This window comes from Emydura macquarii, unplaced genomic scaffold (assembly GCF_026122565.2).
Source record: "Emydura macquarii macquarii isolate MOO-44397 ecotype Brisbane River unplaced genomic scaffold, CSIRO-AGI_Emac_v2 contig_2676, whole genome shotgun sequence".
In the NCBI taxonomy this organism is placed as follows: domain Eukaryota; kingdom Metazoa; phylum Chordata; order Testudines; family Chelidae; genus Emydura; species Emydura macquarii.
In genome coordinates, this window is record NW_027132813.1 from 1,015,297 (window position 1) to 1,084,403 (window position 69,107).

The 69,107-nt window shown below is 55.2% G+C and overlaps 2 protein-coding genes across 9 annotated transcripts in view; both read left to right on the forward strand.

Annotated features, from left to right (window-relative positions):
* Positions 1 to 588: 588 nt before the first annotated feature.
* Positions 589 to 57,066, forward strand: SLC29A1 (solute carrier family 29 member 1 (Augustine blood group)). Of its 8 annotated transcripts, none has more exons than XM_067564737.1 (13): positions 589 to 611; positions 43,645 to 43,745; positions 47,320 to 47,401; positions 47,584 to 47,774; positions 48,065 to 48,204; positions 48,563 to 48,697; positions 49,133 to 49,230; positions 49,488 to 49,584; positions 49,890 to 49,981; positions 50,103 to 50,211; positions 50,658 to 50,743; positions 54,189 to 54,388; positions 55,705 to 57,066. In XM_067564737.1, exons 2-13 carry the CDS (start codon positions 43,717 to 43,719, stop codon positions 55,814 to 55,816), a joined length of 1,371 nt encoding a protein of 456 aa, XP_067420838.1. In that variant the 5' UTR covers positions 589 to 611; positions 43,645 to 43,716; the 3' UTR covers positions 55,817 to 57,066. The 8 variants fall into 8 exon arrangements, with proteins under 8 accessions (XP_067420838.1, XP_067420841.1, XP_067420839.1 ...); XM_067564740.1 differs by lacking the exon at positions 589 to 611 and adding an exon at positions 7,400 to 7,669; XM_067564738.1 differs by lacking the exon at positions 589 to 611 and adding an exon at positions 13,182 to 13,411 and having other exon boundaries at positions 43,642 to 43,745.
* Positions 57,067 to 66,567: 9,501 nt separating this feature from the next.
* Positions 66,568 to 69,107, forward strand: part of HSP90AB1 (heat shock protein 90 alpha family class B member 1) — a 10,152-nt gene continuing 7,612 nt past the window's right edge. Inside the window, exons 1-4 of the mRNA XM_067564742.1 lie at positions 66,568 to 66,674; positions 67,102 to 67,260; positions 67,906 to 68,112; positions 68,471 to 68,630. Coding sequence (XP_067420843.1) covers positions 67,102 to 67,260; positions 67,906 to 68,112; positions 68,471 to 68,630 — 526 coding nt within the window. The 5' untranslated portion in view covers positions 66,568 to 66,674. The remainder of the gene's footprint in view (positions 66,675 to 67,101; positions 67,261 to 67,905; positions 68,113 to 68,470; positions 68,631 to 69,107) is intronic.

Here is a 69,107-nt window from a genome sequence, read left to right on the forward strand (position 1 = left end):
AGAGACCGAAGGAAAAGCCAGGGTGCTGCGGAGAGAGGTGTGGGTGGCTCCAATGCCCCAGCGTGGTGGAAGGGCTGCCGTGCTGCAGGCAGTGGTGTAGGTGTCCCAGTAGGGCGTGCTCTCCTGGCTCTGCACTGACCCCCAGACTGCTGCCTGGTACTGGCCTGCTTGAGGTTCCTTGTTGGGAAGAACCCAAAAGGCCCTGCCTATTTGCACCCCATGATACTCCCCAGCCCCCTTCCTCACGGGTTCCAGTGCTGAGCCTGGGCTCCGGGGCATGTCACATTCCACTGACAACCCCTCCCTGCAGTTTCTGTGGGCGTGAAGCTACTTCCTCCTGCAAACTGCTGCTGCGGGCGCATCCACCCAGCTGAGCCAGTGGGGGGCTGTGCAGAGCCAGTCCCAGCCGGTGGCATGGCTCGTAAACCGGCACCTGCTGCGCAGCACATGGAAGAGCTCAGCGCGGTGGCAGGGGGCCTTGCCACCTGGCTGCTTTTGGGGTTAAAAGCTCTTCGGTCTGTGGGTGCTAGACATGCGCTGGGCGGCTTGACCAAGAGCAGCAGAGAAGAGGAGATGGCAGCGTAAATCCCCGAGACAGCTGGGTCCCTGAGGTAACGGGCTGGAGAGCGGGTGGGACTGAGATGCACGAGGCTGGGGGGTGAGGAATGAGGGTGACAGGGAGCCTGGCCCTGCAGGGCTGTGAGCTCTGGAGGGTGGGGGGACGATGGATCTTGGGAGGCCCTGGGCAGAAGGGTCACCCAACTCGGGGAACACGGGCTGTGCTCTCAGAAGGGCAACTTGGCTAGTCTGGTGTGGGGCAACCCAGGAAACAGACACAGCAGCTCAGGGACCCTGCTGTAAGCTCCACATGGCTGGCCTGTCACCTCTGGGTCTGCACTTTCCTCTTCTTAGCCAAGGCGCTGAGCAAAGCACCGAAGCCTCCCGTCCCATTGTCTGCAGCTAGGCTAATGTGCTGGGCAGGCTTCCACCACATGGGGAAGTGAAAGGACCCCTGGGGAAGAGGCAAAAGCAGAACCGGCTCTGGGAATTGCTGTTCTGATCATCCTTCCAGTCCCAGGGTGTCCCCTGCCTCTCCGGGCAAACTGCTGCACCCTGCTCACCACTGCTGCCCGCTCTGAGCTAGGCAACCTCAGTCTGTCACTCACGGGGCTTGGCCTGCCCTGCCCCTTACCTGCACCTCAGTAGGTTCCTCCCAGGAGGGGGGATCCTGTAGGGGTGAGGGCCACAGCATTGCCTAGAGGAGGAGCTGAGCTTGAGTTCAGACCGGGGCCTTGGGAACCAAGGAAATGGTGGCAAGTGTGGCAGGGATCTGAGGGGTGTCCCCTCACAGCCAGGGAGTGTTGGGGTGTGGGACGCCTTGGTCCTCTTCTCTGGGATGAGAGGCTGCAGAGGCTGGTGCAGAGGGCGAGAACCAGAAGAAGACACTCTTGCTGAAGAGTCAGTGCTGGGTGCAGTCGGGTAGATGTTCAGGGTGGGGAAAGGGCCAGGCAAAGGGGGAGACAGCTCTCAGGCCTTTCCTCCTCCAGCCCACCCAGGTTCTGCTTCGGGGATCAAACCGCTTTGTTCTGCTGCCGGTGAGGGGCACGGGCAGAGCGGTGTGTGGGGAGCCCAGGGCTGGGGTCACAGGGGGGCTGCAGGTCAGGAATGAGGGGCACTGGCAGAGCGGTGTGTGGGGAGCCCAGGGCTGGGGTAACCGGGGGCCGCAGGGTAGGATCCAGTTGCAGTGCCCGCGCACTCCCAGCCGTGCCGAGCCAGTGGGCACTAGGACCGGGGTATCGCTCCAGTCCCGGCGCCGCTCGCAGAGCCGGGACCCGGGGTAGCAGCGAGCGAGAGGCGGCGGGAGCAGGAGCCAGGCGGCGGCCAGCGCTGCGCCCACGGGCGGGGACCCATGTAAGTGTCCCGGCGCTCGGCTCCTCGCCGGCCTGAGCCCCAGGCAGCGCGGGGCGCTGCAGGTTGCAGACAAAGAGGGGCCAGCGCCGGACCCTAGCTGGGCTCCGCCCCGGCCATTGACCCCGTGGGGGGGCAGAGCGGGCAGGCCTGACCCGGGACGGGAGCTCAGGGCCCCGGAGCTGACCCCCCGCACGCCGCAGCCGGCCCGAGCACGGGGGTGTGGAGCTGCCCGGCGGATGGCGCGGGCTGTGCACAGGTGTCAGAAGTTGCCCTGCAGCCGCCCCGCGCGGTAACCGGCCATGCAGACAAGTGCCAGGGCCCCCGGCCCAGCCCGGCGTCCCCCCCGGCCCGCCGGGCTTGGCGACTCTCACAGGAGGTTCCCTGCCCTGGGCTCCGGCCCCATCGGTCACTGGCACTGCGGGGCCCCCTGCTCTGCCTCCCCAGCCCCCTGCCCTGGGCTCCGGCCTCCAAGGTCACCGCGGGCCCCGTGCTCTGCCCCATGCCCTGAGCTCCGGCCCCATGGGTCACTGGCACTGAGCCCCCCCTCCCCATTCTGCCCCCCCAGCTCCCTGCCCTGGGCTCCAGCCCCATTGGTCTTTGCAGTGTCCCCCCCCTTGACTCCTGTGCAGTTCACTCTGGTCCAGTCACTATCACCACCCTGACCACCCACCCCGCTCCTGCAGCTTGTCTGCACCCAATGTTTATATTCTTATAATTATGTTGGTTTGGAAGCATATCGTTAGAGTTGTGCAAACCACCTAATCTAGACACAGTTCCCCCCATAAAGGGCCTTATGTCTGACATTGAGAGGAGGGGCTCTGTACGGCTGTAAGCACCTTTATATTGTTATAACTGCATCTGTACTAGGGCATGGCAGTGATTTAACTACGCCACTACAGCAGTACAAAATGTGTTTGTCCACCAGCCTTCAGAACAGCATCACTCTGGCTGCTCCCCTGCCACTTGCCCCCAAAACCTTAACAGCTCTGCCCTTCCCTGCCTCTGGAGTTGCATTTCTTTTGTCCTTGCCCTCCCCCTCCGACAACCTTCGTGCATGATCCCAGCTATGCATGGACTGACTTTCCCTTCAGATCCTACCTAATGGCTTGCTTTTCCTTTGATGTCCCCCATGTGCTCAGACCCAGCATATACATCAACACCCTCTTTACTGCTCAGGGTGCCCCAGCCCCACTGGATTTTGTTGCTCTGAGCTCCAGGGCGGGAGCTGAATTATTCAGCAAATCCTGAGCCTGTTCGCTAGGCTGTGTTCTGAACTGCTGAGTCTGGCCCTCTGCAGGGAGGGAACCCGACAGAGTGTGTGTCAGAGACAGGAAGAAGGTGCAGGTGCACCTGAGGTCATGGCTTTGGCCTGCGGGCCTGCTAAAGGGCCAGCACACAGCTTGCTGGTGGCTCATGCAGCAAGGGTCACCTCAGTAGAGGTGTCTGGTTCCATTACAGTTCCCTCTCCCCCCCTTCCTACTGCCAGGTGTGAGACGGTCTGCGAAGCAGGAGCAGGGGTTTAGCTGGGAGGGAGAGAAGGTGAGCTGGACACATGTCCAGCAGTGAAGAGATTGCCTTCCAGATAACAGAAATGTGTTTTTTGTCAGTATGGTTAGAGCAGGGGACTGGGAACCAGGCCTCCTAGGTTCTAGCCCAGTCTTGCTGTGCGACCCTGGGTAAGTCACGACCGCTCTCTGTGCCTTGGTTTCCCCCACTGCAAAATGAGATTCCTGGGGCCCTCCAGCAGGGCGGATCACACAGCTGAATTCATTGTTTGCAAAGCTTGCTGAGACCCTCATCCAGAAGGTAGTGTAGGATGCAGTGTAAGATTATTGCCATATCCACGTTGCACTGTGAGCTCCACTGTACTGCGCAGATATTCAGGGAGACCTCATCCCTACCAGGAAAAGCTTACGGTGTATTTAGAGACAAGTGAGCATAACAAATAGGAGGGAGGAGGAGGGCAGGGAGTGATAAAAACAAGCAGGTCTGTAGCCTAGCACTGCACGTAGGTGGATGGCTCCAAACCTCACCCATGTGACTGTCAGGAACAAAATGCAGGTCCAGGACTTATTGTAGGGCTAATATTAATGGCAGGGCACCAGCCCTCTGCACTGCAGAGCAGTTCATCTTCCAGGGCAGCAGTCAGTCTGGGTTGTTGGAGGGACCCTGTCCTGCTTCCCAGTCAGGATGGATCATGAGGGTGGGACTCAGTGTGGAATAAACCAGTATCCTAGGAGCATCATTAGGTAGCAAAGAGCAAGAAACCCCTTCTGTTGGCTCAATTCCGATGTAAACCCATCCAACACCTGCTGCTGGAGGGCACAGTCCAATCCAAACCCAGCCAAAGGGCCATTCCAGGACCAGAACAGCGAGCTAGCTGCCCCTGTGAGGATGTCAACTCCTGTTCTAGGCATGGGAGTATGCCTTGAGCCCCGTCTGTGGTCGCCTCTCCCAGGAACCAGATGGGTCTGATACTCAAAACTCAGCCACATGCACCCTTGTGTGATGCTTTAGACTCCTAGTTTCCCAGGCACACATTCCATTGCTCAACCAGCTACTGTGTCAGCTGATCAAGTGATGCTGCCCTGGGGACAGCCTCTGAGTTATAATCAGCTCAGAAAGGAAGGAGTGAGTCAGCCCCATGCAGTGAGTTCCCAGGATGGCCACTGGAGCCCCCTTTCTTTCCGTGTGGCTCTCTATCCCAAATGGTACCACACTGAGGCTGGTTCTGGGAGCGCAGTGGAGAGAGGCAATGGGCTGAGAACAGAACAGAACAGAACTACACATTAGGTGGCTCACCCAAAGTGACACAGGCTGGGAATAGAACCCAGGAGTTCTGCCTCACTCCCAGTCATGTGCTCTAACCACTACAACTTAAGACAACGCTTCCTTCCAGACCTGGCAACAGAACGAACCTCACAGTCCTACTCCCAGTCCTGTGCTTTCACTATGGGCCCAGCTTTCCTGCTTGGGAGCAACTGTTAAGAAAACTCCCTGCCGCCTCCGTTGTGCAATGCAGGCACCACGCAACCGGACCTCAAAACTTACACTGGGATAAATGGTGCTCTGCGTCTTTAAACTGTCTCCTACCAAGGGAGATAGAGAGGGCTCGGTCTGTTGCTTTTAAACCTCACTAGCTATGTCCACACAACTCCCCAGTTCCCCACTTGCTCCAGTCCCAGTACGGCCCCCTTTCCCTGCTATTCAGCTGCATGAGTGAGTGAAACAGCAAAGCAAACTGGACAAGACCTCTGAAGCACTTCACTTGCTGTGTCTAGTTTTGTGTTGCAGAGATCTTATCCGGTTCATTTTGCTGTTCCACTCTCCCATGGCATGAAGCAAAGGCCAAAAGGGGCAGCTTCCTTCCCTGACACTGACCATCTCCATCTCAGGGAGGTTGATATCAGCACACACTTCACCCACAATGCTCACTCACCCTCATGTTTTAACTTTCTTGTCCTCTTACAGTACCTACATACATCAAGCCACAGAGGAATTTAAGTCTATAAACCACTTAATCCATTTCCCGTGGGCCTCATGTGCTACGCTGATCCCTGTCAGGGAACAGTGCAGGACAACTCCTGCTCTCTACATGGCATGGGGTCCCAAGATTTCCCCCCCTATCTTTCTCAAAGTGGAAATCCATTGCCTGTTGCTGTGGCTGAAGGTGAGCTGTATACGGGAGCCCTGCATCGCTTGATTTCCCACATCCCGAGGGAGGCTTTGGCTGAGCCGTCTGGGTGTATTGTTGGGTTAGCAGGGAGGCTGCTCCGTCCCGCTGTCTGTGTGGATCAGATTTGGAATTGTCTTAAACATGCAGGGAAAACGCTGATATTGGAGCACCTCCATAGCCATTTGGGATTTCATGGTTGTCTCTGATCTGCTCACTATTGCCTTTCTGAACCTCACTGCAGCAATGGGAATAGAATTCAGATCCTCATGCTCCACCAACACAGGCTCAGCCACAAGAGTTGGTAGCAGTACAGGACATATGGCATGCAGCTCAGTAGTTCAGATTCCAACCAGCAGAGGGCAGCGGTTTGCTAGTTAACTCATTACTAGGTTCTAAAAGCTCTCGCCTACCTGCCACTCTTGTTGCAGTGTATCTGCCTGTCTGTGCTTTGCCTCAGTTCTCAGGCAGACAAGACCAGGTAGTTTGTCACACCTGTATAAATTGCCTGTCCTCCCTGGCTTTGCCATAGAGACAAGGTGTAGTGATCCATGGCTGCATGGCCTGAAATAGGGAATTGAAAACAATACCTGGAGCTCCAAAAGTATCAGAGCTAAGGGAGTAACTCCATTAGCTGCCACTAAGGGGCAGGTTGTTATAATCCCTCAAGCCAGTCTCTAGGGGGCAGCAACACGATCACACACGCCGAACCACCATCTTCCACAGACATCTGAAATCGTAACTCCTGCTAAAGTCCTACAGCAGGGGCCGTGTTGTCAGAGGGCCACGTGGCAGTTCATGAGAGGTATCTATCCTCCCACCAGGAGGAGCTGGGCTGTGCCTGGTCCTGCTGCTGTCAACTGGCTTGTTTACTGCCATGGTGAATTTGATGGCAGTGAAATATGCAGGATTTCCTGGCCTCTGTGGATGGGGATACACCCCCCCCCCTTACTCCTCCTGGCATTGTGCCGCAACCTGACTCTGGAGGATCCCCTCCACTACAGGCTCCCAGGCAGGGGATGGGCCGAGTGAAAGGGACTGTGCAGCCGCAAGTCACTAGCTGGGGTGTTTCTCAGTGACCGGGCTGATCTGTCACCATTTGCTAGGTGGCTGAAGTGGGGGAGGCTGTTGTGAGATTGGGCTTCCCTGAGTCACGAGCACGTCTCATGATCTGCAGAGTTTCATGAGGTGAAATGAGCAGGCAGCAGGGTTAAAACAAACAGAAGGAAGTACTGTACTTCTACACACAACGCCCAGTCCACCTGTGGGACTCGTTGCCAGGGGATGTTGTGAAGGCCAGAACTATGACACGGCTCACAAATAACTACAGAAGTTCCCAGAGGATAGGTCCATCAATGGCTATTAGCCAAGAGGGTCAGGGATGCAACCCCATGTTCTGGGTGTCCCTAGCCTCTGATTGCTGGGACTGGATGACAGGGAATGGATCACTTGAAATTGCCCTGTTCTGTTCATTCCCTTTGAAGCACCTGGCACCGACTACTGTCACAGACAGGATACTGGGCTAGATGGACCCGTAGTCTGACCCAGAATGGCCGTTTTTATGTTCTTAAAGTCAGCGAGCCAGGGGCTGGCAACCAGGGAGCGAATGAGTGAAATGCTGCTAGGGAGAGAGAATCCTGCCCCCTCCTTACGCCGCAGAGTCCAGAAAGCTGCCTGTGATAAATAAAAGCCGGGCTGCTCTGTAGCCTTTTTTGGCACAGAAGATTCCTTATCTGAGGGATTGAGATAAGGCTGTTCCCAGCCTGGGACGGAAGGAGCTTCTGCAGCCTTTGCTGTGAACTGTGCCCAGCACACAGCACTCCAGGACTTTACTCTCTTCGCCAGCAAGCCCTACGGAACCACCTCACCGGGGCCTGAGCCCCGTGCTCCCAGCGCTGATGGGAGCTATCTCCCTTTGTCCATTGTGCATGGCCACGCACTCTCCTGGAGCGTGGAGTGGAAGGATTGTTCCTCGGACGGACCCTTCTGTCCAGAGCGTGGCAGGCTTTCATATCACCTGCAGAGCCAGGCTGCAGTGTCTTCAAAGCATGGATGACGCCCAGCTTCATGGCCAGGTCTAACTTTGTGAGTAGACCCCTTAAAGTCAATGTGCTGAAAGCAAGGTGTGGCCTTAAGCCCCTCTCTGAATTTCGGCCGGTGTTCTGTTGTTTTGATTTTAAGGACCAAGAGAGTTAAAGGTGTTGATAAGCTTTTTTCACGATTTGTTTTTTATTTGTGCTTTAATATTGAAAGTTCCTTACACAAGCACAAGAATAAAGCTTTCAGTCTGATCTGCTTCTTATGTCTTGGGGGTGGGAAAAATAAAGTAAAACAAAACAAACTAAAATAGGTTAGGAAGACAAGATGTTTGGGTGCTTTTAAGTCTCTTTCTAAAAACCTTAAAGAGTTAAAAAAGCAGATGGCATCATTTATTCCCTCATTTTGTCCACCAATTAGGTTTCATATTCACCATACTAATTTTAGTCTATTGATTTCAGGACTCATGTCTTTTTGTTGTTTAGTTAGTATAATTGTAACAGTCCTTAAATCATATTAGTAGGCTTTTTTTCTGTTTAGACTAATTTAGTTTCTCTGTCTGGTTTTCTTGCATTTGTTCATAACATTTAGTATTAAAAACAACTTGACCTATTTTCCGTAGCTAATTCTCAAGCAAGCAAAAAGAGTTGTACATTATTGTAACATCTTATAAACGTTTACATACCTTTTACACGTCATCGTACAATTCAAGTAATTTTTTAAGCCCAATAATTACAACAGGTCCTATCTCTTGCCACTCAGCTGGTGCAGGCAAGTCCCTTTCCCAGTGCCTGGCTGGACTGCAGCATGGCTGAGAGCCAGCGAGCTGAGCCTAGTGCAGAGATTGTTGGTGGTTTGGTGATAGCAACCAAAAGATACAGTGAGGGTTATATCTGAATGAGGATGTTTGCCTGTCATGTGTTACTAGTGTTCCCAACCCAGGAGTTGGGTTAGATTGCAGATACTGTTTAATCAGCTTTTAGGGTTAGGCTGGGAGATCTTTTTTCATTTGCATGTGGCTAGGAGGACACAGTCTTTTCTTGCCCATGGGTACTTTGATTCATGCCTTTGCCACCTCAGGATTGGATTGCTGCAACAGGCTGTGTGTGGCTGCACCTTAAATCCAGGCAGGAGCTGGTGCTGCCCACTCAGTGGTGTATCTGGCCGGGAGCACACGCCGACGGTGCTCCAGGATGCACGCTGCGGGTGTCTGGATGGAGTTTAGGACCAGTAAAGCCCCTGATGGTGCAGGACCTGCCTATTTGAGAGACTGCCTCTTTCCCATGCCATACTGCTGCAGTTGAGGTAGTGGCACTGCTCGGTATGAAACAGAAGGGGCAGATGGCAGGGCATTCTCTGACTTTGGAGCTCTCTTTCTCCCAACAAGCATAGCCCAGGTCTGCTGACCTGAGGGTATGCCGTGAGGGTCTTCTTTGGAGGAGGACTTTTGGAGGAGGAGGAAGTAGCTTAGGGGTACTGTCTGGGGAGGGCTGGGTGCTTTCGCTCTTTTCTCCTTTGCTGTAAGATAAGATCAGTTACTATTGGACGTTGCAGATTCATTCCTCCCTGTTTGTGATGTGTCGTCATTGCACTGTGCACGTTGGCCTCAGTGCCATGTTATTGCTTCAGCGCATGCTAGCGCGGCTGTGAGATGGCGGTAGAAATGCCAGGCACTGCTAAGACTGGGGAGCGCTCCCACCATTTGGGAAATGTTTAATAACAGCTCAGCAGCGGCTTAGATCTAAAGAGAAAACATTTTCCGGAGCAACATGCTTAAGATCTGCCATCCCGAAACAGGGATTAAGCATCAGCTTCCTCTGCTTAGCCAGAACAAATACTTCCTGGCGAAAGATCCTGGGGAGATCAGTTAACCTTTTGGAGCCATTGTCTCAGGCTGTGTGCAGATTCAGGCAGGCATCGGTGCCGAAGCTACACCTGGGCCACGGTGGACTGTTCTGCGCATAACTGTGGTAGCTAGAGATTTTCTCTCTTTAAAAGGAAGAATAAGGTGCTGGAGCCAGAGCCTGTGGGGAGGGAGGGGTTCCCCAGCAGTCTCCATGGCTGCAGCATCTACAGGTAGTGGGTACAGCTTCCTCTGTTGCCAGGGCAGGTAGAAGCGTGGTAGGAGAAGGTGTGGGAACACGGCTTACTACTGCAGGCCCTTTTGAATCCGTTGGGTGTGTGATGCAGGAGAGGAGCAGGTATCCCTGGCTGGGAAGCAAGTTAGTCAGATCCAGCATCTGCAAGGCTGACAGCTGGATGTGGGAGCCGGTAGCTCCACGCCCCCACCAATCCCCGAATACAGGTGGCTCAGTGACATGATTGGAGGTGAAGCCCAGAAGAACTCAGTGATATTGTACGTCCTGGCATTCCTGGTGGCAAAGCTGGGGCCGGGGTGAGCTTAAGGTGATTTTCTGTGATTTTCTGGCTGTCAGGGCTGGCCTTCAGCTGCTGGGACAAGCAGGGGGCGAAAACCCAGTGGTATAGTGCATCCTGCCGAGGGCAGCCAGGGTTCCTCTGGCAGCCCCTGGGGAGCAGGGAGTAGCTACACAGGAGCGTGGAGATGGGTTTTATGGGAGCAGCGCTCAGCAGGAAGGGCTCATTCCGATGTTTAAATCGCTGCACGCGTGCCCAGCAGCCGAGGTGATGGGCACGTTCCTAGAAATCAGTAAGAGCCCCCATTTCTGGGGAGCTCGGAGGCAGGGAGGAAGTGCTGCCCTGCCAGCTGCAGCGGTAGCGCCTGTTACATGGGTGCCAGAGGGCGCAGACTGCACTGCAGGAGCCATAAAATGGGGTTCTCCGTGCCGCCCTGTGGGTGAATGGGAGAGCTGCCTTGGAGGGCAGGAATGCAGGTGAGGGGAGCTGCCCTGCAGTCTCAGAGTGAGGAGGCCTCTGTGATGGCTCCCTCCCCCTGCAGACGCCTTGGTCCCTCCCAGCCATCCATCGATCTCTCGCTCATTGTGGTTCATGAGCCTGGCTGGGCTCCAGCAGCCACTCTCCCCGAAGAGCTCTGCTCCTTCTCAGCGCTCTGGCTCCAGCAGCCAAGGAGCTGGCGCTCACGTGCGCGGGCTTTATGGGCTGGGTGATACATCCAGCTCTCTCCAGCCAGGACCACATTGCCACTTGCTGAGCCGGTCTGTGTCAGGTCCCTGCTCTGCCAGTGCTCGGGGGCATGTTCCGTGGAATTCACTTGGGGCCTGAAGGGGAAGGTGAGAAGGGGGCAGGACCTGGGTAACGGGGTGAGGGTGATAGAGGGGAGGTGATAGAGGGGAGGGAAGCTTGGCTCTGGGTGTCGCTGTGCCCATGCTGTTGTGACTTTGAGCCTGGTGACTCCTTCCCTCCAAAGCTACCCCAGAGCAGCAGGAGACAGGGGAAACCCCTCATGGTCTCCCATGGGTCCCCTGGTGAAGGCAGATCACTCCTGGACCCCCTCTACTGACCCGAACCCATGTTAGATGTAAGGCGTTTGCTGGGGTCTCGGCTCGCTCCCTCTCAGGTGACGTGCACAGGGTCTCCTTCCCCCCTTCCACCCTGCAGCCATTGTGTAAGGCCTGAGGAGTCAGCCATGTGGACACTGGGCATGCCAGCCTCAGCACCACAGCGGTAGGGCTATCCCGCAGCAACCAGCCTATTGCAGTAGGAGGGAGTGAAGGTGCGGCCTGCATTGGTGAGGGGCCAGGTCTGGGAAGGAGGATAGGATGTTAGAGGTGGGTGGGTGGCAAAGGGAGCATGGAGGGTGTTGGGGGGGACTAAAGAAGGAGGTGTTAGGGGGAGGAGGAAGGTAGGGAAGGGGGACTGAGAGGGAGGTACAGGGGAGGCTGTTAGTGTGGGGGAGGGAAGACAGGGAAGGATCACTTCCAAAGATGGCCTGGCCAGGAGAGGGTACGTAGGCATCACTCCAGGCAGGTGTGCAGTGGCTCCCCCATGGGCCTGCAAACTGGATGGAGTGGAAAGCCCTCTTCGGACTGTGAGTTGGGGGAAGCCTCCAGCCATCAGTCCCTGCCCTGCTGCCTGAGAGCGAGTGGCCATCCCCTCACATCCATTCAGGGGTGTCCTTCAGTCTAAGGAGACGGAGGAGGAGGTGTCTGGCCAGGAGCAATGACTGTGACACCGGTAATGTCAGCATTTAGGGGCCCCACCCTTCAAAGCCTTTAACTCTCCCTTCCTGCCCACTGTGCCCGACTGTCCCGGCGATTATACAATGACCAGGGGCTCACTCCAGCTGCAGTTAGGATTTAGCCAATCCCACAGACACAGCGTTTTCCCCCAGTCCATTGGGCACTAGACGCCCCAGAGCTGGGCCCTGCCGGGTGGCTGTGAAGAGGCAGCTGAGCTCCCCGAGGGGGCCCCTTGCAAGACTGCAGCCTGACTCACGGACAATGTGGGTTTGTTTCTGCCCGCTGAGCCGGAAAGGCAGAGCCCGCATCCCCGCTACCCCTCCCAGGACAGCAGGGCCTGCGGCAGACTGTCACTGGGATGGCTAGAATCCCACAGGCCCTCAGCCAGACGGGAGCACCAGTGCCAGAGGGGGGATGCCAGGAGTTCAGGTCAGTGCAAGAAGTACCGGGACGGTATCTGTTAGACTGTCTGAGCACCCGTCACTGGCTTACTGCCTGGGCTGGCCTTCTGGGAACAACAGGCACAGTGACCCATTGCGTCTCCATCTGCATCATCGGGGGCTGCCTTGTCTATGCTCTTGGGGGGCACAGCAAGTGCTCTTAGCCCTCAGAGGGTCTCTGGCACACAGTGAGCAGCCCAGTCTGCGTTGGGGGTGGGTGGGGTAAAGAACACAACCGTTGCTCTGCTTTAGGAAGGGAATACTCATTTCTGACTCAGACATACACGTGCTTTCTTTTATTCCCCAGCAGAGGGCAGTCATCACATGCATTGGCATTGCCACTGAGCCCCGTGAAAACAGGGTGTTAGTTCTGACCCCTTCTCCTGTTGGAGCCAGGGATGGGTCTTCTGGGCCCCCAAGATACAGCATGAACCTGGCTCTTAGCTAGGAGCTATGCAGTGATGGGGGCAGGGAGCCAGGGACAAAAGCACGAAAGGGAACATGCAGACTGTGTCTGGAGGACCTTCCTGGCTCTTAGCTGTGAATTGTCTCTCCAGGGCAGGAGTGGGAGGCTCTTGGAGGATGTGCTATAGGTCCTGATCCTGATCCTGCCTTGCCCTCCTTGGGAGGGATTAGATGGAAGTTATTGAGACATCTCCATCTCTGATTTCTTTGCTGCTTTGAAGTCTCACCTTAATCTACAGCCTGCTCTAGGCAGGTGTTTTGAGCAAAAGCTTATTGCAGAGACAAGCAGGGGTGGTACTGGGCCGGCTTGTGGCAGCTGGGCAACCCAGAATGGTCTCCTGCATACTGGGCAACTTCTCAGCATTCAGCTAAAAAAACCCTACATCTGTAGCCTTTGTGATTGTGAAGGAAAAACTTCAAATGATGACACAAATATCAGCGATGCAGCTATGTCTGCCTGGGCCTGTAGAGAGCCTGACACAACAGCTCTGGGAAATGTGAACTGCCCCCACCCCTCTCAGTGAGGTGTTAATTATGAAGCAAGATGAGGACAGTGTAAAATGTCAGCCTTGTTAACTATTTCACTGCAGGTTGAATCATGCAAGAAAGAGAGGGAAGATCCCACTATGAAGATGTGCAGAGCCCACTGTAAGCAGTGAATGCTAGAGGGGGGGAACTCAAGTTGTGGGCAGAGCTTGGGAGAGGACCGTGACATACTCTTCCCAGTCTGAACCCTGGAAACAAACCAACCTGCATAAGGAAACCAGGTTAGTTTCCACCTCTCCCCCACTGGCACTTGCTGTGCAAACCCGCGAGGGCCAAGCTCTGCGTTGTGCTGGTATCCTTTGTCATGTGAATATTCACCAGCCATCCTGTGAGCAATGCCAGGAAAAACCAGGGGGGAACCAGGCAGTCAGCTCCCGCTGGCTCTTTCACATGGAGCCCCTACACTTTCAGGTATGAGACGTGGTGGCAGAGCTGCCATTGAGGCACCCACGGATCTCTGACCCAGCCTGGTATAAAATGAGGTGTTAAAAATAAAATGATGACTCATCCTTGCTCTGTGCCCCATCCCTGGAACCTAAGAACACACCGGGCGGCTGCTGTTGTTTCTTGGGTTGGTGTTTTTAACAGAAACATTCATCTTGTTTATTTTTGTCTGCACATGAATCAGCAGCAGATGTTAAAGCCTCATTTGTAACCCACTTCCTCAGCCTCTGCCTATGGGTTTATTTCCCATGGCCAATAACCAGCCGCCACTGAAATAGTGCCACTTGTGTATTCCTTGGGATAGCTGATTAAAATGCACATACCCCATTCCCTCTTTGTTAAAACCAGCAGTGAAAAGGCAGTGATCTCCTGCGTCGTTAGGGACGTGCAGAGTGTGATTCTGCTCCAAATCCACTCTTTTGTCACGGCTGTGCCCTCAGCCCCATTCCTGCACCCCACCGCCCTGCTCTGTTTAACACACTCGCTGTCGGTTTCTCAGCAGCCCCTGATTCTCAGCACTACTCGCAGCTGGTAATTTAAGGGGCTGCGTCCAGCTTTGAGATGGGAAACCTCTTTTACACCACTCCTCTACCCATTTCCCAGCAGGGCAAGGCTAGCATGTTCTAATTTCAGGATCAAGGCAGAGGCTGTGCTGCAAACTAGCGTGTGATCCACTAGGGGGCTCCAAAGCTATGCAGGGCTTCAAGGAGGCAGCTGCCCTACAGGGAATGTGGTATATGAGGGCTCTTCCCCATCCAGCATCTGCATCCCTGCGAGCCTCTTCCCCACTGCAGTGTGGCCTACTCTGCAGTGCTCAACCAGGAGAGTTAAGACCAGGTGTGCTTGGGAGACTAGATTCTGGGTCTCCTGACTGGCAGTGAGAGATGAGTTTAGCAAGCTGGCCCCCAGGTGTGCTGAGAGAGCCTGTCCAGCGAGGGTTTCCCCAGTCCCAAGGATGCAGACCATGGCAGAGTGTCTTGCATGACTGGTTTTATGGCTTTGTTTTCGTATTAAAGGGACACTAATGACGCAAGGTCTGTGCTTCTGCCTTTGCTCTCTCAGAGGCCTTTACAGTAGCAGAATGACCTCTTGGCATCCTGCCCATAGCTGCCAAGGCAGCTTAGACGAGCAAACCCACTTGGAGCCGACATGTGCCACATTGAGCCCAGAAAACAGAAGGCTTCCATGTACAAAGCAGGGACTTGCCCAGGCTGCAGTAGTGTTCCTCCATCCTGCCCTGCAGGGACCCTCTCTAGAGGGGAGCTCCATCTCTGTGGTTCGTTGGCTCCTTGGCCTCTGCTGAGACTGCCAGCAAGTGGGCCAATAAGTGCCAACCGTGATGGTGATTTTTGTGCCATGGACACATGTCCACCGGGAACTGGGCTGAGAACCCACTAACTCACTTCACATGTGGGCCCTCCAACAGCTGTGAGACTGGAACAACTCAGTCACTGCTCACCTGAGCTATTACTGGAACCAGCAATAGCCAAGAGGATTCTTGCCCCAGCCTCCTATGCGCTCCAGTCCCTCCTAAACCTGAGCTCTGTCTTGGAACAGAATGATGCGGGGTGGTGACCCAGGGACTTCTTGGTGCCAACTGGCAAAAGGCATGGGAATGCCTTAGAATTACAGGCTTGTGATTCCCCTTTTGTAGGTGTCTGGATCCCTGTCTCTGCTGCTATATACAGGGAAAGGGGGAGGGGTGCTAAGCAGCCCCAGACTGTGTTGCAATAGCAATACTAGATTTTACCTGTGTGTTGGGGAGAAAGCAGGACTTCACTAGCAAACAAAGTCTAGTAGCTAAATCAGTTTGGAAGTCTGGATGCTTGGATTCTTTTCCAGGCTCAAGTCAGGGAATATTGTCATGTGCTTAGAGTGGGAGACTGATACTTTAGAACTCCTGGGTTCTGTTTCCAGTTCTGCCCTGACTCGTTGTGTGACGTTGGGCAAGATGTTTTGTTGCTCTGTGCCTCAGTTTCTCCATCTGTAACACCAGGATAGTGCTCATACTCTACATGTTGTGGAGGCGTTGTGAGGATTGTTAATGTATGGTTGTAAAGTGCTTCAGATCGCCAGACAAAAGGTTCTTTGTGGGTGCAAAGTGTAAAGGACTCTAGACACACTGAGATCATACAAATATTGACCAACTCCCAGGGCCTGCAAATCAAATATTGGCCAAGGGAAAAAATAGTTCCTGAGATGATATGGTGTATTGCCCAATACCTAGGGCAAATCTCATTATCTGGTGTTGCCCTCAAAAACAATTGTTTGTTTTTTTCCCTTTGTTTGTTACTTAAGAAGAAAACACTGAAAGGCTGAAGACAAATTAAGCTTTCATTAAACATTTTGCAGGAAATGGGATGTGTACAAAAAGATCATGTAGCATATTTATTATGGCTTTTAAATAAATAACTGAAGGGGAAGGATATAAATTGCCCATTTGTGAAGTGTTTTCTGTCTAAGGCTCCACACTTCGGAAGGTTTCAAATGCTCCAATGGGCTGGATGTCAGTTTTATTACAAGCTCTGTATAGGGGGTTGGCATGCAACTGTGCATGCCACCCTAGAAGCAGTGCAGAGGAAGGTATTAAGAGAGGAACAACATCCTCCTTGTTTCCCCCTTGCTCCAGAAAGGGCAGTAATGTGTTGCAGGCCTGTAGCAGAAGCAAATTGTGATGACATTGTGCTGACTGAGTCAGTTGTGTTAATAAGAACATTGCGGCTGGTGGAGCCAAAGCACCGCCCACCCCACCCACCAGGTCAGGAAGGAGTAGTGGGCGCACAGCCCCCAGTTATTGGTCTTCCCTGGGGGCTCTTACTTTCCCTTAGATGCCAAGGCAGCGATGTAACCCAGGGCACAGTCTAACTCCGTGTGCGGTAGCTATAATTTGTAAAGTTCGCAGTGCTGATTCCTGCACAAAGCACTAGTTTTCTCCAGGTTTGAGCAAGGGCACCTTAGGTTTCTGTGGGCATTTGTTCCTTCTGAGCAGACGCAGCGCTGTGACGGTGCGTGAATGTTTTTATTTTTTTGGGGGCCAGTGACTGAGATATTCTTGGAAAGGTATTTGGCAAGGTCATAGCTGCTCAAGCGGGAGCTCCTATTTGTGTCTGGATTAGGTAGAGTCACAAGATATGGGGTGATTCATCTGCCTTGTAATGAAATCCCTTACACATGCGCTGCGTGGCAGTAATTATGCTTCAGATCCAGGGCTGCTGAACAGAAATCAGCGTCACCTTCTTCAAACGTGCTCCTGTCTCCTGCGGTGACGTGACTTACCTGACAAAGAAATGACTTTCATCAGATTCACCTAATTGAGTGAAGCCTGCTTCAGTTCTGCCATTGGGGATTGCCAGAAGTTGTTGTTCGCTGGGTGGAGTTAAAAAAAGTAGCTCGGCCATTTGTGTTTTCATTCTTGGGTAAGTCCTCATAATAATATTGACTTACCTAATTGCCTTGCAGTGGTGTTGTTGCTGGGTCGGTCCCAGGATACCAAAGAGACATGGTGGGTGAGGTAATGTCTTTTATTGGACCAACTTCTGTTGGAGAGAGAGACGCGCCTTTGATCCACCCAGAGCTCTTCTTCGGGTGTAAGCTCAAAAGCTTGTCTCTAGTCTCTCACCAACAGAAATTGGTCCAGTAGAAGATATTATCTCACCCACCTTGTCTTACCTACCTGCATTAGGCCCTGCTCCTGCAATTGGATCCATGGGGACCAAGGGTGTGCATGAACAGATCCAGTTGCAGGATCAGGGCCTCTGTGTGCGTACAACACTTTGAAGATGAAAACTGCTGTGTCCTTCTTTTCTTTCCTACATTCAGCTGGGCTTGTGTCTTCTAGTGGCCACTAGTGCCTGCTGTGCAATTTGGCACTAATGGATTTTAAGCCTAGAGACTCTGCTGAAGGGAAATTAATTCCTGTGCTTGGAAGCTCCTGCGTCTCTTGCAAAGGTCGGGGAATGAATTAGATGATGTTTGAAAGTGCGAAATACTATGTGGGTTGTGAACCCTTTGGGAAACACTGTAGGATATACATGTTAGGTCCTGAAATAGAAACTTCCTATAACATCCTCCCAGATGGAGGTGGTGCCTCCCTTCCCCTTGCATTCTGACTCCATGAACAGCCCTGAGAATACTGACACTTGCTTCCTGAAATTCCCCAGCACAAATAGCCGCTTTGTTGACAAACTTGAACAGAGTGTTTGAGGAATCCACAGCAGATTGTTACTATGGATTTTTGCTTGAGTTTACAGTTCTGAGCTCTGTGTGCAGAGGTGCATGTGGAGCCTGATCTTCAGCAGTGCTGAGCACCCATAGACTTCAGTGGGAGCTACTGGTGTGCCCCAGCCCATTGCGCTTTAGACAGAAGTCGTATTAAATTAGAGATCGTTAATTGTTGGGTTCACTGAAACATGGGGCAAGTCTTGCCTTATCTTGTTTGTCTCTGCTGGCTTCTGAGTCATTTTTTTAGGTTCTGTCTGCCTTTACTCCCACAGTAAGATTTTTCTCTGACAGAGTTCCCATCACTCAGGACATGTCAATCTAGATGGGAGAAAGGTTTGAAAAACAGGTGATAGGACAGGCTCCTTACACAGCTGGCAAGAGGGGCCTGAATTCTGCAGCATGACCCCTTGATTCTGCATCATTCTGATGAAATTCGTTGAGCTTCATTTATATGACAAATGAAGGTTTTTAATGACTTGCATCTGAAATACACTCAGATCAGCAGCCCCTGTGTTGTTTGTTTTGATATTCAATTTATTTTATGCTGGCCCTACCTAATTTCAACTTGCCACAGAATTTTACACTGAAATACATAACTACAGCAATGGAGTAGTCAAGGGGCGGCTGCGGAGGCGGTTTGATACAGTGGGACAAGGACGTTAGCTGGATGCGTCTGCTAAAATTATAGTAGTGAACTAGATAACAATGTCCATCTCTAATTTGTCATCACTATGTCTCAGAGTCAGTGCCGCACCGAGGTGAAAGGGGCAGTTCACCTCTTTTCGAGCTATTGTTTCAGGCTGTTGGCAGACTCATACAGGTGTCACTGCTTTGGTTACATTGGGATCATATTTTCAAACGCTTTTTTGCAACTGTAAGGTCTACAAAACTCCTTTTCTTTTCTTTTTCAATGGCCGCTCAGTGCTGGAGCATGATTCTTCAGCAAGGCTTGGGTTATTCCACAGCTGCAGAAGTCTGATTGTAGAGAGTAACCTTGCCGTAGAAGATGGAGAGGCTGGGAACTACTATAGGTTTTTCCATCTCTAATTTCTGTCATCATCTGAAGCTGACGAAGAGTCAGATGGGTTTTTTTTGTATTTCTTAATAACATCAGATGGCTGCAATAGGAGAGGTTTCGGGTAAGCATCCGCAGTTGCAGCTTCTGTTTCCTGCCATCGCTGTTGGTTCTGGCTTCTTTGTGATCTCAGTGTCTAGCTGAGTTACACACAGGAAGAGGTGCGCTGTACTGAGATCACATGACTACCTTTGTCTGGCAGTTTCCAGGGCACGAGCGGAGGTTGCGTTTATTACACCTGTGTGTTTGGAACCCATCTAATCAGTTTAATCAATGTATGTCAGCTGGGAATCTGACAGACTGTGTTTGCTTTGATCAAGGATTGGATTGGACTGGCTGTGGTGAGACAAAGTAACTGATTTCTCTGCTGGGTCCCATCACTTACTGTACCATATAAGATTTTATTTAAAAAAAAAATTCTAGCCCTCATGGTTGCAAAGGTGACCCCAGTGGCAGGCTCTCTAAGTCTGCAGACAGATAACTCTCTAGGAGTTCTGACTGCCCTATGGATATTGGTGGGGGGGTAACCTTAACGATGATTGACTAAAAGTCTCTCTCTATTGTGCACCCTCTAGGGTCAACCCCTACAATGGCAAAGAAAGAAATGGACAAACTGGAGAGAGTCCAGAAGAGAACAACAACAAAAGTGATCAAAGGTTTAGAAAACCTACCAGAAGCATAACTGGTCTGGTGAGGTAGGCAGAGACTCACCCAGGGGAGGTTGTGCATAGAGAGTTGAGCCCAGACAATTCATGCCACTTGGTTTTGAAGAACAGTGTTCTGAAGCAGAGGAAGGATGGTTTAGTGGTTAAAGCACAGGCCCAGGAGCCAGGAATCCTTGGATCTGTTCCTGACTCACCATGTGACCTTAGGCAAGTCATTGACCCTCTGTGTGCTGTGGAAAGTTAAAAAACATGTGCATGTTTAGTCTTGAGAAAAGAAGATTGAGGGGGGACATGGTAATAGTCTTCCAATATGTTAAGGGCTATTATACCAAGGACAATGTTCAATTGTTCTCCATATCCTACACTGAAGGTAGGATGAGAAGTAATGGGCTTAATCTGCAGCAAGGGAGATTTAGGTTAGACATTAGGAAACACTTTCTAACAATAAGGGTAATTAAGCTCTGGAATAGGCTTCCAAGGGAGGCTGTGGAATCCCCATCATGGAAGGTTTTTAAGAACAGGTTAGCTGACAAAAAACCTGTCAGGGATGGTCTAGGTTTCCTTGCTCCAGCCTCAGTATGGGGAGCTGGACTAGATGATCTCTCGAGGTCCCTTCCAGCCCTGCATGTCTATGATTCTATAACGCATTTAGATTAGGTGCTAAGTGGGGTTTCTAATGGATCTGGCTAACTCAATTTAAGAGTACACCTTTTTTGCTAGTCCAGACATACTCTAAGGGGCAAGCTTCAGCTGAGAGGCCTTGCCTAGACTAGGCTTTAAGGTGTGATGTTAGTATACGTTAGCTTGCGGAGGCCTGACCTACACCTGTTTGGGTGAGAGCTGAGGTTTTCTACTAATATAGTTATACTGGTGCAACCCCTACTGTGGATGCAGTTGGTGTAAAGGTGCCTTTTACCAGTATAGCTTATTCCCACAAGGAAGGGGAATAACTGTACTGGTCTAAAGCACATTTATACTAGTATAACTGTGTCACACTAGGAAGTTGTACTGCACTCACTATATCAGTACAACTAAAGCGATACAACTTAGGCCTTGTCTACGCTAGCACTTATGCCGGCAAAACTTTTGTCGCTCAAGGGTGTGAAAAAACACACCCCTGAGCGACGTAAATTTTGCTGGTATAAGCTCTTGTGTGCACAGCGCTATGTTGGCAGGAGAGCATCTTGCACCGACATAGCTTCCGCCGCTCGTTTAGCTGTAAGTTTGAAGTGTAGTCCAGATCTTAGGCTATGCCTACACTACCTCCTATGTCAGCAAAACTTTTGTCGCTCAAGGTTGTGAAAAAACACACTCCTGAGTGACGTAAATTTTGCTGGCATAAGCTCTTGTGTGCACAGCGCTATGTTGGCAGGAGAGCATCCTGCACCGACATAGCTTCCGCCGCTCGTTTAGCTGTAAGTTTGAAGTGTAGTCCAGATCTTAGGCTATGTCTACACTACCTCCTATGTCAGCAAAACTTTTTTCGGTCGGACCAGGGTGTGAATATTCCGCTCCCTGAATGACGTAAGTTTCACTGACATGAGCACCGGTGTGGACAGCTCTATGTTGGCCGGAGATGCTCTCCCACCGACTGAGCTTCTGCCGCTCGCAGGGGTGGGTTTTTTATGCCGATGGGAGAGCTCTCTCACAGCATAAACCACCCCCAATGAGCAGCAGTAGCTATGTCCACACTGGTGCTTATGTTGGTGTAACTTATGTCGCTCAGGAGGGTGGAATATTCACACCCCTGATCAACAAAAGTTTTACCAACAAAAGTGCTTGTGTAGACAAAGCCTAAGTCTCCCTGACCCCTGATGTGTGCTAACGTCACACCTTAGCTCCTAGTCTAGAGAAAGCCAGACACAGAGCAAGCGTACATGTTCCGGTGCTTTGGGAAATGTATTGCAACATCCACCCAGCCTGGGGACAGTCAGTGTGGGACGTCAGCCAGAGGTGTAACTGGTCTGGTGAGGTAGGCAGAGACTCACCCAGGGGAAGTTGTGCGTAGAGAGTTGAGCCCAGGCAATCCATGCCACTTGGTTTTGAAGAACAGTGTTCTGAAGCAGAGGAAGAATGGTTAAAGCACTGGCCTGGGAGCCAGGAATCCTTGAATCTGTTCCTGCCTCTGCCCCAACTCAGCATGTGACCTTAGGCAAGTCATTGTCCCTCTGTGTGCTGTAGTTTCCCCATCTGTAGGCGCAGGATGATGATACTAACCCATGCAGCAGGCCTGCAAAGCTGAATGTATTAATGTCGGTAAAGTGCTTTGGGATCCTCAGATGGAAGAAGCCAAAAACAGGCAGAATAGTTATGACTGAGGGACGCTAGTTTAGCCGGTCCGAGTAGCAGTGGCTGTGAGAAGCAGCCCCGTTAGAAACAATTCTGCTCCTCTCCCGGATTGATACTTACTGGGGACTGTGATGTGAAATAAGCTCTTTGCTCCTTTGGAGACTTTATGCTCTTCCGCATGGGGCACTCAGGCAGGCTGCAGCTGGCTGTGACTCCCTGAGGATGCTCAGGTGGGGAATAAAGGCCAGGAGTAGCAGGGGAGGGGTGGGGGCAAAGATCCTGTTTTCATGCCAAGGCCCCTGTGCAACATACAATGAATGGAGGGGAGGAAGCCAGCTTGACTCCCAGCAGAACTTCTACAAGGCGCTGGTGGCTCACAAGTCTCGGGAATGATAAATAAAGCCTGGCATCTCCTGGCTCCTGCCGCCTGTTTAATAGGCACCCAGGACAGCGTGGGGTTTGCTGAACAGGGGAAGGGCCCTCTGCCAAGGGCTGTGGTGCCTGGCAGACAACTCAAGAGACTTGTTAAGATTCATCCCCAGCCCCCGCCTTGGAAATATCCATGACCCACTTTCAGCCGTGGGCTGGCTCCTGAGTGGAGGAGGCTGCACCTGGTGCCCAGAGGAGAGGAAGAGCAAGGAACCCTTCAACAGGCAGCAGAGAACAAGTGTGCGTGGGGAGGGGGTGCCGGTTTGGAGGAGGATTGAACAGTGAGGGAGAGTGCCAGCCAGGAAGAGGAGAGGAGATGCCTGGAGTAGGGGTGGGGTGGCGGGGGACAGGGGAAGATGGCAGCCTGGAGCAGGGACAGGGTACCAGGGAAGGCGAGGACAGAGGGAGGAAAGCTGGGGACGGAGAGCGTGCCGGGGAAGGTGCCAGCCTGGAGCAAAGGGACGGTACCAGGCAGGGGACAGAGAAGGCACCGGCCTGGAGCAGAGGAAGCAGGGAGGCTGGCGCTGGCCGGGCTGAGTTTGGAAGAGGGCTGCAGGGGGAGGAGCGAGGGGAGGTGCAGGCATGATCGAGGCAGGCCGGGGGCGGTCCGGGCCAGCCCCGCTCTGCTACATGTGGCGGTCCGCTGCCTGCCTCGCTCCAAGTCTGCTCAGCATCAGCTTCGCGGGAGCGACCGGAGAGCCCGACGGAGCGTGGCCGCGGGGAGTCACTGCCAGCCCGGAGCAGGTGGGTGCTGCTGGCCCCCGGCCCCCTTCCTGCACCGCAGCAACCGGCGGGCGGGCTACCGAGTCCCCTCCCCAGCGGGGCCCCCGGGCTTATCCCGTGGCCGGCGAGAAAGGGGGCCCCGGGTCCCGGTGCGGGGAGGGAGGGTCCCCTGGGGTAAATGGGAGACCAGGGGTCTGATCCCCCTGCCCGGCTCGTGGCTAGGCGGGGGCGAGCTGCTCCTTGCCCGGCCCCTGGCTCTCCAGCGCTGGGGCAGCGGGGTCGGTGCCTCCTTTCCCATGACCCACTCCCCGTCTCTCTCATGCCGGCCACGTAGAGGCCCCCGCCGCTGTACACACGGCCTGCGCCGTTGCTGATGGGCACCGCAGGGGGTTGTGGAGTAGCAGAAGCAGCCGCTTTCCCGCGTGGCCCCGCTCCCCGGGGAGGGGGTGTCCCAGTTCATGCCGGGCACAGGGCTCTGGCGGCCCCCAGTGAGCTGGGCAGGGACGGGGCGGTGCCCGGGGCCGGTGCCTTGGAACTGGGCGCGCAGGGGGATGGGACACGTCTGGAGCGTGTTTGCCCACAGCCAGGCAATGGGTCATTAACCCCTGCAGGGCTGCGCCCTTTTGGAGGAGGGCCTGAATGCCCTTTACTCCTGGGCTGGTGGGGGGATGCTGTTGGCATCCTACCTGCTCGGCAGCAATTGCTTGGTGCCCTGCAGCCTGGCCCCCACGCAAGGCAGGACTTCGCCGTGTCTGTGCAGCCTTGGGATGTCTTCCGTGCCCATGATGGGGGCAACTATTTGGGGTGGCTCAGGTTACTGCTCTTACGTCTGTGGTATCAGAGACAGGTGTGCCGCTTTCCAGACGTGCGGGCAGGCAAGATCCCAGCCCCGAGGAACACACAGTCTGATGCTGGCAGACCCAGCCCCATGAGGGGGCCGGCAGTGCTGGAGGGGGGTGGAAGAAGGAAGCTCTGAAGGTGGTTTGGTGCATGGAAATAGGGAGGCTGCAGCACTCTGATGGCTGCAGGGAGCTGTGGAGCTCTCTTTGTAACCCCTAGGTCTCACACTGGTTCCAATGCGCTTGGGAGGTTCTTGGTTAAGGAGGGAGGACTGGGGTCGTTCCCTGTATCTGGCCGCGCTGCCTAATCCCTCTGCTTAGTGACTGCAGGGGATGGCTAAGGTAGGAATGGATAACTTTGTGCTGGGACGATAGGACACCACGGCAGTTTTAGCAAGCAGTTCTTTCTTTTCCTGCGAGCGACAACTATATTAATAGTGAGTCTGATATGAGCAGGACCAGAGGCAGCCACACGCCGCACCCTGCCGCCTCCACCCTTCCTTTGTAGACTACATAGAAGCCAGACTGGGGTATCCCCACCTGGTTGGGCACTAGCACCAGCTCAGCTGACTCAGAGTTCTGTTTTATCAGCCGCTGCCCACTGTCTGCCTTTGCATGCTGCACCTTCACACTGTGGAGCTGTGAGTTGGGTGAACGGGGACCAGAAATTGAGCCTAGATTCCCAATCCCACGCCTGGTAAATTCCCTTGGCTCACAACTGGGATGTGCTTCCCTCTTCATCCTGAGCAGCAAGCTGCCTCCCTATGCCTGGCCATAGATCTGCCTGCTCCAGCTGGCGCCCTCATCGTCCACCGTGTATGTCAAAGCATGAAATCCCTATTCGCTCTTGTGCCGCACCCCTTACCTCTGTGGCATTTGCCTAGGGGGCTGTGGCATTAGCCAGCTCCAGCCCTAAATAGCTTTGAGTTTCTCAGGGCTTGTCTTCATGCAGTTAATGCGAGTCCTGTGTACGTACGTACGTACACACACACAACCCCCCCCCCCCCCCAACTGGAGTGTGGTGATGCTTTTCACTCCAGTGGGCTGGCCTGTCGGGGGGTATAGGCTAAAGGTCAACTGAGCAAAACTCCTCAGTCACTGACACGACTGCGCCGTAGCGTGGATGCAGACTAGCTCCACTCAGGTGCTTCTAGTCCTCCTGTGCCTTCCCACAGTTCACTGGGAAAGAATTCACAGAGCTGTTCAGCTTCTACAGCCCAAGGAATAATGGGAAACAGCCCCAGCAGTCTTCGGGCTAGTCTACACTACAAAGTTAGGTCGACCTAGCTAAGTTGCTCAGGAGTGTGAAAAATTCACTCCCCTGAGAGACCTAGTTAAGCTGACCTAAACCCTGGTGTAGACACTGCTAGGTCAATGGCAGAATTCTTCCATCATCCTAGCCCCAGCCTCTCCGAGGGGTGGATTTACTGCAGTGCTGGAAGAACCCCTCCCGTCGCTGTAGAAGTGTGTACACTACAGCAGTACAGTTGCGGCATTGCAGCTGTGCCGTGGGAGTGTTGCTAGAGTAGGTGTACCCTTCGTGCCACACACGAGTGAGTGAGTGCATCGCCAGTGACGATACAGCAGCTGGAGTGTTATGTCATCGTGTGGCTGCTCTTACTCAAGCTGGAAGTAACTTGAGCGTAGCTCACTCAAGTTAATTCTGCAGGGAAGACAAACCCTCGGAGTTAGGAGGGCGAGGAGTTGGGTGTGAAGGAATCTGCTTCAGCCCACTCAGCAGGGCTGGGATCCCAGACCCAGGAAATGAGGCACTTTGGCCTGGCAGGGTGTCCTTGAGCCACCTCCCCTTCCCAAGCTACTTAATGAGAGGAGGAATCCTGCCATGAGGAAGTAAGGCCAGTACCTCATTATCTCCTGGGTGTGGGGATGTTAATGAATTTGCTACTGTTTGAGGATGAACATTCTTGTTCTGTCACTTGAGTGCCTGGCCTGCCTTGCCTTCTTATTGTTACGTGGCTGAAAGCCACAGCACGTGGAGCAAAGCTTCCTACATGTAGTCCAGAGTCTTCTGCCTCCTGCAGTTAGCCCCACATCAGAGGTTGCCCAAGGAGGAGGGAGCTACTGGCTGTGACAGAAAGCGAACCCTGTAGGGCCATGGACCCTGGGCTATCAAGGAGTTGGGAGCTGGGGCTTCCGGGTTCTTGGATTCCCATCAGCCAGCCAAAGAGCCAGGAATTGGGTGGGCAAGCTGGCAGGAAACCAGAACCCTGCCTGCTGTCTGTCACATCTTCAGTGAAATGGAACCATCTCCCCACCAAGGGTCAATTTTTGACAAATCAGCATTCTGTGATGGAAAGCCATTCCCAGGGAGAATTTCTGCCCTGGTGTAGTTGGGAGTGAAAGTCACAAAGTGGGGAAACTGGGATGTGCAGGGGGAAGAGAGGATGAACACAAAGGCAGGGAAGAAGATGATAAACGAGGATGGGGGAAGAAAGATAGAGGCATCAGAAATAGCCTTGTCCTTAAAGAGGAACATGTTCTCCCTCTGAGCGAGGCTGGGCAAATAACTGATCATAACACAGTTTAGTTAGTACAGAATGGCATATGCTCCCCTTGATCTTTGTGCAAGCTATCTCTGGGAGGGTGTCTCGCAGCCGGGTTGAGGACAGTGTTTTGTCCTAACCTCATACCCCAGCTCACAGACCAGAATTCAAATCGAGTTCAGCCTTCTCCACACACTTGCCATAGACCTTGCAGGCCTGTGCTGAATCTGGACTGTGCCACCTTGCTGTTGTTCCAGCCACCCTGGAAGCCAGATTACACACACTTCCGTGGAGGGATGGTATAGTCCCTACTGTTGGATAGAACAGTAACTTAACTTCCTGTTCAACAAGCCTGCCTTCCAAAACACCACATCCGGAGATCCCCACACAGGGACGGTAGAGGAGATGGAGATTCTCCAAGGGGCCTGTGGATTTGCTGCCGCATGACTCCCTCTCCCCACACCAGCCTGTGGAAAAGATTCCCTAAGGAAATACTGGATGCTCCATTCCATGAGACAACTATAACTAGATATAGGAAATCCCCCTGGAGAACAGAGTGTGGAGACGAAGCCTGACCCTCTCTTCCTGATCTGTACTGAGCTGGGAGCACAGGAGAACTGCCAGTGCTGCTTTACAACCAGCCTTCTGGCACCAGACTGGAGGCAACTCCTTTGTCCCTTCCTAGAATGTCTTGCATCAGACACCAGATGTGGGTTTGATTCCATTTCTATTGAAGCCAGCTGCTGCTGGTCTCCCATGGCCGTGCTGGGCGCATTATGTGAGAATTTTATTCTTTTTGGAGAGCCTAGTGCTGTAGGACCTCCCATCCCCTGTTTGGTGCCAGCGATAAGTCTGGGATCCCTCGCCGCTATTTACATCCCCATCAGATCTCCAAAGCTGAGGCCTGCTCGCTGTAGGCAGAGGAGATGTCAGGTCCGTGACTCTGTGTGGGGTGGGCTTTCTCTAAGGCTGGAACGCAATACCCTCGTGTATGTCAGGGGGCGCTGTGCTGCCGCAGGTACCTTTCAAGTAGGTCAGAAGGCCAAGGGGCCTGGCCATTTGTGCTTATGAAAGCTCTCAAGGCACTTCTGGCAAGAAGAGGGGCTTTAACGCTGCTGGCTTGCCCAGCCTGAAATTCAGGCAATTAGCCTCTTGGAAAATCTCCCTTCCAGTTTTGGTTGGAAATGGGCTTCTTCTTCACTTCCTGTTGTGCTGCGTTCTCTCAAACACTGGCCCGTCCCCGCTAGCGGCAGGACAGGGTGTGGTTGCTGTGTGCACCGCGGATAAAGCTGGTTGGGATGCAGCCGTTACTCCAAATAACTAGCCAGGATGGCATAATTTAGGGTCTCTCTGGAGAGTGTAAATGAAAGCAGAATCGTGGGAAAGCAGTTCAGAGGTGAGGGGCAGCAGCAGAGCTATGGGGGCAGCCCATGTCGCACTGGCCCACGCCCATCCCTTCCCTGGCACTGAGGGTCTCATGCCCCTGCCTACCTGATGCTAGCGCAGTCTCAGCCAACACTAGGCTAGCAACTTTTGAATGCGGCTCATCTCCAGGGCATGGAGCCTGGGACACAGGGCAGCTGGTTTCTGTTCCCAGCTCATCCACTGACCTGTAGAGTGGCCTGGAGCAAGTCGAGTCACATCACCTCTCTGCATCCGTTTCCCAGTTGTAAAATGGAGATCATATCCTGACAGCTTTTGGAAAATGCTAGGAGATCTACTACTGAAGAGTGCTAGGTATTATTACTAAATCTGCACCACTGCAGCAGCCTAGAGCAGGGCCAGGCACTTCCCAGGCCCATGGTTCAGCCTCTCACCCCTCTGCCAGCTCTGCCTCTCTCCTGCCTGCTGCCCATTAAGGGGAGGACACAGGCATGTCCCTTTCCCTCTGAGAGTGATGGCTGCATGGAGCTGTGTCCCTGTGTGCTGGAGAGAGAGGGCTAGTTGGTCTCTGGGGCCCAGAATAGTTGCTGTGTTTCTGCCCCACCCCTGCTAAGATCTGGCAGAGAGGGCAGAAATCCCAGCCGCATTGTCACCTGACACCCCCTTGGGAACAGCGGGCAGCTGGTGGAGCTTGAACGGCAAACTTAACTGCTATGGAGGCTGCCAGTCCCAAGGCAAAGCCCCTCCCCGTCCCCATAAATCTTTGCAGCTCGGGGAAATGGCCAAGGCTTCAGCCCTCGGAATATTTTGGTCTGTTTTGGCTTCATGTCCCCCGTCCACTGCTAAACTGGAACCAGCTGCGGGGCTGCAAGTTTCAGCTGGACTCCCCAGCCCAGCCTAGGACCACCTAAAAATAGCTAAGCAGGTGCAGATGGATGGTAGAAATAGCTGCGTGGGAGCTTCACCAAACGGGGGAGAGGAGCTGCAGAAGTGCAGCAGCCCCCAGGATCCGGGCAACCCTCAGTCCGTATTTCCCCAGGGAGTCCGGCTCTAACCTGCTGTGGGCAATTAAGGCTTGGGGGCGAATTACAGAACTCAACCAGCAACAGGCCGGAGTTAGGGAGCGGCTGCTGGCCGCCCTTGGCTTCTGAATGTTATTGTCAGAGCCACAGAAGGCAGCTGCTAGCCCGAGACCAGCTCAGGGCAGCTCTTGGCAGCTTAACCCTAGGGGATGCAATTCCCAGCCTCCAGCCAGCTCAGCACGGCTGCTCCTAGCATTGTCTTTCCACCCAGGAGATGATGGTCACGGAGAATGGGCCCAGCAAACATGGCCACTCCAGAAGAAACAGAGAGGGAACAAATACACAGACCTACAGGTCCCAGGCGAGTGAGCCCTGTGTCTAGTGTGCAAGTGCGCTAGGATGAAAGGAGCATAGAAATGCAAGTTATTTGTGGGTGGGAAGATCCCTTGTCAGAGTGTGTTTGGCTCGGAGAGCTCCCAGGCACTTCCCTTGGGGGAATATCCTCACCTTTAACTCTGAGGGAGGCCTGCTTCTGAAATCCCCAAAGCGATCACAGTCCAATCTCTTCTCCCCACCCTGAAGGGCTGCAGCCAGAGCCCCCAAGCCGCAGTACTGGCCACTTGAAGACAGAGGAGATGGGCCACCGGAGTAACGCTAGCACCAGGCTGCTTAGAACTTGTCACGCTGGAAGCAGCCACCCTCCCTGCCCTGTGAAGGCAAACAAGGCCCAGGCTTCTCCCAGCACCAGAGGAGGGGGTCCAGGCCACTGAACAGTAACTGTGCAGAACAGGCCCTGTTCCAAGGAGCAGGATCTTATCATCTTCACACACACCCTGGGTTGCTGTGAGTGAGCCTCAGTTTGAGGGAACTGGGATTGCTGCCTCTGTGCCGCCGCGCCCCCCCACCCCCCCATCAGTTCCCCTTCTGCCCCTAGCTTCTTTCCCTGGCTTGACTCCATCCTGAGCCTACGCCCTGGAGCCAAGAGTGAAGCAACAAGGGTGGAATCCAGTACCCCAGGCACTCCCCGCCTCCTACGCACACTGGCTCGTGGAGGGGAGTTAAGTTCTCGCTCTTCTTCCCCCTGCCCCGTCGTTGCCCAGGTGGTTGAACTGGGGGATAGTGAGTTTCTGCCGGACTCTTTGCATGGGGATGTGAAAATGAGAGTTTCAGTGCTAGTTTCAAACACACAGGGAGCAAAGACATAGGGCCTGGGGCAGGGATGGATAGGGAGATCAGAGGGGGTGGGAAGGCAGGGAGGAGAGCAAGTTTTGTGTGTGTGTGTGTATTTTTGGGAGGTGGAGAAGGAGGGAGAAGGTCTGTGAAGGGATGAAGATCAAGGTGCATTAGGGGAGCAGGGTGGGATCTCCCAGCTGCTGCCACTATGCTGGATGAAGGCTTTCCCATGCTGCCGCTGGACAAGGGCTTTTCCAGCTACCCCATTCAGCACTTACCACCTTTGCCTTCCCCACTGATGGCCCAGGTCAGAAGGCAGCCCTGCCTCCAGCACCCCCCTGTGGCAAGCCCTGGCATGACGTGTGCCCTGCCTTTCATGCCCCCCCTCAGGTGACCCGAGATTACCACTTCAGGCTCTCTTGCTACAATAATGCCCTTCCTTGGGGCCAGTGTGTTGTCAAAAGTCCCAGACCATAGTCAGTTTATCACCCAGTGCAAGCAGTCCTTAAAGTCACTTATCCTCTCAGCCATGGGTGTAACACATGCCGCATTCTGGCATCTTCCACCGCACCCGGACTCTGGGCCACTCCTCTGGGCCCTCTGCCGGGACAGCCAGCCCAGCCCTTCCCTGGGGGGTGTAACCCTGCTCTTCCCAGCCTCTCTGCTGGCAGTATCCTAGCCGGGGGGGGGGTGTCCTTCACTCCCCTGCCCTGGGCTTCTCACAGAGCCTCTGGCGCCAGCTCTGGAGATGGCAGCAGGTAAGCCCCTGCACTGTTCCCCTGCTTTCCAAACTCCCTTGTCTCCAGTTAGACCCAGTGGGCAGCTCCCTCTGCTGCTCTCCTGCCTTCGTCCCAGGTCCCTAACGTACAGGCTGTGGCAGCGCTCACCTGCCTCTTTTCTTGTGCCCGTAGCCAGCGCTCTCAGGCCACCCTGACTCACCCGATCTCTAATTGGAGTGAGCGGATGAGGCACAGGGGCACTGGCCCTGCTCTCTCCGAATGGGGCCGCCTCAGCTCAGCGGGAGGTTGGTTAGGACCTGGAGAATGCGGAGGAAGGCCTAGGACTGACTGCTGCCGGGCATGGTGCTGTCTTGGAAGGGAGCACAGGGCTGAATACTTAAGCTCTGGGAACACTTCGGGGTGGGCACTGGCTATTTAATAGACCACTGTTAACTCCGTGGCAGAGCCTTATTCTGTAACCCCCAGTGACCTGGCTTGCATCCCCTAGGACACTTCAGTGGCATCTCGTCTCTGAGTAGGGCCAACCCCCTTTCCTCCCCTCCTGGGTATTTTACAGTCAGCTGTTCTTGGCTTGTCCTTGCTATTGCTGTGGCAACCGCTTTTAATGTGTCAGAAGCCTGTTCTGACCTACCAGGGTCCTAGTTCTGGTGATCATAGGATTTGGGTAGGGGACAGGTAGTTATGCCACAGAGGCCTATTGGTGCCAATGGGCAAAGGGCTCACTGTTCTTTACCAGCAACTCCCGTCTCAGACCTGACAAACACGCTCCACCTAATACACCAATTCCCTGGGGTTTATCCTTGAAGGGTAGCATGCGATGTCTCTACTGAGTGCTTGTAACTTATCAATACTCATAATCCTGTGTATGGGGAATGTTTAAGGAATAATGTAACTATTTTGAAAGCTGTCTCTTGTGACCTTGGAGTATAAGTGAGTCCTCAGTGAATCATGCATCTTGATGATGGCCCATTTAAGTGGAAGGGAGTAGTCATCTCTCTCTGGCTAGCTGATTACGTAATGTATTGCTGACTTGTCTCCGGTTGCAGCAACTGAGAACAGTCAATGGAAAACCATCAAAGACAAACTATGACCATTAAAACCACTTGAAGATAGAAAGAATACGACAGAGGGGGTCACCCTGATTGCGAATGAAAACAAAATACTGATTCAGTATATCGCAGGGTGGAGAAAGATCCTCTGCCTCCATTCACCAAGAAGACATCTTGTTGAGTGAAGGTATTTGGATCTTGGTTCCTCTGAAACCAGCCAGTTCTGCAACAGACTGAACTTGGGGGCAGGGGGGACCTACTGTATTAGATAGGCAGGAAGGCTCAGCTGGTGGTATCAGGAAGCTCAGACCTAGCTACCACAGGCAAGACTCCCTCATTCTCAAGACAGTGGGTGACAAGTTCTGGGTACCTCAAGAACTGTCACAGTAGATTCTAGGGGAAAGAAAACTGGCCCAGTCAGGAAATCAGTTCAAATGTGCATAGATTTTTCCGTCTGCAGGCTTGCGGTTTGCACACCCCAGCCCTTCGACTCCCTGGGGCCTTAAACTATCAGGCTAGCTGCCCAAACCCTAACCTAATCTGCCCTGCCTTTCCTTCCCAGGGTATTTCTTATGTTCAGCCTAGGCCTCCTGCCTGGCCCTTCGTTCTCACATTTGCTCTTCCCTGACTTGTGACAGGCTGTCCTTATATTTCTTAGCAGGCCCAGTTCTCAATCACTTGCTCCCTGTCATATGACCCCTCTATACTCATTTCTTTCAGCTGGGGAGGTAGGCTAACCCAGGGCCCCCACATGGGGAGGAAAAAGGTTACACTTTACCGGAGGCCATGGGTGAGGGGGCCCAACCCAGGCTGCAATCCCATGGGTATGTGTGTGGGAGGAGACGTGTGTTACAAGTTTGTACTGGGCCGAAAAAAAATTATGCTTGGGCCCTGGGCTAACCTTGGAATAGGTGAGACTCAGACCCAGCCATTTTGAAGAGGCAGCTCACCCTGTGACCAGCTCCTCCTACCCTCAAGGGCTGTCTAGATTGAGACACCAACTCAGTGTACTAGGATCGCTCACTCCTACACGGAATGCATCTGCTTCTGGAGTGAAGCTCACAGCAATGCCACACACAAGTTTAGAACAGAAAGTGAAGAAGCCTGTATCTATTAAGGGAGGTTAAATGAAATAACCCGGGCTAGAATACTTAACTAATATCCCTTTCTCTCCTGAAAAGTGCTCTAGGATCCATAACGATCAGAAACAGTCAGGACCTTGGCTCCAGGCCTCATCAGAAAGATGCCACCCCCAGCATCTCTGTACTTCCCTGGTACTGTGCTAGGACACAGGTTGAGTTCTGACTTAAGGGGAAAAGTGAAACCAGCAGCACCAGCCACTGCAGCTGTTCTCTGCAGGGCTCCTATCCCTTGACCATGCTTACCTTAAGCACTCTAATAGCATTGCAGCACGAGGAGGACTGGCATAGAAAGCAACTGTATTTCCTCCTGATGGAGGGGATGTTGTGTCAGTGCACTTTTGCTCTCCTCGTTTGACATCCAGACCAGCCTGGGATCTGTGAAAGCGACTATATGCCAAATGCCTGATAACTAGCAAAGCAGAATTAACCCTTAGACCGCTGGCAACATGCAGCTCGCCAGTGAAAGGAGTCTGAATGCTTAAGAGGCTCTCGCATGTATCATCCATCTGGGGCTTCTCTTGCATGCAGTGGTGCTGCTGGTGTGAATTTGTGAGGAGCCACCTCAGCTGACGTTTGAGCTCCTTCTCTGTGGAACAAGGACCCGTTACTTAGCAGAGGCCTGGAGTAAGACATGGGACTGGGCTGGGGCCAGAGCCAGGGGACTGAATTCCAAGCTCTTTTTTCTCAGCACTGCGTCCCTGTGGTTTTTATATTAATGCTGCTTGTTCATTTCCTCTGAATCATACGAGTTTCTTTAACTGAACATAGGAAATGCCGCTTTCTCCTATTGTGTTGAAGGGTTGTCGACTGACTGACTGCTGAAAACTAGCAAACACCCCTGCTCCGCCTCTTTCCTCCTCCCTCCCCGGGGACTCCCCTGCCACGTGCAGAGCAGGCTGGGAGGAGCTGGCACAGAGCCTGCCTGTCCAGTCGGGGCATGGCAGGGGTCAGTCCCTAGAGCGAGAGACTGGGGCAATCGGGACAGAGGGATGGGATAGACAGGATCCCCCTCTTCTGCCCTCCCAGGTGGCAGCAGTGCTGATACCTACATCCTGGAGCCGGGTCCAGGAGCCAGCCAGACTCCAGTTCACTCCATCAGGTGTCAGCAGCTGAGCAGAGCAGAGTGGCTTTCCAGGCTCCAGCAGCAGCTGCTAGGCTTCCCAGCCCCCAGTGGTGGAGGCCGGTTCCTGTGGGTAACTGGACTTTTAGTGCCCGCTCAGCAGTGCTGACTGGACACCTGACTTTCCGGTTGAAAACTGGACGCCTGGCAACCCTAATCTGTGTGATCTGCCTCTTGGAGAGTTTGTTGGCCCAGTTCCAGCTGGAACCTCCCCGCCTTTGGGTTCTCCCAGAGTCACTCGTTTCTGGGAAGGCAGGATGTGGGCCCAGAGCATGTGCCTGTCTGACCTGTGTCACTGCTGGCTAAGTTAACTTCCTTAGGGTACCTCATGCAAATCCTGGTAGGTGGGGAAGCTTTAGCACTCCTGTATCTAGCCTCTATCCACCTGGATATTTATATGGCCCTCAACATGGGGCAGCTCCCTGCCACGATGAAACAAGGGGATAGGTTTCATAATGGTTTGCTGTGGGGTTCTTGTGCCTTCCACTGAAGTGCCTGGTGCTGGCCATTGGCAGAGACAGGCTACTGGGCTAGGTGGACTTCAGGGCTGATCCAGTGCAGCAATTCCTATGACATCCCACGTGGATCAAGGGGGAAGAAAGTGGTAATTGCCCTTCATACAGGGCAGCCTAGGGATTGCTGCAGCAGCTCAGTCATGAGATCCCTCTAGCCCCCATCTTGCCTCTGACACTGATTGAGAGATGCATACAAACCAAGAGAGGTGAGCAGGGATGGATGTGTGTGAGATACAGGATAATGGAGGCTGGCAACAAACTTCTTAGCATCCTGCTCACCCCACAGTTACTAAGGTCTGGCCTGTAATCTGATTGCCAGGCTCACATACACACCACTCGCCTCCCTTGGCTTGTATGGGTCTCCCCTGCCAGCCCCACAGCAAACCTCAGACTGATCCAAGACTTGTGTGTGATCCTTAGCAGCACCTGTCCCCAGAGGCACAGATCCTGGGAATCCCTGCAGCGGCGGCATCTATCCCTGCCCCACGCACCAACCTCTCCCAGAATTGAGCTGGATCCTGAATAGTGGGAGCTGACTGGAGGCACTGACAAGATGCCTGGAAGAGGTTCCTTTGGGTCTGAAAGCTGCTCTTGGGAGGGGTGGGGAGTGTCTGGATGAGGAGCAAGTCTTTGAACTGAGTCCTGAGCAAATTCCTCCCTTGGCAGAAAGGGCCTTTGTTTACTTGACTGTTTAAATATATAGCAATGGGGGCCTGAGACAGCCTGGGCAGGTGACCCCAGCCTGGCTTTATACTGAGAAACAGTCCACACAGCCCCTGTGTGTGTGGGAGCAAATTCCCTTCTTGCCCAAGTTGGTAAGCAGGAGAAAATATCTACCCAGGCCTGTGTCCCCTGGAGCTGGGCTTCACGGCCTGGGGCCAGTGCTCTGAAATGGCAGGAAGAAGGCAACAAGAGAAATGTGGTTGCAAGTCAAACAAAATTTTTCCCTCTCCCCTCCTGCCTACCTTCCCTCTCTCTCTCTTTTATTCTCATCTTTCTGCTGACCTTTCCGGGAGCACGCTGAGGTGACAGGCTGGCTTTGCCTTTGAGAGCATCCCAGCTTGAAGCATCACTTGACTGGCCATTAAGGACCTGCTAACCCAAATATCGGGGGAAGGGGGGTGTCGTTCAGAGGTGGGAGAAGAGTGAAGTCTCTGCCTGGAATGGCCACAGTGACAACTCCCTGAACAACAGGCTGCAGCAACCTCTGCGACAAGGCCAAGCGCCGAAGCTGGGGCCTGCTAGGATCCAGGACCAGCGGCAAAGGGTGGCTCAGACCCTCTCTAGTTACCAAGGACCTTGTTGGGAGACTCACCTTCCGCCTCAGAACCCCGCAATTCCCATGTGTCAGTCTTTCTCCGATGGCTGCAGTGCAGCTAGTGTTGGGGTGAAGCGGGGCAGCCTTTTAACAGCACACAGTGATGTGGCACAACTTTTTAAGCCAAGAAGCGATGCGGGAATTCAGTATCTGTCTGAAATGGGAGGGAAAAATGAGGGGGCCTGAATAGACTTGCTGAAATTAGGATTAGGCTAGGATGCAGGGCCTAACTGCGTCGCCAGAAATTCTTGGGAATCTCTCATGGGCATAAGTAATCTGCTTCCTTGTCTGACATGTCATTGGAAAGACGGCAGTGATGGGGGCCGGGCCCCACGTGCTTGGCACCCGCACTGAGAGTAGCTTATCTCCGTTGCTGTGACATAGTAGGTCGTCAGGGGAGAGTTCTTTGTCTTTTCTCAGAAAGAGGCCCCGGTTCAGTTCTTGTATCTGCCTTCTCCTCCCACGTCCAAACGCTGGCCTCAGCATGTGGGACTGCTCAGATACCAGCAGAGCCTTTTGGACCCCTCTCCAGGCTGCTGCTCCATGGAGTCTGCCGAGTGCAGCCTGAAGGGTCTGAAGTGACCAGAACTGACTGACTGAGACCCACCTGCCCTCTTGGTAAATCTTTGTTGTTATATTTAAGTGACGCACAGCTGGGGCAATGGGGTCCTGACCCCCGAACTGGCCAGTGGTTCCCAGCTGCAGGATCTAAGGTCTGCAGCTGCGTTCAAGACAACAGGTCAGTTTCCATTGTCACATGCTGTGGTAGCACTGGGGTCGGTAGATTGCTCCAGCTGAAGGGAGCCAGGAGCATGGGAGCCGAGTCCCCATGTTGTGAGAACACAGTAATGCTTGTCCTGTTATTTAAGCTGCTGGAACTGTGTCTGTGGGAGTCTCTCCCTGATGCTGTATTTTATATGTTAGTCTCTTAGGGACTATTCCAAAACGTGCATAATCCTGGTGGAGCTGGGCGTATGCTCAGTGCCCAGGGGCACCTGGCTGGCAGGATGGGGGCACTTGATAGGGGTTTGTAGGCAGGGATCCTAGAAGTTGTCTGTGGGGAAGATTCATCCCAAACTCAAGGGGCGAGCTGTCTCTCTCTTTCATGGAAAACTTCAGTCTGGTGTAAACACACAGAGTCTGATTGTGCTGTCAGTTACAGCAGGGTCAATCTGAAGGCACTCCAGGCAGCAATATTGGATTTACACTGTACGACTGAGATCAGGCTTTGAGCCGGGGAGCCACTTCTAGCAGCGATGGCACTGGGGAACAGTGTGGAGTGGTCAGGAAGCCGGTGGGAAGGAGTGCTCTGGTGAAGCTGTGTGACTGGCACTGATCTGGCGTCGAGGGTGGGTGCGAAAGGAATTTATCTTGTACACGAAGCAGGGAGTGTGTGGTGGGAAAAGTAACTAACAGGAGGGGGTGAGATGAAGCAGCCCTTCAGTTTACTCTGTGCCCACCCATTCGTTGCTGCACCTGCTGCAACCTCCGAGCCGCTCAGCGAGTGTGTTACACTCCTCCTCCACCCTGTCAGTAACACGACTTTCCTCCAAGCACCCACTGACAGCTGCTTGTGAGCATTTACACCCCATGGCAGTGGTCCCCACATTTTTTGGGTCCGTGTCCCCCCTTCTCCCCCAGGAACCAAGCCGGGAGCAGGGCTGGAGACAGGAATGCGGCGGGGAGTGGGGCTGGGAGCTGGGGACCCAGGCCGGGGGCCGAGCTGGGGGAAGAGCGGGGCTGAGTGGTACTACCTCCCTGTCCCACTTGGGGGCTGGTTCGGGCCCTGTTGTGCCCCCCCAAAAAGTTCTTCTGCACCCCATGGGGGGCGTGCCCCACAGTTTGGGGACCTCTGCCCTATGGGTAACTAACCACAGTTACTGCAGCCCTGGATTCTCCTGGGAGGTCTGTTTCTCCTTTCACACTGGTGTAAATCAGAGGGTTCCAGTGAGGTTCAGGTTGGGTGAGCCAAACTGGGCTCCGAGATGCCTGGGGAGCTTACTGCATTTGGCTCCCCATGTAGCAGGGAGTGGGCTGGCTGGGTATTTTGGTTCGGGTATCGCAGTGTCAGGAGCTGTGCTCATTTAGCCACATCAGGTCAGGGGCTTTGGAACTGGCAGGTGCAGTGGGCTGTAGCGCGGAACTCAAGGTAAATCCCAGCCCTGAAACACGCCCACCCCACTCCACCACCACCCCAGCACAGGCCTCCTAGCCGCTGAAATGAGAAGGATCCGGGTGCTAGGAAAGATAAAGCATCTCGCTTTATATATATATATCCTTCCCCAGGGAGTTTGCGCTGTGGCTGCAGAGTTCCCAGGTGAGGATCTGCAGATGGGGTGGCTGAGAGGTGCTGGGCGTGGGTCACCCTTTCACTGCCAGAGTGCTGGGATTGAGACTCACCTTCAGGGCTGGCTGATTTCACACTCCCTGTCGTGAGGAGGGAGTGGGACAGGACAGGGTCATGGCTGTGGACAGTGCTAGGAGCTGCTGCTGTCCTTGGCCTGCAGGAAGGGGGGGGGGGTGTCTGGAAGGAGGGTCTTTGCAGGGGTGACAGAGCAGGCGTTGCTGCCCCCATTAGTGACATCCTAGCAGGGTGGGGGAGCCTGGTATCCAGCTGCAGAGCTCTGAAGAGCTTCCTCTCTTTCTTACTGGCCCCACCATACGGAGCCCGTGATGCCACAGGGGGTAGGTAACCCTTTGTGTAGAAACAGTGGAGCAAAGACTCTAGGTACTAGCCCTTCAAAGACTGCCCTGATCCTGCTGCTGCTTCTCAGGAAGGGTGGGAGCCCCTGCTTGGAGCCCTGTGGGAAGGGGCTGTGTGTGGGGTTCCCGGGGTTCTGGGCTCCGGCGAGCCGTGTACTGCAGCACCAAGGAGAGGCTGGCTGAAAACAGGGCTCAGGAAGGAAGAGAGGTGACAGGAAACTGGCTATTTCCATGCGGCATCATCGGCTCTTTGATGGTGACTGTTTAAACAAAGTGTTTTGTCTTCATTCAAGGAACAGTCTGAGATGCACAACTCACCGGCTGCACGCATGCAAATGTATGCCTGCGTGCACCCGAGCACACGCACCAATACAGCTGTCTGTGCACACAGCCTCTGCCCGAGGGGTAGAAATACAAGTGACTATGGGCTGGTCTACGCTAGAGAGTTTTGTCTACAAAAGTTAGCCTTTGTGGGGCTCCCGGTGAGGAAGCTGAAAGGCTGGGCTCTTCGCTCCCCACACTGCCCCTCTTCAGTCGGTGGACGCGCTCCTGGTGAGGTCGCAGACAACCGACCCAAGGAGAGTTGTGTGGACATCAGCCACCGCAGTAATTAATGCGGTGCCACTGTGTCGACCTATGTTAGGTCGTCTTATTTTTCTAGTGTAGACAAGGCCTAACTGCCAAAGCCTATGTGTAACAGGCACTGACCCTCAGCAGCTCCAAAGTGTGCCCACAACTTCATTGCTTGTGTGCAGCAGTTGACACCAGATCAAGTCACACAAAATACCCTGTACACACAAGTCACAGAGTTGAAGACCAGACTGGGACCACCAGATGGTCTAGTCTGATCTCCCGTATCTCGCAGGCCACCAACACTACCCAGCATTCACATACTAAACCCACCAAGTGAAATGAGACCACAGTATTAGAGCCAACAGGGACTACACTGTTATGTACCATGGGCAGAGAATTGGAGGGACTGAGATGCACCAATGCCTGAGGCCCCCACAATGGCAGGGAAATGATTACGTGAGAGATACTCCTGCGAGTAACCCGCACCCACACACTGCAGAGAGAGGCAATAAAACCCCGAGGGTTTCCTCCAATCTGACCTGAGAGGAAAATTCCTTCCCGACCCCACACAGGGCAATCGGTTAGACCCTGCGCATGTGAGCAAAAACCAGCCAAGCCAAGCACCCAAGAGAGTGAATGCTCAGGCCACCTTGGATCTCTGACCCTCCGCACACAATGAACTTTCTCCAGCTACGGCCCTCCCATATGTTTCAGAGGAAGGAGATTTAAAAAAAAAACAAACAAAAACCCTCCCAGAATATATTGGCAGGGAAGGGGGAAACCCTTCCTGACCGCTGCAGGTGGCTGGCTGAAACCCTGAAACATGAACTTTTAGGAACATAAGACATAAATCGGAAGTGAGCCCAGGACTGCGGAGCCCTGCCCGCCACATCACAAGCAACCCCATCACACAGTTGCACCCATAACCATTTAGTTGTTTGCCCCCACAACTCCTATTGGGAGGCTGTTCCAGTACCTCACCTGTCTGGTGCTTAGAACCTTCTTTGGATTTCCCCAGCCTAAATTTGTTCATGGTCCGTTTATATCCATCTGTTCTTGTGCTAAATTGCCCTTTAGCTTAAATAGTGGCCAGGTTAGGGTCCATATGGGAACCAGGTGGGAATGAAATCTCAGTAATGCAGCGTCAGTGAGTTTGTGTGTCCAATGTCCAGCTGCCATATCCACACTGCATCCATGTCAAACACATACATGGTCGCTCCCCGGAGGGCAGCATGAACTCAGATGGAGTCCCCTGCAAGTCAACCCTTGCACCAAGACACCAACCTGCCAATCAGTACATCTGGGAAGACTTTAGACTCTCTGAAGAATATCTATAGATAAGGGCAGGAAAGGCATCCGGACCTGCCCTGTCCTGAGTTGATCGTTTATGGGAACAATGTCCTTGGCAGCCATTATCAGCAGGCGCTGGGGTCAAAGTACTGACCGTGGAAAGCTAGTGCCAGTGCCTGCAGCCCTGAAAGGGGCATGCAGTTTGTCAGAGGCAGCCCTGCAATGGGTTGACAAGAAGAAGAAGTGGAGTGGTTTATTGCTCGGGCTCCCATATCCCTCCCCTTGGTTTCTAAGCTCTGCAGCCGGGACTTGCAGTGCCATCCCAAAGCTGTTGCGCCATGACCTTGAAATAGGTATTTCCTCCCCCCTGGAGTACTGGGAGTTCCTGATCAATGAAGGCGCACTTATCCTGTGAGAGGGAGAGTGCGGGCCCAGCCGCTGTCTCTTGCAGGCTTTCTTAGCTAAGCCGAGCTGTGTGTTATTGCTGGGGAAGGCTGGGCTACATACGCTGGTTGGTTGTTGTAGGGCACTGCATGCTGGTTGGTGGTTGTTGGGCTGCCCCAGGTGGCCGCAGTCTGGTTCGCTCACATTGGTTTGTTATTGTAGGGTTGCCTGTAAGTGCTGGCGGCCTAACGGGTATCTGGTAATAACGGGAGCTGACCTGTGTGTGTTGGCAATAAGCCAGCTCTCTGTGGAAAGAAATAGGGGCACTTAGCAAAATGAGAGAGCAAAGTCCTTCGTTAACGTGGAGAACAGAAAGTTACAGCGAAGCCCATTGGGGTCAGTCCAGAGCCCTCTGACCCCTCTGTAGTCCCAGTCCAGAAGCTTCTCCCCTGCCTGCCTCCACAGCCCACGTTTAACAATCCCACCTGGCCCCTCCTCAGTCCTCTGCCCTCCAGCGGGTCACACCCAGCTGGCTTCATAAGGCAGCTGGGCCTTCCACCGTCATTTGTTGCTAGGTGCCAAATGTCCGGGCAGTTGGAGTGGTCGTTGTCTTCTGAGACTCTCCATGGGCATTGGCCCCAGGCACTAGACATCGCTCCTGCCTGTATCTCTGGGTTGCTGCAAAGAGTAAACCATCTCTCCCCTCTACCCCACCTAGTTAACGATGCACCACATAGAGGAAACTGAGGCGTGCACACTATTCATACAAAGCACTGTAAAAGATTGCCACGTTGTCACACCTTGGCTCTGCGAGAAAGCTGCCATGTGACATGACCGGAGTCACCCACCGGATATGGCACCTGACACAAGCTGACACCGACTCATCTGCTCCAAAGCAGCACCTGTGACCAGGAGGGGCTTGACACCCACCCATGTGGGAGGGGAAATACAGTCCCACAGCCTTCAATACACCTCCCCGGGCAACGGGCTGCCAGAACCTCAGTTGGCTCCACAGGCCCCAGGTACATGCCTGGGCTCAGCCCCTCCATCAGCCGCTCTCTGGCGCAGGAGGGGTGGGGGAACAGAGAGCATAGCTTATCTCACAGTCAGGGAGTTTATTGGGGGTTGTATTGGGATCCAGTTTCTGATCAGCCCCACTTTAAACCTCACAGGAGGGATCCGGTTGCCCTGAGCCCATGTGCAGTCCAGGGTGTGGACTCCCCTAGCCATGCAGAGGCAGGTTGGATTTGGCTGTGGAGTGGGATGGGCCCTAGGAACACTCGCAGCTCTCTGCATGGTGACCTAAGAGTAACAAGGTCATCTGCAGTGCCAGCTGGCTGGCGAAAGGGTTGCACGCTGGCCAGGTGCATGATGGGGATTTTTTTTAACTTTTTCTGAAGCATCAAGTACTGAGCCCTGCCAGAGGCAAGATATGGGACCAGAGGGAGCAGCAGGGCTGAGGTAGTGCTGCAGGGGGAGAAGTGAGGGGGATGTCAGGTTAGATGGGCCCCTTTGTCTGATCCAGCATAGTAAGGAGAGAGGATACTGGGCACTTGGGCCCACTGGTTGGTTCTGGGACAGCAGCTTGCACATTCGCAGTGGTCTTCCCAAATTCCACCCTGCACTAGCTTGTCCGCTGAGCTGAACTCCTCTCCTGGATTAGGGTTTCCCCACCGTACACAGTAGCTTTCCCATTTGCTCTCCCATTATTCCTGGGCTCCCTTAGACTGATGCTGGAGGAGCAGTCACAGCTGTGGCTGGGCACTGGCTCTCGGGGGGATGCCCCTGGAGGGTAGCCATGGCTGGGGGAAGTGGGTGAGGTGTACTAGGTAACTCCACCGTGCACTATGACTGAAGAAAGGGATCACACTGCCCCCGTCTGCCCTGTCCAAAGGGGGGGGGTGTGATCTGCAGCAGGGAGTGAGCTAGACTGGGGTGCCCAGACTGTGCTCACTGCATGGGAAGATGCAGACAGCTGAGGAGTGAATGAGTGCTCCATGCAGTAAAAGGCCAAAGTGGCAATGGACGGCTGTTACTGCTGATGGGGCAGCAATCCCTGCAGTCCCTGTGGGAGGAGGAGACTGGCCTCGGCTCAGACCCTAGCTCACCCTTGCTCTCCCAGCCACATGGATCTGTCATCAGAGCTGAAGAACCATTGGTGGAAGGGGATAAAGTGGGACTGGGTCTCTGCGGGAACCAGACGTGGCTGGAGCTGGTGCCTACAGGTTCCTTGTCACTTGGTACAATGAAGGGTTGGGATGGGAGGGGCCTCGGCCCTGTGGGGGTCTTGCTCCGGCGTACATGGCAGAGAAAAGGGGATGGCGGATACACAATAGCCTGAAAGAACTAGAGGATGCCAGAGACGGGGACTCCCCTTGTCTGGAGATGGGGTATTGGCCCCTCCTGCAGTCATTGCTGGGCTGGCGACTCCACACAGCCTGGAATGGAGGAGCCAGGCCTCCTGGGTGGGACCGGCTGGGTATATAACAGAAGGGGCACAAATATGCCTTGCTGGGGGTGGGGAAAAGGCCTGCTCAGCTCACCCAGGGGATAAGGAGCCAGTGTCAGGGCAGGGCTTCCCTGCAGGAGGAAAAGGCTTTGGGCCTCTGACCTTCCTGCCCGTGCTCAGTGCCCTGTTCCTGCCCTTAGCAAGTCACCCTCCGGTTTTTAAGGGCTCTGAGGGCGGCTCTGCAGAGGGGAGGCAGATCCATGCCGGCACCATTGCCTTCCAGGGGGTTTTCAGTGCTGATCCCAGCCCTTTGGGAGCTCACCCAGGGGCCCGCCCGGTGGTGTCCCCGGCACCCTTGATTCCAGCTCCCTTCTAAGCTCTCTCTGTTTGGTTTGGGTTAGCAGGAGGCCAGCAGCACAGTGAAGGAGTGAGAATTGCTGGGAGCCGCCAAACCTCGCTGACTGCCACCGGGCGCCATGACGACGAGCGGCGGTCCCTCGGACAGGTACGGCCAGGACTCGGTGCGCATGCACGCACGTCCCCTGGAAACGTCGCCTTCCACACCGGTCCTCTGAGCCGCCCCTCCTGACAGAACCACAGCTGCCGTGGTGTTTCTAGGACCCCAGCCTTGTAGCCTGGCAGGCTCACCAAGTGACAGGGCCATCAGAAGAGCCCGAGGTCCCGTGTGTTGAGCCCACAGGTGCCATGATCTCGGCAAACCCCGTGTCCCTGGAAGTTGGAGGCGGGATGGTAGGAGCTGTTGCTGTCCCCAAACACAGAAGCCCGGCTGCCCTGCCTGTTGCCCTGTCCCTGCAGCTGAGGGCTGGGGGAGCAGTGGCCAGTGCCGTGCTATATGTAACGCGCCCCATCCAGTAGCTCCGTGGTGGAGCCCAGTCTGTTGCTCATGACATCACTCAACAAGCGGGATCAGGTTGGCGGCTCTCTCCCCCTTGGAGGCTCTCCTGATCTCAGTTTTTCCATAGCAGATGGGCTGCAAACATTCCTCCCTGAGAGATGTGGTCCCCTCCCACATCTGGTAGCTGCCAGCCCACATCTGGCTGCCACGTGCCTGTGAGCAGCCAACACCCGCGCTCACTCCCTCTTTCATAACCTGCTGGGAAATCCTCTGTGAGCCCCAGGGCAGCTGAACCCCTGCACTCTCTTGCTTGATGTCAGTGGGAGGAGGGGATGTACCCAGCACTCATAGGGCTTGTGACCTGTCCGTGCCTAGGGTAGCCACCTGAAAATGCCAAGGGCAGGGCAGGCTGTAAAAGGAGAGCAGACTCTCCCAGCACTGGTGGGTGACACTGAAGTCAAACTTCCCAACCAGCCACAAACAGTGCTTCTGGTTCTCCACACTGGTTATCAAGAAGCCAGTATACAAATACACACAGCCCCCTTTACTGCATTTCAGTCTCTGGCTCCCAATCGGCCACTAGGTCCAGTAAAGAGACCAGTTATTTAAACTCTATGCTCTTTATCAAAAAGGTTTCTCCTGATCCCAAAGGGTCAGCCACAGTACCAGATCAATATGTTTAGGTCTGACCCAAAATACCAGCCAATCCTTTAGTAACTAAAACTAAAGGTTTATTATAAAAAGAGAGAAACAAACTATAAGAGAAATGTTAAAGGATTACAGCAATCAGACAAATACAATTGATTTGAAAGTCCATATATATCAGGTTCCTAGAAGAACTGTGGAGTTTGCAGGCTTGTATAGTCCCTCTGGCATACATCCAGTATCTGGATGGATCTCAGTCCTTTGTTTCACAGCTTCAGTTCAGTTCAGTTGTAGATGAGTTGATCCAGAGGTAGACTGAAGACAGACTGAAGACAAAATGGATGTGTTGCAGCTGCCTTTTATGTCCTTTGGCCTTTGCCATGCTGCTTGTGGAAATTTACAGGAATAAGATGGAGTCCAGGGTCACATGAGTAAGTCCTGGTGACTCATCAGGTATATCCCTGGCTTCTCCCCGGGTCCCCTGTACCTGTGAATTTCTTAATGGGCCATTAAGCAGGCTAGTGCTGCAGCCATCCTGACTGAGGTGTCGCCCAGACACAGCACAATTTGAAATACAGATATCTCAACCATATCCATAACTTCCACTGCACATATAACACATGCACATAAACATTATCATCTTACTTAGCACATTATAGCCTTTTTAACGGTACCTGGTATGGCATATCTCACATGAATTATTAAGATTTTGACATATTGATGTTAAATAGTATAATAAATGCTTCTCCCCTCCCCCCAGTCCAGCCAGCGTCACACCCCCAATGCGAGACTGGTGTAGAAGGGAGTAATCAGAGCTCTTGAATACATCTCAAGAGCACCCCTAATCCAGCCAGCATCACAGGGCTCTGCACAATCCTCTCCCTCCCCCCCTGGCCAAGCAGACACTTTTCTTTCCGCAGAGAGCTGCCCCTGTCCTATGGTTGGGATCCAACTCCTGCCTTAGCACCCTTGCCATAGGGAGCCTGAGATGTAGCTCCCCCTGGTTACATGACCCTCATGGCACAGAGTGGGGTGCCCAGGCTCTTCTCTGGGAGGGCACAAACAGCATGTAAGGACGTGGGAGCCCTGGTGTTTGCAGCTAACAAGCCACCTGGCTTTATTTCTCCAAACACAGACACCTGTGGTTCCTGCACTAAGCAGCCCTATAATCAGAGCTGTCACTAGGGGGCAGTCAGCGCTCCACGTGCCCATTCTACTGCATTGAGGCCTAGATCAACAAAAGCGACTGTTGACTTTGAGTGCTCCATGTAGGACGTCCGGGGCCTGATTCGCAGAGGTGCTGAGTACTCGCCACTCCAGGTGAAGTCGGTGGGAGCCATGGGTGCTCAGCATCTCTGTAAAATCAGGCACAGTGGCGGCTTGAGTTGGGCATTCAAAATAGGATGTCATACCTGGATGTTGAGGCCCAAATCTTTAGTCATTTGCAGTATCAGAATTCAGCCCAGCGCCCCAATGAATGGGGGGTCCTCTGAGAAAGACTTGGGGGTCATGGTGGATAATCAGCTGAACACAAGCTCCCAGTGCTACACTGGGGCCAAAAGGGCTAAAGCAATCCCGGGATGTATGAACAAGGGACTCTTGAGTTGGAGTAGAGGGGTTATTTCACCTCTGTCTTGGGCACCGGTGTGACAGCTTCTGGACTAGTGTGTCCCGTTCTGCTGCCCACAGACAGTTCAAGGATGTTGATAGATTGGAGAGGTTCAGAGAAGAACCACAAGAATGATTAAAGGATTAGAAAATGTGCCTTATAGTGATAGACTCAAGGAGCTCAATCTATGTAGCTTAACGAAGAGAAGGTTTAGGGGTGACTTGATTCCAGTCTATAAGTATTTATGTTGGGAGCGATAATAATTGAATAACAAATAATTGAATAAGGGGCTCTTCAGTCCCTCAGAGAAAGGTACAACTCCATCCAATGGCTGCAGGTCAAAGCTAGACAAATTCAGACTATAAATAAGACAGAGTTTTACCAACCGAGAGTAACTAACCACTGGACCAAGTTACCAAGGGTCCTGGTGGAGACTCCATCACTTTCTAAAAGCTATGCTCTAGGAATGATTTGGGGGCACTTCTGTGGCCTGTGCTATGCAAGAGGTCAGACTAGCTGATCCTAATGGTCCCTTCTGGCATGTAGGAATCTATGTACCCAGACTGGCAGGTGACATGAGTGCTTGTAAGGGGCAGATGGTGCTGCAGAGCCCAGAAGGGGTGCCCCAAAGGCTAGTGTGTGTGAGAGAGCTTGAGCAGCGCCAGCCTGCATTGTCTGGAGATCCAGGAAGTGTAATTAACTTCTGCTTAAGGGAGCCCAGGGCTGGAACAGCAGGGAGGGGCTGCAGGTCAGGTGTGAGGGGCATGGGCAGAGCTGTGTGTGGGCGGCCCAGGGCTGGAATAGCAGGGAGGCTGCAAGTCAGGATTGAGGGAGACTGGGAGAGCAGGGGGAGTGGCAGATAGTCCGGGCCCCTGCCTTCTCCGAGACGATCTCTCCTCTGCCCGGCATGCCCTCCCTTTATGAATACTGAACCTAGAGACCCCTCTGACTCTCCCATCTCTCTCCCAGATACAAAGCCGTCTGGCTGATCTTTTTCATGCTTGGCCTGGGGACACTGCTGCCATGGAATTTTTTCATGACAGCCACAAGGGTAAGGACTTCTGTATTCCATGTGTGTGGGGGTGTGTGTGTGGGGTGCAGGTGGCCCATGCTTGCCTGGGGGGGAGCCTGTGTGTGTTAGGAGGGAGCTGTGTGTAGCATATGCGTGTGCAGTCTGTGTGTGCTGGGGGAGGCATTGGAGGCAGGCACGCTCATTTTGCCTTTCCCTTTCAGTATTTCACCAACCGCCTCAGGGATCCCCAGAATGTCACATCCCTGGCACCCTTCCTTAAGCTGAATGGCACGGATGAGGGTCTGGAGCCTCCCCCCACCTACCTGCAGAGCAAGTTCAACAACGTCATGACGCTCTGCGCCATGCTACCCCTGCTCATCTTCACCTGCCTCAACTCCTTCCTCCACCAGAGGTGAGTCTGGGCCCCTGCCCTCACCCAGTGCCTCCAGGCCTCATCCCAACCCCTCTGGCCAAGAGGGGAATTCAGCCTCCTGTCAGGTCCCCTCCATCCGCCAGAGCCCAGCTGGACCAATCCTCGCTCAGCACAGGCATGAGACCTACCAAACTCCTGGCCTTTGTGACCTGATTCCACTTTGAGGCTGGCCTGCCAAGGAGGGTGCCTCCCCCAGCCCCCCATGGTCCTGCTGTGGGGGTGTAGAGGCGGTTCTTCTCACTGAGGGGCTCTTTCTTGCCTCCCTGCAGGATCCCCCAGAAAGTCCGCATCCTGGGCAGCCTGGTGGCCATCCTGCTGGTCTTCATGATGACGGCTGCCTTGGTGAAGATCCCCCTCGAGCCACTCCCCTTCTTCATCACCACCATGGTCAAGATCGTCCTCATCAATTGTGAGTGCGGCCCTGGGCAACCCCGGATGTTACTGGAATCAGGGAAGCTGGGCCCAAAAGGGTGGAAAGAGGCACAGGCCCCGCTCCACCTCTCCCTTCCCGGATATCCTGGCCAGTGCCACGCCTGCTGCTAAAGGTCTGGCCTCTGGCGCTCAGCTCCTGGCACTGAAGTGCATGGCTATGCCTCCCCCAGCCAGAGACGCCGTAGGGAGCAGGGCAGGGGCACTGGCCGTGATGTAGTGCAGATCCCCAGTTTGTCTCTCAGTGGGGCTGGGAGAAGGGCAGTGGTGTGTCCGTCCGTCCGTCCGTCCGTCCCCCATTTGCCTATCCTCATTACTGCCCGTCTTTCTCCTTGCAGCTTTCGGTGCCATCCTCCAGGGCAGCCTCTTTGGACTGGCAGGGCTGCTGCCTGCCAGCTACACAGCCCCCGTCATGAGCGGGCAGGGCATGGCAGGGACCTTCGCCGCTCTGGCCATGATCTGCGCCATCGCCAGTGAGTAACTCCCGGGCGGCCCCGCGCAGAGCTCTCCAGCCGCCCGCCTCCTTGCAGTGGGATCTGCTGCAAAACACAGCCTGCGCCCGTGTGCCGCAGGAGGGCCCGGCTGGTGGGCAGGGGATGCAGGTTGCCTTTCCCCCGACCCCTCCGCTGTTCAGAGCCAGCTGCCAGGGCACCTCTGGGGAAGGGCACGCTTCGGGGTCACTCTGGGAGGGGCACTAAGATCCTATTCTTGGGGGGGGGGGCAGTGATCACTTCAGGGGGGGCAGCTCAGGGTGTTTCTACAGGCTTCTGCGAATGTCCTGTGGTGGGAGGGGTGTCCTGGCAGAGTGATGGGTGGGGGGCAGGGTGTCTCGCCCCTATTGTTGCCTTCCCCAGCAACCGCCTCCCTCCTTCCCTCACCTGCCGCCTCCCTCCCCTCCATGCTCCCAGGCGGCTCCTTGCTGGAAGACAGTGCCTTCGGCTACTTCATCACAGCCTGCGTGGCGATCCTGCTGGCCATCGGCTCCTACATCGTGCTGCCCCGCCTGGTAGGGACTCGCCCTTCTTGGGGAGGTGTGGGGCAGGGGCCTACCCCGGCAGGGGAAAGCCAGTCAGCAGGGGGCTGGGGAGGGTCCCCTGTGCTCCGACCCACAGGAGCCATTCTGCAAGGGGAAGCCAGCCTCATTCCTGTGCCTGCCAGCTTCCCCGGTGACACTCCAGTCCTGGCCACGGACAGCCCCCATCTCTTGGGGCAGAAAGGTTCCCCCTACCCCGAAGTGAGCGCTCTGGGGGGGTCTCTCTGCAGGACTTCTTCCGTCACTACTCGATGAAGGACAAGACAGAGTATCGGATCCACGAGAGGCATGCCGAGCTGGAGACCAAGATCGACCTGATCAAGAAAGGTGAGGAGTGCGAGGTGGGGGGGGTAGGGAGGATTAGCCTGCAGCAGACGAGAGGGGAGTATGGAGGGATGGGGAGCAGAGGGGCTGGAGGGGGAGCTGGGGACTGGAGATGGACCTGGGGAGGTTGCTGACTCTAGGGAAGCCTACAGCCCCTCTTTATGTAGCCCTCTCCAGAATCTCCATGGGAGCAGGGAGCATGAGCAGTGCCAGGCCCAGGACTGGGCTCAGGCATGGAGATGCTGGCTGCACCTGGGGTCACCCACCACCTCGGCGCCTCCCCTTACCCTTCCCATCTCTCCCTGCAGACGAAACCAACATGGTGGATCAGAAGTACACAAACAACACAGACCCCCAAGTGTCCGGCCAGAAGTCCTCTGTCCTCAGCATCTTTAAGAAGGTACGTGAGTCAGTGATACCTCCTACCCCTGGGCCGGCTCTCTCACTCCGAAGGGAGACACTAGAGCTGGTCTGTCCCTGCACATTTGGGTAACGGGTCCCGGCTCTGCTTTCACCCCCAGATCTGGGTCATGGCTCTGTCCGTCTGCTTCGTCTTCACTGTCACCATTGGGCTCTTCCCGGCCGTCACCGCCGAGGTGAAGTCCTCAATTGCAGGGAGCACCAAGTGGGGTGAGTGACGCCAGGCTTCACATCATTCCTCGCTGGGGCGGGGGGGGGGTGAGGGTGGGAGAAGCTGGAAGGGAGCAGACCCCGGGGCGGAGCTGGAAGAAAGTGGGGCTGAGGGAGGGTGTTAGAGGGGAGAGACCCCAGTGACATCTGTTGGGAACTGAGAGCTGGATAGGCCCTGACAGACTGGGTGCCAGGGTTTCCTCCCAGGCTTGGGCAGGGTCCATGGGCAGCGGTGTAGACCCTGCCCTGGGTGCTGGGTTGCAGGGAGAGCCGTGTTGGAGGAAGAGGGAGGGTGCGACCCTGTGCCCCTGGGAGGGGCAGTGTTGTTGTTGGGCAGGGTTTGATCCCCGTGTCCCTGTGCTTTGTGCTGTGGGGGGGCACCTCACGCAGCAGATGGGGAGGGGTGGTGTCCTGGGGTCTGTGACTGACCCGTCCCCTCTCTCCAGAGCTGTACTTCATCCCTGTCTCCTGTTTCCTGATGTTTAATGTCTTCGACTGGCTGGGACGGAGCCTCACGGCTGTTGTCTTGTGGGTAAGTGTGGGGCAGAGCGGAGGGGGTGAGGGCCAGGCATCTGGGCCATGACCCAATAGGAGCACAGGCAGTCAATCAGAGTCCTCCTTTCGCAACACCCCTTAGAATCGCCACTTGCCATCGGGGCTGCCATATCCTGTGTCCTGACAGGCCAGCTGCCGCCACGGGACACAAGGGAGCGGGTGTTGGTGAGTTAGCACGAAGGGCTCTGCACTGAATCTGCTCTTGGCTCTGGAAGCTGAGTGAAGTCTGTTGGTTTAGAGCAGAGTGCTGGGAGTCCAGACTCCTGGGTTCTATACCTGACTCTTACCACCTCACTGCATGCCCTTGTGTGAGTTGTTTCCCTACTCTGTGCCTCAGTTTCTCCATCTGTACAATAGGGATCATGCTACTGACCCCTACCCCCCAGTGGGCTAGGGCTGAGGCTGAAGTACAATTGTGTGTAAGTGCTAGGGAATGGCAAGGGGTGATTATCATGGAGATATGAGGGAGTGGCAGGGCTCTGAGTTAATGCAGAGAATTCTTTCCCAGGCGTCTGGCTGGTTGTTTTGTACACAAGCTCAGGGTTTAGCTGATCGCCATATTTGGGGTTGGGAAGGAATTTTCCCCTGGGTCAGATTGGCTGAGACCTGGGAGTTTTTCACCATCCTCTGCAGCCTGGGGCATGGGTCACTTATTGGTTTGATCTAGGGTGAATGGTGGATTCTTTGTAACTTGAAATCTTTGAATGAAGATGTGAGGATGTCAGTAACGCAGACATGGGATATGGGCCTATTCCAGCAGTGGGTGGGTGAAGTTCCACCGCCTGTGACGGTGCAGGAGGTCAGACTAGATGATCACGACGGTCCCTTCTGGCCTGAATGTCTTTGAGTCTGGAAGCTAGTGTCAAGGGAGGAGCTGCTCACCATGTAGGAGAAGATGGAGCTGAGAGGTATGGGGCAGGGAAGGAGAGTGTAAGCCCAAGGGAAGTCAGAGAGATGGGTAGCCTGGAGACCACGGAAGGGAGCGGTGGTGCTGGGGAGGGCGGGCGGGTCAGAGAGGGGATTCAAAAATAGCAGCATCTGGCCAATGGGGGAGAGGGCGGGATCCAGCTGTGTACTTCTAGTTAAACATTCCCATGTTGCCTTTTTCTCCTCTCTGTGGTTTGGATGAACTTGAAGCCAGCTCCCCAGTTGCAGCCTCCTTGTAAACAAATCCAGGCTGCAGCCACACACAGCTGTCGGGGCAGCGGAGGAGCAGCGGGGGGGGAGGGGCAGCTACAGAGAGGGGGGCTTTTCTGCTTGCATCAGAGCACCGGCGGGGAGTCCAGGGCTGGATTCACAAAGGGCACAAAATGGGCTACGGTCCCCTCCATTGCAGCCGTGCCCATGGCTGCCCCTCTCTGCCTCTCCCTCTTTCCCCCTCAGGTCTACCCCATATGGTGCTTTGCTGCTCAGGGGTTGTATGGTGGTTGCTGCGGGGTCTGAGGTTCCTCCATGTGGGCCTCACAGACTGTGTTGGCTGGTCTGTGCCCTGTACTCCCTCTGCCTGGAATTGCCACCCACTGTCCGCCAGGCACAGCCAGCAGCAGGGAACGGAGAATGTGGGAGCAACCCCAAGCGGGGGCTAAACACCACACTGTAGCCAGGGGTCAGAGTGTTACTATGTTCAGGGCGGGGAGGTGTTTGGAAACAGATCTGCAGGATTGTGGTGTCCTAGGCCCTGTCCTGCTAACAGGGCTGCTGGGGGACTATTCCTCTCCCATGTCCCAGGTGGCTTAGTGTGGGTGCTTGAGTACAGGCCACCCCGTGGGTCAGGTTGTAGGTCCAGAGTTTGGCGTGCAGTGACTCTCCCTTGTGCATGCTGCTGTGAGGAGGGGGGCGCTGGTGAGTCCCTGGCTCTTCCTGCCCCCTCCACGGCCCATACAAAGATCCCCCCTTTCTTGTTCAGGCTGTTTGTTTGAATAAACTCTTGACAACAGAAGACAACAGGGAGCCTGTCCGGTGCTGAGCCAGCCAGCCTGGCCGAGCTGGGCTCCCCTGCTGCCAGGAGTTTCCTCTCTGAAACTCTCCCCCGGCAGTGGGGTCACATCTTTGGGCTGCCCTCTCCTGGGGCCCTGAGCTGCCTTGTCAGGCCACATCCCTGCTGGCAGGAGGACCTGGCAGGAGATGGTTCCAAAATAGCTGTGTGGAAATGTGTGTGGTTTGGGCCGGCTGAGCTGCCGGAGGCCCTGCGTTCCCTGGGGGAGACCGCTTGCCCCTCGCTCGGCCAGCAGACACTGGTTTTGCCTATGCCCACAGCCATGACGATTGACCCGTCCCAAACTCGCAGCAAACTCTTTAGTGCCCACAACTGCCCCGGTGCCAGCCCAGCCCAACGTGCCCAGCAGGGTCCTGAGCTGAGGGGACAACGAAGGCTCCCGTCAGACATCGGGAGGGAATCCTGGCTCAGCGACCTTGGTGTCCGTCCAGGGTGACCCCTGTGCAACCACTCTGGAGTGGCCCGGGTGGAATGGAGAGAAGCGGCTGGCTGTGTCACAGCGCCTTGTGTCCATGGGACGCGGTGTCACAACCAGCTGAGAGAGGCATAGCCGGTGGCTCCCACTCTGCCCGCAGTGCTCAAAGCAAATCTGAACCTGCCAAAGGGAAGGGACTGAGCAGGGCAGGTCCGAACCGGAACCAAAGTTTTCCCCCAGACTCAGTAGCCGGGGCAAGGAGAGGGCCTAGAAACTCATCGGGCCACTGCCACCGCTGCTAGCCGGGTCGGGGTCAAACAGCTTTGGCCAGGGGAGATCCAGGAGCTGTGGAAAGTCAGCTAGCGGTATAGGGGCATTTCCCCAGGACAGCTGTGTCCTCAGGAAAGGGCATGGGCGTGCATGCGCGCAGGGCTCTCACAGCTGCCATCAGTGTGTTGTTTTCCATCTGTTCGTTATTGGCTTGGCAGAACTCTTGCTCAGCATTCTGGCGCCTGCTGCCGCACGAGTCAGCAGGCTGGAAAAGCCCCAGCCCGGGCCCAGGGAACGGGCCTGAAGAGGTTGCAGGAGCCAGGACTGAGTCCCAGTGTTCTCCCCGGGGCCTAAGCCAGCAGCTCCAGTGCAGGCGCTCAGCGAATCCAGTCCTCCCCACCCACTTTCGGATCGGATGGGGGAGAGGGCATTGCGGGGCAGGGTTCCCTTTCCAGCGTGCAGAGGCAGGGAGCCCGTGTCACTCAGCAGCGCCCCCTCAGGGTGGGTAGGCACAGCACTGGCCTGTCTGCGTTAGAAGGTGGGACCTAGATTTGAGTAGGGACAATGGGAAGCTGTCTCAGCAGCCTCCTTCCCTCCCCTTGCCTGTGGATGCCCCTCTGCCCTCGCCTCTTGTCTGTCGGATGCACCTTGGTGCCATGGGGAGATGCCCCATGCCGGCCTGGTTCCCCAGCACCCTGTGGCACAACGCCCACTCACGATCTGTGTTTCTTGCTCACCCAGCCCGGGAAGGACAGCCGGCTCCTGCCCATCATGGTGGCTGCCCGCCTGGTCTTCATCCCCCTCTTCATGCTGTGCAATGTGCAGCCCCGCAGCCACATGCCCGTCGTCTTCCTCCACGACGCCTGGTACATCAGCTTCATCATCCTCTTCTCCATCTCCAACGGCTACCTGGCCAGCCTCTGCATGTGCTTCGGGCCCAAGTGAGTGTGACCTGGGGTCGGCGAAGGGAGCCAAGCAGTCTCTCACCGTGCTCCTGCACTGGGCACTGGCTGATGGTGTGATTGATTCTGCCCCAGGGACCAAGCCTGGGCACAGCCCCTTGTCCAGGCCCTGCCTCCAAGGACCCTGTATAATGGGTGGTTTCCCAGCTGCCCCAGTGCAGTGGGTCAGGATCACTCTCCCTGTTACAGATGGGGAAACGGGGGTGGGGGCGCGATTCACCCCAGGCTGCCCAGGCGTCCTGGCTCCCAGTCCTGTGCGTCAGCCATGAGTCATCCGCTTCCTCCCCGGCCCAGAGCTGAGCCGAGCCTGTTGCGTCCAGTTCTGGGCGCCCCTGTCCCAGAGCGCAGCACAGCGGAGAGAGCAGTGAAAGCGGCAGGGGCTCGGGCCGTTCTCTGGGGGGAGAGCTGCCCCCGGAGCCAGGCGGCCAAGGGGGCGACTGGCCCTGCAGAGCGCACGGACGAGGACGGGCCTCGACCCCAGCACAGGGACCTGCTGGGGCTCAGCCAGGCAGCCTGCAGTGTGTCAAGGCCGGGGGGGAGAGGGGGACTGGCGCCGGGAGCTGCAGGGTGGCGCTTTGCCTGACACTTAGCAGCCGCGCACTTTTTACGAGCCCATAATTCAGAGCTGGGCGCTCGTCCCAGCGGGCGTGGGGGTGGGATTACTGCTGGGGAGGAGCCCTGCCAGAAAGCAGTCAGCGTCTTCCCTGCCCCTCGTGGGGGCTACCCCCCTTGGCCCCCTTCTCCTCCAGAAGCAAGTGCCCCTCCTGCCCCCCGTCCCTCTCCCCATCACCAGTGTGTACGATTACGAAGTGCCTCTCCCTGATCCTGGCCTGGGCGGCCTGGTTTCTAACCCCACCCCCGGTTCCACATCCAGCGAGAGCTGTACCCCGGATCAGCGTGTGACATGTGGCACCCCTCCCTACCCCTCACTCCTCACACAGCCTGAAACCAACGTGCTCCTCCCTTGGGCACCCACCTCACTGCAGACGTCTGCCATGTCCCAGCACAGCCAGCAGAGGGCGCAGGCGAGTGCCCTCCATTGTGCCCTCTGCCCCTGCTTTTCTCATGTCTGACAGCTGGGCAATTCAATGAACTCACTAACCAAGCACGTCCCCAGCGGAGTGAAAGCCCAGGCCCTCCCGCCAGTAGAAGTGGTTTCTAAAGTGACCACGAGAATAGAGGAGTGACGTGGGACACTGATTCCTACAGGAGGGCTTAGGACGGGAGTCACTGAGGGTGGGGGCTGGTGCACAGTGCTGCTAGACTGACGCTCTTCTCACCTTCACCCTCCCCAGGAAGGTGCTTGCCCACGAAGCTGAGACAGCCGGTGCTATCATGGCCTTTTTCCTCTCGCTGGGCCTGGCGCTGGGAGCCGTCTTCTCCTTCCTCTTCCGGATGGTGATCTAAATGGGGCAGCAGCATGGACACTGAGGCCACGCTTGGCTCAGCGGCGTGTCCCCCTGCTGACTCTTACAGGCTATGGTGCTGGGGGGAGACGTCTCCTGTGCGCTGCTATGAACTCTCACTGCCTTAGCAGACATGATGCCCTGTGATCTGGGAAGCGACTGCCACCCTGCCCGGAGGATAGCTTGGGTCGCCATGGCTGGGCCACTTTGCCCCACACCCTGCTTGTGTGATGGCGCCAGGACCTGTGTACCATCATCTCCCCCCGCAATGCTGCGTGACTTCCTCCCCACACAGAGATGCCAGGATCCTGCCTTAAATACATATCACACCTGCCAAGTCTGGGATCCTTGGCTCGAAAGTGAAGAGTGCCTGAGGTCCCTGCTGCCTTGGAGTGGCTTGTGACGTGCTCTCCCCATCCCCGTCTCCTCTCAAGGGGTCCCTGAAGTGTTCACCCTTGTCCAACTTCTCTCTCCCCACAAAGGGAAATGAACTCACCCCCATGCCCTGCAGACTGTACTCTCTCGCCCTCCATCCCTGCAACCTGTATCCATGTGCCTCCCCATCCCTGTAGCTGCAGAGCCTCTCAGATATTTCTGGCTTTACCCTGCCCTGTGGGAGGTCAGGAAGCATCATGACCCCCCTAATCCAGATAGAGACCAGGTGGCTGGAGTGCCGGTCAAATGCCTTAATTACCCAACCCTCCTTCCCTCCCTCCAGGTGACTCACTCAGCCCAGCTCCTCTCACTGCCCAAGACCTTGGTCTGCCATCCCCCAGCTGTGGCTGAGCTCCCTGCAGCAGTCCCTGCCTTCCCCAGCAGCAGGCGCTGCGGAGCGTGGAGCAGCCCTGCTGGCTGGGCTGGCGATCACGGAGTGAGAAGGCCACGGCTGGACGGTGCTGCCACGCCATGCTCCACGAGGCCTTTCGTGGCTGCCTGCCCCTGGGCACAGCCAGGGGCCGGGCTGGGCCCATTTGTCTCTGTGAATGTATCTGTACAGTTGCCATTTTCTATATAAAGAGTGAATATGCCTCTGTGTGTGTCTGCCGCTGACTTTGACACTGCCACGGGCAGGGGAGCACCAGCGCCACGCAGGCCTCGGCCGAAGGGCTGGGCCCCAGCGCCCCCACCCCCAGGGGCCGAGCATGGGCTGGGCCTGAAGGGAGCGGGGTGGAGCGGCTCCAGGGACTGCCCTGCCCTGTGCCCTGGCTCGTCTCACTCCTGCTGGCCCCGTGCCCACTCCGTGTTCTCATTGCAGGGGGTCTCTAGGGGCTTTGAGGGGGCCCGTGCAGTCTCCACCGTAACCGCAGCACGCGGACGCAGGGCCCCTGCAGGGACGGCCGAGAGCACGAAGATTGCTCCACTGTTAGAGGGCTGCCCTGCTTGTAAGCTGTGGGCCGGCACCGGCAGGCTGGGGGGGCTCAGGTGGCACCGGCAGGCTGCGGGGCTGGGGTCTGATGCCCTGGGGGGTGCTGTGGGGGTGGAGGGGTGCTGGGCTAAGGTGAGACTCGAGTCCATTCTGCAAATCTGCCTGGACAGCTGCATTGGAGGAGCTGGGGCGCTACCTAGTGGCTATAATGATGAACTGCGGCGTTCTGTCCTGGCTGAGCATCCCCGAGCTTTTGCTTCTTCTGGAAGCAGTTTCCCCACAGACCTTCTCCCAGCTCCCCTTCCTCGGGCCAGTGATGGTTCCCTGAACACCAGGACCTATCCCTGGCATAAACATACACCTGCCACCCCAACGTAGCCCACGGATGCCCAGCAATAGCCTGTAGCCCATGTCCTGGATAGTTGCGTCCCCGGCACTGAACCAAGCTGGCAGGGTTTGCTCTGTGATGGTCTCGGGGTCCATGAGTGCACTGCAGCTGAGGGGATTGCAGCTGGCGCAGCGTACTCCTGCGAGCCAGCACAGCCAACAATCACAGTGAAAACACAGCGGCCTGGCTGCGGGCTTGGAATGTGAATCCATCCCAAGAGCCTGGGCTGACTAGTGCAGCCCGTGCAGCTGCATCTGCTTGCTATGTTTAGCCGTGCTAAATTCAAGCTTGCTGTGGCATGTCTCCCCAGGCTGCAATCACGCCTCCAGTTGCACTGCAGACCTAGCCTCAGCGTTTGTGGTCCTCTGTCACCTCAAGTTCATGGAGTGCCATTGTCCCTGCCTGCGGTGAACCACAATCGTTTGTGTCCTGGAGAAAAACATCCTGGAATGTCTAGCTTAGTACCAGGCGTGTGGGCAAGGGGGGGCAAGCAGGGGCATGGGCCCTCCCCAGTGGCAGGGGCACAGAACTCCTCTGGGGCCAGGGTGGGGAGAGTGAGCTCCTCCTGCCCCAGGCTGGGGTGGCAGATGATCACTCCTCTGGCCGTGGGGGGAGAGCCAGCTCCTCTGGCCCCCGGGCTGCTCAGGGGTTGGGGGAGAGATGCCAGTTTCTCCAGCTGGGGGGGGGGGGGGGGCGCAGGGCTACACTCAACAGTAATGTCGACCCAGCTCCATTGCTCAGGGGTGTGAAAAATTGGAGTGTAGACAAACCCATACTCTATATGGCAGGCATCTTGCTGTGTCCAAAGCACGTCTCAGCCATGTAGGAATTGAATGGCCCAGGGGATGGCTGTGCCCCAGATCTCACCACTCTTGGGGTGAGTAACCCCTGGTGACATAGCTCCCCTGCCCTAGCCGCCTGTGAGAGAAGGCCCAATAGTTTCTTCTCATCCGCCCTGAAGCCCACCTTCCTCATCTCCCCCCCCCCCCCCCCCCCCCACACACACACACATACCTCAGCCCTGCCCTGCGGGTGAGGCTCACTCTTTGTGGTTCACTCCTTGGCTGTTCTGTTGGGGCTGACAAGCAGGTTTGTGAAGCATTCTTCTGTCTGCTGCTAGGGACCCGCACACCCTGAATGTGTGTGTCACAGGCGCCACTAACTGGCTGTCCAATAGGTGTTACTTACCCTCAGCCTTGACCAGAGCTGCTCTTCTGCCCATGCAGCGCTGCGCCAGTGTCCCTCACGCCTGACCTGCAGCCCCACCTGCTAGTCCAGCCTTGGGCCCCATCTCCCCCAGTTCTGCCCACGCCCCCTCACTCCTGACCTATCGTCGGGCCCCACACCCACATGCACGGGTGTGCACGCACATGCTATTCCAGTCCTGGGGTCCCTGGAGCGCTGCATGTCTTCCTTGCTCTCCTGCAGCCTCTCTTGTATCCCAGTGTGCCTCTACACAGAGCCCATGCCCCTGACCTGGGGAAAGTCAGGCAGAGCCATGAGCTCATTGTAACAACAGCTACATGGTCCAGTCATTCTACCCTGAGCCCTGGAAGAGCTGCTGCCTCCCTAAGGCCAGAAAACAAGGGCCCTGTGTGTGCAAGGAGCCGGGGGGGGGGACACACACCACAGTGCCAACGCAAGGGCCCAGCCATTTCCCCTGTGTTGCCTTTCCGGCCCTGGCATCCCACCCCCTACCCACCCACCTGTCCCAGGGTTACCAGACACTGAAACCATGCATTCAGTCTGGAGATGGGACAGCTGAGCTGGCAGAGGAACGGGGCAGGATGTGCCCAGGGGTGGGGCTAGCAAGGATGTGCTAGCATCTCAGCAGGGTTCGCTCAGCTCCCCTCTCCATGAGGAGGCGGAGGAAGCCAGAGGACACACGTGCCTGCCCTACCCCCCCAGGGGGTATCCAGCCCAGCCTAATGAGGTCATCGCCAGCCTGGGGCTCCCCCTGAACATGCCCGTGGAGGGAGGGGAAGTTGGGGAGACCACCCCGCCCCCAATGGTGAGGGGACTCTGGCCTCTTCACAGGCATTTGCTGTCTGATTCCAAAGATCTTGGGGCCCAAATGAAGCAGACTGCAGCGTTCCAGTTCCACCCCACCGCTTGTCTTTTTGAGAAGCGGGGTCTCCCCGGAGCAGGATCTTCCCAGCTGCAGACCAGAAACATGGAGGAAAAGGCAGGGGAACGCCACTAGGGAAGCCCGGAACTTGGGGTGCACAGGATCTCCCCAGCTGAGCCCTGTTCTCAGCTCTCCTTTGGGTTTCTGGAGAAGCCATTACCACCCCAATGGAGACATTTGCCTCAATCAGGGGTGAGGCTCCCCAGTTCGCCACATGTCTGCAGGGCCCCCTCATCCCTAATGGGACATGCTTCTTTCCGTCCCTAGAAGTCATGACCCCACTTTCCCTGAGCTGCCCCCTATGGGATGGAGTTGGAATTGCTCCCAAGGGTCACATGCCCAATAGTGCTGGCAGCAGAGATTCTCTTTGTGGCTGGAGCTTGTGGAGCAGAAGGCTCCGAGTCTTGTCCCTGCTGCCCAGTGAGGGTTTTGAGGGGCACCTCAGAGCAGCCCCTGCCAAGTCCTGGGGACCATAGGTTTGTTACAGTGGAGGCAATGTTGTGACTGAAGTGGATCCCCCTAATTTGGCCCAGACAGTGTGGACGGGTCCCAAACTGGGTCAGAGCATCAATCCCTGGGTACAGGCTCCACAATGGCCAGGCCCCACTGGTTAGGACTGTGCTCCAGCCACAGTGGAGATAGCTTTACTCAATTCAGACCACAAAGAGGGGCTGAGAGGCCCAGAGATTCCCCAGAGCAACTCCTTGGGCCGTGGGTTCATAGTCCTCATTGCAGGGCCCTCAGTTCTGTGTTTTCATTGGCCCATGTACGCAAGTCCCTGCTGGCAACACAGCTGACCCCTAATGCAAATACCTGTCATACTGGAGACTGGGCACTAGGTGGTGCCATGGGGAGGGATCCAGAGCTGCAGGCAATTCCATTCAGTGAGACTTTAATTGACATGACAAACTGCTCAGGTGTTGCCAAGGTGCAGGTGGATCCTGTGTCCGAGGAGTGCAGGTCCCTGCAGCACTGCCAGCCTGGAGGTAGGAAGTTCTGACCCAGAGACAACCCTGCCCACACCCTCTTGAGAGCCCCACACTGGTTCACCAAGGAGCTGGGACCTGAAAACAGCGGTGAAGTGTCAGGTAGGACCAGAGAACCACGGTCATGTCCCTCCCTCCACCCCTTTATTTCCTCTCCTTTCTCTTGTTTGTTTTGGAAACAGAAGCTTAACCTTAATGAGTGTTTTGCAAACAAACCAAAAGCGGGAGCAAAGGAGGGAAAGAAACAGGCAAGTCTGGAAACAAAGGGAGGCTGGGATAAATTGAGTGACGTCTAGTGGTTAGAGCAGGGCTGACTGGGAGGCAGAACTCCTGGGTTCTAGTCCCATCGTTTGGACTTCTCTAGCACCTTCGATGGAAAGCTCTTGGCTGAGCTACACGTACTTTTTTCACAGGTAAAGCAAGGTCATAAAATCAGTGCAACTCCTCAGCATGGACACTCTGAAACCAATTTAAGTCCACTCCAGGGTGTTGCACCAAGAGGGAGGTAATTAAATCGGTGCAAAAACGGTGCAGGTCAACCCTTGCAATGCTTTACAAGGCAGAGCATGTTCCCCGTTTTACAGCTGGGGACTCTGAGGTCTGGGGGCAGGGAGAGGATGCCCTGAGCGAGGTCATATGGTGAGTCGGTGACATGGCCGGGGCCAGGAATGGGGCCAGGAGTGCTGTTCCTTGGCTCCAATCATTAGATCGCACTGGCCTCCCCTCTGAGTTGTTTTGGTGTGGCTCCCTGGGGAAGGGCCCTGAGCTCATGATGTGTCTGTAAAGCGCCTGTATGTGGCAGATGTGGGATAAGCCTGGGGAGCATTTCTCTCTCCCCTTCCCCCCTCCCCGTGCAGCACCCCAGAACCCAGGGTGCCTTCCCCTCCCCCTTGCTGACAAGAGACTGGGGGGCACAATGTGCCAAGAGAGCAGCAGCAGCAGCTTCCCCGACATCTGGCTGCAGGGCAGCTTTGGTGGGTTGGGGGTACCTGGGGAGGGTGCAGCAAGGAGAGACCCTCCCCAGCTAACTCCCCCTGTGCCAGGGCTCCCCCTTGTGGCGCTGCAGGGGCAGGCATGGGGCTGAGACCACTGCTGAGATTCCCAGGGAGGGGGAGGGGTGAGAGCAGAGAGGGAGGGGGAGGAGGCCTAGCATGGAAACTACTGGAAGAAAGTTGTAGCACAGCCAGACCAAGTCACCCGTCTCCCTCCGCCACCACTCACAGCAGCTCGGGAAATAGTCCCGCTCGCTGGCTCGCTCTCCCGTCCATGCACTGCAGAAGCCGCCTGCTCCGCCCCACCTGGCGGTGACACGCCATGACATGCAGCAGCGAGTGACGGTGCAGATCCCATGTGGGCCCGGGCCCAGGCCAGGCACGCAGGAAGGGCGCCGCAGTGCAGGGAGCGCTGCTCGTGGCTAGGCAGCCCGGACGCCTGGGTTCTATTCCTGGCCCTGCCGCTAAGCCTGGCCTGCTCTTAGTGCTGTGTGTCGTTGGGCAAGCCACCTCCTTGTTCCGTGCCTCAGTTTCCCCCCCGCAGGTGTCACCAGCTCTGCAATTGCAAGCAGCCCCAAGGCTTGCTTTGCTCAGCAGCTACTCGCCTGGGGCGCCCCAGAGACAGGGTCCCAGGCCCCCCTCCTGCGCCAGGGCCTGCCCAGAGGCTGGCGTGACTGGCCCTGCCCAGCCGGCCTGCAAAGTTCCCTCCAATGAGCGTGCACAGCACCAAAGCAAACACCCCCCCACCCCCCGCGCGCAGCCTGGGGAAGAAGCATCGGGAAGGGAGTTTCTGGAGCACCCCTCCCCTGCAAGCTGCCCCAGCGCGTGGGGCCTGCCAGGCGCCCGAGGCGGATCAGGGACCTCAAGGGCCGCTACCCCTGGGCTCAGCACCAGGGAGACCCGGCTAGGCCGAGTCTGTAAAAGACCCAGGCAGTGGGGCCTGCCAGCCCGGCCTGCGTCTGCACATTTCCTCTTCAATTAAGTGGGAAACATCGTATGGGCCCCACACGTAAGGCTACGGTAGGGGTCCCAAGAAGCATCTGTTCCCAGCAGGAAATATCTCACCCAGAAGGCAAGCAGGCAGGAGGGATTGCGCTTCACCCTGGAAGAAGAGAGGGGCAGCAGAGGTGGCAAACTGTGCTGCAGAGCAGCTTGCCACCTGAATGGGACAGGAATGGCGAATAGATCCAGGGGGCCAGACCCCAAACACCAAGCCAGGTATCCGAGATCACACATATTGCACTGCCCCATCCCCGTGGGTGTGTTTACCCCTGACAGATACTATGGGGTTCTGTCCTTCAGAGCCTACCTCTCCATCACTGTTCTCATTCACACTGGGGCAGGCTCAGAGTGAGTGTAAAATGCTACCTATCATTCTAACCTGCCGGTGCTTTTATACCTGCTTTTCCCTGATCCCACAGTATTTTGAGTGTAACTGCTTATCTTGTTTTTGGAGGCCCAGAACTGGAACATGACATCTGAGAGTCAGGAATGAGAGGTGTCGGCAGAACCGTGTGTGGGGAGTCCAGGGCTGGGATAGCAGGGGGGCTGCAGGTCAGGAGCAAGGGGTATCGGCAGAGTTGTGTGGGGGAGCCCAGGGCTGGGATAGCAGAGGCTATTCTGCAATCTGTTGAATTCAGCAGAGAGCAACAGCAAATCATTGTTAATTGGATTAACTTTTCCTCACTGGTGAAGTCCAAATGCTGGCTCCAGAGCCAAAAGTGTATATTTAAAATAAAATCAATACACAAACTATCTGGTGATGCTTGTGGGATTTGTGAGGCTTTGGCAAACTTGTGGGTGCTCCAGTTTTACAAACTAACCCTTAACCGTTGGGCTTTCCATAATCCGCTCTTTCTGAATGAAGCTAGGGGCTTGCCTATGTTGTCCCAAGACTCCATTGTCATTCAGTTTTTATACCAATTTAACTAGGGGGACATCTACACTTTGAACTGGAGATGTAATTTCCAGCTCAGGTAGTTGTGTGTGCGCTAGCTTTGCTGAAGCTAGCAGGCTAAAAACAGAAGTGCTCTCATGGCATGTGCAGTGGGATGGGTTAGCCATCTGAGTTAAGTATCAAGAGTCCTGGACAGGATTGTACTAGCATGTCCCACCACCCGTGCCACCGAGGCTGTGCTTCTATTGTTAGTGCATTAGATTGGTCAAAGCTGGCACATGTACGTCTATCTCTGAGCTGAAAATTACACCTCCAGCTTGAACGTTACGTGGGAAGAAAATCCAGTGTAGTTAAATTGCTGTAACCCACTAGTATTAGACCATTATAAAAATGAATACCGTTATGAAGGTACTATCTATACCAATATAAATGTTTTACTGGCATAAAGATTTTTCTGCTGATTTAAATTGGTGCAAAAATAGAGAGTAGACCAGCTCACAGTTTAACTAAAAATGATTTCATCACCCCAATACAAACCCTTAATGTAGATGCATTTAAATCAGTTTTGTTTGATGTGGTAAATTACCATGGTTCATCTACTCTTTAAATACTGCAGCGGGGTTCTCCCATTGGCATAAGTAAGCCACATCCCCAAGAGGGGGTAGCTAGGGTGACACAAGAATTTTATTGCTGTCTACACCAAGGGATAGATCGGCTTAACTACATCACTCAGGGGGTGTGGATTTTTCACAGCCCTGAGCGATGTACCTGGTCAACCTAATATTTTAGTGTAGACCAGGCCCCAGTTTGAACATGATTTAAAGTGGTTTAGATGCATCTACAGTAGGGATTTGTACTGATGTAACTACATCAACACAGTTTCTTACACCAGTGCAAAAACCCATGTGTAGGCCATACCTAAGGCAGCATCTAAGAACTGGAGTGCTGACGGTAATAAGCACTTCCCAGGGCTTCTGCCGTTTGCAATCTGCCACCACTCCTTCTGGATAATTAAACTGCTTCTCCCAAGGGGCACAAAAAGATAATACCCACCTGCTTTCCACACACTACTGTGAACTACACTACACTACACCGCCAGTGAAGCAGTCTAGGGCATTTGCACCCCGAGAAGTCTTGTTATGCTGCTTCTTTTGTTCTAAAAATCAGAGATGAGTGGGGTGTCTTCTGCATGGGACCTCACTTCTAAATGTATGGGGATAAACTATACAGCTATGGGCACCCTTCTACTGTTATAACTGTGTTCCCACTAGCAGGGTTGCACTAATTTAACTCTGTCGGTTTCTAAACCAATACGATTACAGCAATACAAAAGCTGTGTAGAGACCGGTCCTGAGCATGACCCCTCAACACAAGCAGGGAAAGTGCCAGCTCCTACCCCAAAATATGATGGGGCAATTTGATCTGTGGAGTAATGCGATGCCTTTCTCTGCCCCACAAGGAACTCATCTGTGTAGCGAAGCTCCTGAGAGCTGCAAAGGGCAGTGGAGGGAGAGAACATGGGACAGTCTTCTAGTGGGGTCTATCTAAACTCTTTTGGGACAGTTGCCCCAGGATTTCACAGGTGCAAGAGCAAGTCCACAGAGCAAGCTTAGTAGGGAGCCTCCAAAGCTTCATTGATTTTTTTTTTTAAGGCCAGAAAGGACCACTGTGATCATCTAGTCTCCTTCATAATGCAGGCCATAAAACCACACCCAGTGATTCCTGCATCAAGCCCCTCATTTCTGGTGGAGCTAGAACATATATTTTAGACAGGTAACCAGTCTGGATGTAGATACTGCAAATGGTGGAGAATCTAGGTAAGATTCTCTCCCAGCGGTTAATTACTCTCACTGTTCAAAAAGTGCACCGTATTTCTAGTCTGAATTTGACTCGGTTGAGCTTCAGCTCCAAACATTGGATCTTGTTATGACTTTTTCTACGAGACTAAAGAGGCAGCTACTATCAGAAATCTCTTCCCCAGGTAGGTACTTCTAGACTGTGATGGAGTTCTCTTACTATCAGCCATGCTTTCAAGACCTCGAATCCTTCTTCTGAACCCTTTTTCAATTTGTAAACATCCTTCTCCATTTACAATTACTTTTTGCAATCCGTTACTTAACCATTTTAATCCATTTAATATGGGCCCTGTTGGTTTTGTATAGTCTACATTTTTTTTTATGAGACTGTCATGCGGGACTAAATTAAGTGCCTTACAGAAATCTAGTATCTCAACAGTTAACTTTGTCAGCCAAACTTGTGATCTTCTCCAATTATACCAAGTTTGTTTGACCTGACCCATTTTTTCATAAAACCGCGTTGTTTGGCATTACGTACGCTGCCAGCTTTTAGTTCTTTACTGACTGCATTCCAGGCCAACCTTTCCGTATTGTGCCTAAGATTGATGGCAGCCTATAGCTGCCTATAGCTATAGCCTATAGCTTCCCCAGTCATTCACTTTACCCTTTTTAAATGCTGGTAATCACCTTTTTCCCCGTCTTCTTGAAAATGACAGGTAAGGAAGGATGGGACAAGGGGAGAAAGCAGAAGAGGGGACACAGGGGTATGAAGAGAGGAGATGGTAGTGTGGAAGGGAAACACAGGGGATGGAGTTGCTGATGTGTTGAGGGGTTCCTTGGGTTTTGAGTTACAAGGGAATTGGATGCTAGTGTGGGGGGCTGAGAACTGAGGGAAGTAGGGGGGATGGGGTACCAGGAAAACTCCTCAAGAGATTTGAGGTGTCGGGTTGGACTAGCAGGGGAGACTCACAAGTAGTGGGGTGTCAGGGGGGTACCTCAGTAGTGGGGGAAGAGGCGTGAGGGGAGTGGATACAAGTTGCTTCCCAGGTACTGGGCTGAGGGAACGTGGGCTAGATGTGTGGGGTGGGCAAAGGGCTGCAGGGAGATAAAGTACCAGGATGCGCTGCAATCTCGGCTTCGCACCAGCTCGGCCCTTTTAAGGCGGAAGGAGCCGGGGGCCGGGCCGGGCCGGCCTCAGCCCTATATAGGGCGGGCGGGGGCGGCCCTGGTTTCTCTCGCGCTCTGTCTCTATCGGCCGCGCAGCCATCCCCGCAGCAGGGACCGAGCCACTCCCGCGCCCAGCACAGTAAGGGCGGCCCGGGGCCCTGGCGCGCGCGCGCGGGGCTGGCTCAGAACGTGGGGCGCCGGGCCGGGCCGGGGGGCGCACGTGGAGCCGCTGGGCGCTGCCATGTTGAGCGGGGCCCCTCGGGGCGGGGAGCGGCCGGGCCGGGGCGGGGCCGGGCCGGGCCGGGGATCGGGGGACGCGGCCGGGTGGGGCTGGGGGGGATGCGGGGCCCTGCTCGCTCAGCAGGTGCCGCCCCCCGATCCCCGCGGGGAGCCCCGGCCCGCCCGGCCCCGGTGCTGGCTTCCCGCCTTGTGGGGCCACATCTGCGCCGGGGCCCGGCCGCGCTGAGGATCCGGCCTAGGGCAGCGGATCTCCCGGGGATGGGGGTGGGGGTTCCGGCCGGCGCCGTGCGGGCAGGTGCTCACAGCCCGGGCTCGTCTCCCGCCAGATGCCCGAAGGAGGAGTACCGCAGCCGCAGCATGGCGAGGAGGAAGTGGAGACCTTCGCCTTCCAGGCAGAGATCGCCCAGCTCATGTCCCTGATCATCAACACCTTCTACTCCAACAAGGAGATCTTCCTGCGGGAGATCATCTCCAACGCCTCCGACGTGAGTGCCGGCCTCTGCCTCGTCCTAGGGTTGCTCTGGCTGTCCCCTGCCTGCCTGCGGAGGCCCTCCAAGAAGCCTGGGCTAGTCAGGGAAGGGCCTGGCAACGGGGCCTTGGGCTCCTCGGTGCGGGAGCTCTGTTTCCCTGGCCTTTGTGCCGAGATTGCCCAGCGGGGGGGGGGGCTGGTTTGATGCCAGTTGTGCTGGTGATCACCTGTCCTTAGGAGAAGGTGGGAGATGCCCAAATAATTCCCGCCTCCGGGCCCAAGCTGATGCTGGAGTAGCGGGCCTGGCACGAGCAGAACTCGGGGGTGCAGAGGCAAGCCCTAGTGGCAGGGGCCCCTGCCCCCTTTGCTTGTTTCTGCTGCCCTTGGGGAAGCTGGCCTGGAGTTGGCTTGTTTGTTTCCAGGCGTTCTCTTCTCCTGCGCGTGTGCTGGGTGAATGAGCCTGTCTCTCTGCCCTGCATGCCGCTCTGAAGCAGGGCGTTTTGTTTTGCCCTCTGGAAGGGTTTGAGTGAAGCCGGAGCCTTTGGGTGACACTATCTCAGGAATCCATGCACCCTCCTGCACAGAGCAGGGAGAGTACAGAATTCAGGGAGCAGGGGGGTGCTGGGTAGACCTTGCTAATGGTCTCTGCCCCCCCTCCCAGGCCCTGGACAAGATCCGTTATGAGAGCCTGACAGATCCCTCAAAGCTGGAGAGTGGCAAGGAGCTAAAAATCGACATCATCCCAAATCCGCGGGACCGCACTCTCACCTTGGTGGACACGGGCATTGGGATGACAAAGGCCGACCTCATCAACAACCTGGGTACCATTGCCAAGTCTGGTACCAAGGCCTTCATGGAAGCCCTGCAGGTGAGTGGCTTTCAGCCTGGCCAGTAGTGCACGTGCAGCCCTCGTGGGCCTGGGCATCTGCTGGGCTCGTGTCCTTCACAGGGCCTTGCAACTTCAGTGCCTGGCTGAGGTGACCCCCTTCTGGGGCTGCATCCCCCCAGGGAGCAGCCCGCAGTGCTCTTGGCTTGACCAGGAGTTTCCCTGGTTCCTTCTGCACAGGGAGGAGGTGACGGTGCCCTGCCCTATCCCTGTCTGTATTTGTGGCCTAATCTTTGTAGGTTGGCCCAGCTCCCTGCTATTAGGACACACCTGACTGCGTTACAGATTGCACTTGTCTCTGGTCTCCTGCCCGTCTCACCCTTTCTCCTTCCCCTTGCAGGCCGGCGCTGACATCTCCATGATTGGACAGTTTGGTGTGGGCTTCTACTCCGCCTACCTGGTGGCTGAGAAGGTCGTGGTCATCTCCAAGCACAACGATGACGAGCAGTATGCCTGGGAGTCATCAGCTGGGGGCTCCTTCACTGTCAAATCTGATCATGGTATGTACTGTGGAGATTGGGTCTGCGGGGAATCAGCTCCCCCCATCCTGTCTGCCATGAATCCCAGAGGAGGGTCTGTGGGGAGCCAGCAACGTACCTCCCACCCTGTCTGCCAAAAGGTCCCCAGAAGGGTAGGAGGTGGCTGATAAGATGGTATGAAGGGATGAGGCATTGTAGTTTGTAGCTGCCACCTAGTGGGGAAGCTAGAATCGCAGGGGGAGAGGGTCCAGGCTCATGGGGTCATGTGTGAAGGTTAAAGTGACCTGTCCACTTGGGTTAGTTCCCAGGTCTAGGCTGTAGGAGCTGGGGGAGAAAGCTCCCCTCAGTGCTAGTCAAAGCCATGGTCTAAGCCTGGTGCAAGGCCAGTGGCAGCGGATTTCTGACCTTGGCTCCTATTAGAAGCGCTGTGATGATCCTCCCTTCAGTTTAGCTGTGGGCTGCCCCTGGCATTGCTGTGGGCTCCTAGTGAGCTCTGTC

Excerpts from the sequence above, each read along its gene's own strand:
- SLC29A1 (XM_067564737.1), top strand. The coding sequence starts at position 43,717 with ATGACGACGAGCGGCGGTCCCTCGGACAG. Across the intron at positions 48,205-48,562 it reads CAAGATCGTCCTCATCAATT|CTTTCGGTGCCATCCTCCAG; the intron begins GTGAGTGCGGCC and ends TTCTCCTTGCAG. Across the intron at positions 50,212-50,657 it reads TGCAGGGAGCACCAAGTGGG|AGCTGTACTTCATCCCTGTC; the intron begins GTGAGTGACGCC and ends CCCTCTCTCCAG.